Source organism: Carassius gibelio, chromosome A17 (genome assembly GCF_023724105.1).
Source record: "Carassius gibelio isolate Cgi1373 ecotype wild population from Czech Republic chromosome A17, carGib1.2-hapl.c, whole genome shotgun sequence".
Classification (NCBI taxonomy): Eukaryota; Metazoa; Chordata; class Actinopteri; order Cypriniformes; family Cyprinidae; genus Carassius; species Carassius gibelio.
Genome location: NC_068387.1, coordinates 17,253,246 through 17,325,334, shown reverse-complemented (window position 1 = coordinate 17,325,334; position 72,089 = coordinate 17,253,246). Strand labels below are relative to the sequence as shown.

Sequence of the window (72,089 nt, the reverse complement as noted above, 5' to 3'; positions counted from 1 at the left end):
CAGATTATCTGTCTCATATTCTACTGTCAGGACATGATGACAGGTTTAACAAATATGTAAAAAAATATATTTTTTAATTTATTTATTTATTTTTAAATTTATGAAAACAAATTGTGATTTTTATGATAGACCTATAACTTGTATAGGCTATACATTTTCCCTAAAGCATAAAAGCACAAATAGTCTTTACGTGGCTTTGTTCTGGTTTTGCGGTTGGTCACGAATTTCCGCAAATTCAATAACATTTAGGCATGGTTTCTTTTCCTAAATCTTTGCAGGCTAAACCTCTAATTTCAGAGGTTTCTTTTATTATCTTCCACTTATAATCAATGTTTTCGCATCTCATACTGTGGTAAACATGCGAAGGGAAATTAAGAATTCGTTCCATTTATTAATGTGTTCCCGTATTTCAGTTAAATCATGGCTTATTTAGGGAACAACATTAATGAAACATGGACAACTGCCACAAATTAATAAGTCATAGTCACAAATTAACAAGTTGTAGGAATGAATAGCCTATCTGTTCTTTGTCCCGCAGCCCTGCAAAGTGCATGACATGAAACAATTATCTGATGAAATGACTTATCTACGACATTTCTATTGCCTTCCATGTTGAAGAACTTGTGTTGTTTCTATTTAATTTTTTTTTTTAATGAGTTTAAATCACATTAAAATCTTAATTTGTACATTGTGAATGAATGATGCATTTATATACCGTCGCTCACAGCCGCTCGCACATGTAGAGTGCACATGAGACGCACGCAACCCAACATTAAATCGGTTAACCGACCATCGCCAGCTTTAATCGACTGCATCATAATCGACAATTAATCGATCATAGATTAATCGTTGACATCCCTAATTTAAACATTTAAAAACCCATACTGCTGTCTTGTGTTTCCAAATTAAGTAATGTTTTGATGCCAGTAGATGAGTTATTATAAAGCTACTTTGATCAATCCATTGTATAGTTTTGAATGGTGTGCCCTCACCTTGAAGTTGGGTGAGAAATATCGGTTAGCTTTGTCCTTATTGGCCTTATCCAAGTCATTCTTCGTTAAGGTCAGAATCAAGTAGTCTTTATCTCCATCCGCTACTCCTGCTCGCTCTCCTCCCCTTTCTGCACCCTTTTCTCTTTCAAATCCTCCCGCTGCAATCCCTCGCTCCTTCTCTCTCTCCCTCTCGGCCGGAGAGCTCTGGCTCTGAGAGGAGAGGCTGTCCACGTCATTGACCACCGACCCATTCTCCACTTTCTCCCCAGCTTCCTCGGGACCCGGGATGAAGAATGTGTTTATCCAGAAATGGAACATTTTATCCTGCGAACACACATGAGCACACAGAAAACGGTTTACATTTGGGCATTGGATGGCCAGAAATAGCAAGTGTTTACAAACACAAATACACATTCCAACAACAGCACTTATAAACACGTTTATATAGAGCAGAAACACAAACACACACAGGACAGACGCGCTCTGTTGGAAGAAAGAAAAAACTAAAATGAGGAAGCAACATTTAGAGCACGTGCAAAAGGATGAAGTAGCTGCTTAACCAAAGACATAAAACAATAGGAAAACCACAAACCGCCAAAAGGCAACATCTCCCTGCAGACTTGGACACGGGGTCAAGATCCTGTGATACGGTGTACCAACAACAATGTGGTATTCAGAGAAAGGGTTATAGGTCAAAGTATACACAAGAACTTACCTTCTTCATCATCTTGCTCTGTTTGTGGAAGAATTCCACTTTGATGTCGCCACAAACTGGAAGAGGCTGAGGGAACTCAAAGATCATGTGCTTCTCTTCCCTCCGTGTGTGGGCTGGGTTTGACGTGTGGATCTTTACCTTCAACTGATACACGACGAACTGAGGATCTGTTAGACAGAACAGAGAGATGGGGAGAGTGAGAAAGAGACGGAGACATTTAGGAAGAGGAAATGGTGGGAATAAATTTAAAATGAGAACGAGAAAATCAAAAGCTATGCAAAAGAACTGTATTCAGCAAAGAGGAAATAAAGAAAGGTGTTAATTATCATGAAGCCCACACTGAGTGAAATAACTCCACCGCCAGATCTGACATCGTCAGTCAAGCCAATGTCAGTGATTAGAAACGGGGCTGATGCAAAGGGAGATAAGGATGTCTGTACTGAAATTTTTAAAATGTGACGATACCAGCATTTTCCACTAGCATTTTGAGCGGATTCTTAAACACCTCTGGATTGGCCACTGTTTGAAAATGTGTTTGAAAGCCACTTAACAGGACTCAAAATGCTAGCGGGAAATGCTGTTTTGGTCACATTTTTAAAATGTAATTCCTGACTGGTAGGGTTGAGTATCATTTGAATTTAGTTGATTCCAGTTCTTATCAATTCCTAATTTTGAATCCAGTGAGATAAAAAAAAAAAAAAAAAATGTAAACACTTAGATGCCAAATATTCTGTCTTTTTACAAAGTATTTTGTTGCAGCTGAGTAATATCAGCAAAACTCAGCAGCCTACACAGAAAAGAAACATTTACCCATATGGTTTTAACAAAAAGACCATAGCAAAAACAAGACTAACGTAAATATAAAAAATTTAATTGTGAAAGACAAGTAAACAGTCAGTAATAAAATGGGAACAAACAAATCATTAAGCAGTATCATGAGTAAAATAAATACTGTTACACATGTGTTTACTTTCTCGTCTGTTTATGTTCACTTAAGACAAAAAACAGCTGTGTTTACAAGGATATAGATGGAATATTGTATTTATCGCTTGCAATAATTAAAAGATTTTGTAGATTATGGATGCCACAATTACATAATCGTTCAAAAAGAAGCAATTAATCATTCAAAGTCCACTTATGTTACTCTGCAAGCTTAAGATTTGTTTTTCTTTCTACATGTTATCTTTAAGGGTTTTTCCCATTAGTTTTAGTATAACATTATAATACCATTCATATTTTCACAAATCCGATGTATAGTTGACATTTGAGGCTTAATACTATAGAAAAGCACTAAAAGTTTTTCAGTTAGAGTGTTTTCAGATACAGCGTGCAGTTGCATAAAACAATCGTATAAAGATCATTTATTGCAAAATGTGATCATCATAATTAATAATCGCAAGTACAATTTTAAAGTAATAATCGACTATTATGATTTTTGTCAATCGTGCAGCCCTAGTGGGATTTATGCTGCATGCACATGCTGAATTAAAGTGACAGCTAATTGTTTGCGGTAAAAAATCAACATGGATTAACTAGAAAATAATAGTAATTACACGATAAATGCTATAATTATATATACACACAATATAATGCTATATTTAATGTCTACCGTTTCATTCAACACATTGCTTTGTAAAACCAAAGAAAAGTGCACTTTTTCACACCTGAGGCACCGTAGGGTGAGTAAAAGTCTAACTTTCATTTCTGGGTGAACTAACCCTTTAATGCAGAGCAAATTTATTCAGAGAGACATTTAGAATTCTATCTTTATTTTTATTTTAAACTGAGCATCTCTATGGATTTTAGAGCAGATAAAATATTTAGGACTTCTTTCTACCTGTTTCTGGGCTCCTGCCTGAAAGAGACTAGAGCAATAAACGCTGTAAGCAGTACTGTACTGAATGCAGTACAGGGCAGGGCCTGTCTGACATTTGAAGATATTTCCCTTAAGAGTAGTAGTAAAGTAATGCCATTTTACCCCAGTGCCAGTTGCCTTTCTTGAAGCCCTGGGGATTCACCTCACTCCTGTTTTTTACAGTACTGTCCCCTTAGAGAGAGAGAAGGAAGTTAAACACCATCACCATCAGCCTGGCCAAGAGCTCGGCTGCACCACACTGGCCCTGGCATGAAAGCCATCTCACACACACACACACACACACACGATCTGGAACTCCAGAGTCTACCTCTGAATCATGGGAGTTCTAAGACTGACTCTGCACTTTTTGTTCCAATTTTGATACATTGAAGAGCTTCCCAAAAATGAGTGTGATGTAGGGTGCAATTTGGGTTGGCGTTCAGCCTGGCTGTGGCATACAGTTCCACAAACATAAACAAAATATGGAATAGTACCCCATGTATGAATGGGGGAATGAGAGAACAGAGGGCGCAATCTGTGATGTCATTATACGAGAGACTGTGTTGTGGGCTGCAGAAGCTACTATGTCAGAACAGAGTTCTCAAGGGAAATTTTTTAAAGAAAAGAAACCAGTAACAGAGGAAGACAGTGTACCCATGAGTGTTAGTGTTGGGGACATAGCCAAAAGATGTGGTACAGGGTTAAAATGGCAAACAGAATGGCAGCTCCTTTGTGAGTGTGACCACAGCCCCACATGACAACACAACCAGGTCAGTTTTATCAAATAACACACTTTCAAAACATCTCAGACTTTTCAATGTATAACATATATACAAATATGCTTTTAAAACCACTTTAATATCCCAAAAAGCGGAATTGTGACATATTACATATTTAAGACAAGGTTAAAGGAGAGTAAGACTTACTGCAGTTGCCCCCACTGAACATTGGCAGAGTCTGGAAAACCATTTTATGGAAGAGGAGAGCAACTGGTTTATAGTCCAGCTTGTTCTTCAGCAGGTAGTTGTAGTAATACACATACCTGCGCTGACTGGGAATGGTGACCCCCTGAAAAAGAAAAATGGCTAAGTAATTTACAGGGAAAACTGCTTGTGTTCCGTTAAAACTTGTGAATGTAAAATAGCTGTAATACCTCTTCTTCAGTACAACAGCAGTTTCATATCATAAGTAGAACGCAGGACCAAACGGTCGTACCTTTTTATCCCTGGTCCTGACTTCCCCATAAAAGTCCAGTGCTTCTTGTGCATCTGAGAACTTCTTACGATGCAACAGGTACGCGCATATCATGACCCCCGTGCGACCTTTGCCTGCCTTGCAGTGGATGGCCGCCACATGGCTCTCATCTTCAGACAGCCACTGGTCGAGATCCTCGCAGAAGGGCTTTATTAATTCCAACTGTGGGGGGTTATGGTCCTCGAAGGGATATTGAGCCACTAAAGACGAAAAGATTTAAGATTCAGTACTCAGCGGATTTTAGAATCACCTTTATAGTCCTTCAGAATAGGACAGAGAACACAATGCCCGAGAATACACTGGTATTGATATCATGAAATATTGATAACATGGTAAATAATCTGACTGACACTCAATTATTTTGAGTGCTTCTTGTAGCACGCTCCACACATACTTTGAGGGCCATCCAAAAAAAAAAGAAAGAAAAAAAAAAAAAAAAAGTAAAAATTACATACCATTAATAATACCATTATTGTGACTTCTTTTGGCCATAACAATCACGAAATGAAAATCTGATATTGTGACAGCCCTGGTCACTAACTAAAATAGACATAAAAACAGTTGCTTTTTTTGCTTTTAATAAACAGCAGAAAAGCTTCTACAATTAATTTTTTTTTTTTAAGCAAAAATATTTCTCTTACAGTTTCAGGTTGCTTTGGTGTTGCTTCCTTGCATGTGATTAGTACAAAACTCATTACTAGAAGCTAAATCTGCACAACAACTTCACATCAATAATCATCAATAACAAACCATCTCACCAAGCAACTCAAGGAGACACTCAAATATCAGTTAAATATGATCAGTTATATATAATGTGCGATATTAACTGCGGACAGAGCAAATGTTAAAAAGTGCAACCCCTCTTCTATTTCTAAAATCCTGTGTTTTATCAAACACGAGGCAATTTTTGGTCTATTCTGACCACCCAAAATCTGTAGACTGGCTAAGACTTTCCGTAACTTTCCAACTCCTCCAGACTGCAAATCTGGGCAAAAGTTGTGGTGTATTCCAGCCTTAAAAATCAAACTGAATCACTTAAAGTATGCTGAAAGTAGAGTTTGTCTTTCATTCAGGTGTAATTAAAGAGACACTGTGGTAAAGTACTTGCAATCACCACTTTTCAAACAAAAGACAAAAACCCCAAAAGCTCCAGTTTGAAAATTTAAATGTAATATTGGAAAATGAAAGTAGAAGTACTCACCCCTACAGTTGAATTTGGATGCATCGTAGTGTCGTTCAGCACATCTGGAAGGAAAAGCACAACTCTGAGCACCCAATATTCTTACAATAATCACTAATATTATGAACCAAAAATAACCAAACACTTACAGATTATAAATTTTATAATGATGTTTGTGCTTCGAATCAAGGAATCTGGAAAGAAAACAACACCATGTGAGAAAACCTGAAATGACAGTATTTTCTTTTGGAGACTTGTTGACAATGTTTAACTTAAAAAAACACCTTAACGTCAAATACACAGTGGGATGAACTAAAAAAAAAAAAAAAACAAGCTAGAGATTTTGCGTTTTTTTTTCCAACTGGACTCACCGGACCACATCATCTATATTGTTTCTGTAAACTCCCTCCAACCGTTCTGCAGGGAATCCCATGGCAATGATATTTGGGTAGATGTCTAGTATACTTGTTAAGGAAAATGAGGTGACTATAAAACACTTGACAAGATTTAAGCTAAGATTATACTCACAAGTGACAAAAACAAAAACAAGATGAACATCAAAAAGACGGCAAGACATTTATGCAACAACATAAACATGGAACGATATTGGATGTTTGGACAAAGATTCCTCGGAAAGCTGTAAAAAAATAAATAAATTAAAATTAAAATTAAAAAAGAAAGAAAGAAAAAGGGAAAAAATGCTTTAATAATGCAGTCAGCCTGTAGTTCAGATGGCTTGCAGCTTACCCAAGACTTCAAAATCAACAAACAGAAAACAAAGGCAAAACTTGTGACACAGATGCTCAGCTGTCTGTAAAGTGTAAATGTCACACTCTCACCCATCTTCATTATGCATTGACCTTTAAGCAAAGCGTCAGACCGTAGGCACAGGAGTGTCTGCACTTTCTACCTACGCAAACCAGGTCAAACAGCTTCACAACTCTCATCTATACCAACCAGGTCAAAGGTCACCAAGCAGCTAGAGCACTCAAATGCAGCTCGCATGGAATCATGCAGCTTTTTGACATGGAAAGACAATGCAGTCTTTCACAGAGCCTCGTTTCTCACTTCCCTTGCTCGCTGTGGCATCTGCAGGCATTTCTACTGTAGGCTCTCGCACCCATGAAGTGTGCAGACTCCGGGGGATGTTCACACCTCGACCACAACATGAAGGAGAAAGAGGGAGAGAAGCAGGGCTTGCGTCTCGGTTCTGTTCGTTTCCCGTCATGACACTGTCAGAATAGAAAGCCAGGAGCTTTTTAATTGGATGAGTCATGCTTATTTTTAGCCCAATTCCTTTAAAACAGTTAGCGACTCATGCATCATAACTAAGAAATCTTAAGCATTAAAATAGCTGGTGTTCAAAACCAATATACCCTGGACAAACCATATTGGACTAAGAAAAAGCAGAAGGTGGGTGGATTTGCATAGTATTGTACATGGAAAGGAAAAAGTCATGTATTTAAGGTTAGCACACCTCAAAAAAAGATAGATGATGAACAAAGCGTTTACAAGGATTCTCAAAGCACAGTTGGACAATTTAAGCCCCTCCGACAACAAAATCAATAATCAAACTTCTTGGAAACAACCTGATAGTATAATCGGTAACTGCAATTCTGCAAGACAACTGTAAATGGTATTGCGTATCCCTACACCATCACAGTAACAACCACCACAACATCGCATGTGTTTTGGCGATGCCATTCATTGTCTTGTGTACATTTTATGCAAGTAAAGATGAAACCTCTACGTGGATAAAATATACAATCAATCAAGACATGCTCTTCATGTGTAAGTAACGTACCACAGACAGCAGAACAAGGTCTCTGCATTGCATCCCTCTCCTTCATCACCTGCTAAGCAGTATCTCAATATCAGGCAAGCAATGTACACACACAGTCACACTGTCAGAGCCAGCGGTTTTAACATGTAAACCATTTCCACCCAGAAAGCTAAAACACCCTCCACCCTTCCGAACAAAGCATCATGAAAGCATACTGAACTGACACTTAAACCACACAGACTAAAAATAAATCTCAGAAATCAAGCAAAAGCAAAAGCAAGTAAATCGTTCAATGTTATAGAGCAACAGAGAACATGATCATTTAAAAAAATATCTATGATGAAGAGACCGAGGCATTCAAAATCTGCAGCTCTGACAGCTTGGGTGACATTTGACCATTCCCAGCATGCTCAGTATGCCAGTGGTGTAGCTTTGCAAAACCAGAGGTGAGATGTAATGCAGCGAGGGGAAAAGGCAATGGTGGACAGGACAACCATGGCCACCACAGTGTTTAACAATGACCAGCTGGAGTTGTCGATTATTTCGAAAACCCCCAGAAGTTAGGATTTAACAAACCTCACATACGAATCTGATAGATTACTCTTATACTTAACCTATTGATAGCCTGCATGCACTGTAAGTCGCTTTGGATAAAAGCGTCTGCTAAATGCATTCATTTAATTTTTTTATTTTTAATTTAACCTCTTATCCCATTTAAAAATGCTTGTCTAAGACAACAGCGGGCCATTTACTGTCAAACACCTGACCTGCCACACTTCCTCAAATCTACGAGGCTTAGCAGCGGTAAAGTCAAACAGCTTGCTGTTGCAAAAAGTGCACGAGAACAATCACATCTGCTTCATTCTCTAAATCGTGAGTTAATAAGACCTCGCACCTTGCCTACATTCCCTTGCACAAACCGTGTTTGCACACAAGGGCCAAATTGTTCAAACAAAAGGCCATCTGATATTGGCCAAAAGAAAATGAGGAAGAGCAAATGAAGACCTAACATAATTCCTTCAATAGTCATGATGAGTTCACAATCAAAAGGGAAACTCCACCAAACTTCTGTTTTTCTGTTAACAATAAAATTTTGTTTTATGGATTAACAACACATCATCAACCACGCCAAGCTGATTAATCAGCGGACATATGGACATTTCAAGAGTCAGTTCAGATTATTCAGATCCTAATTCAACTGACAGCTTTGTCAACCGATATTAAATCATTTCTGTTTTCAAAGTTTTAATAATTTTGTGTAAAACTAGTTCATATGCATCTCATTGATATATATATATCAGCCACTAAGCAATATGCTTTCAAGAGTTTTTCAATGGTCAATATCGGTCACCCACTATTACAGATAGAGTAAACAAAATGATTATCTTTCGGACATCAAAATCCTTACAATTTTCCCAGAGCATATGGACTTGATGACAAAGCAGGACACATGCTGACCTGGAGACATGACTGAGTAATTACCTTTTAGATAGGCTAAAGATGTTCAATATTTTCTTGTAAAGTGGACCGAGTTGGACATTCTCAAGTCACAGGGCATCCCGGCCTACTCGACTTCTCTACACAAGTGTGTTTAGAAATCAACTGATTCAATGATTTCTAAGAATAGCAAGGTTTGAACACACTCCATATTGCATTATCCATTAAGTCCACAGAAAAGACCTCTCATGTCTTTACATGATCAATAGTACTGCCATTAGCTGGTAGAAGAAATCACGGATCTGTCAATACACACTGATTTGTTCAATCTCGTCAGTAAACTGTTGTGATTGTTGTGCTAAGCACCTATAGAAGCTGTCAAACAGCAAAACACACAGATGTTCAACCAAATGACAGGGGATCGCATAGTGTAGCCTGGAAAGAGGGTGTCTGCCATTACAGCCATGTAGTTGTCAAACCATCCGATATCTGCATCCTACAACAGAGGTTCGAAAATAGATATTTCGTTATTAAGACAGTAAGAGCGTCATGACTAAGCATTTTAAAAAGGGTTTGCCTAACATATACAAAGACATTAAAAGGAGGAAACCATGTAGCATGATATGACAAGATGTGACACCATATATAACGAAGCATAGAAAATTAAACAAAAAAAAAATTAAAGTAGCTCAGACAGTAAATAGGAGTAAGGATACATGTTAAGTCCAAATCGAAACCATCTTCTTGGTAGCGCCTCTTATTCCGACTGACTATTTCTTTAATTTTGGCAGCCATTGCCATGACAGCAGATCAAAACACTTCAGTTTTATTCCGGTTTATTCTTAGAAAGGGGGTCAACGTTATGTTTGCTCGGATTGGCTCCGTGCCTCTCTCACCCTTGAGAGATAGTGTGTGTGTGTGTGTGTGTGTGTGGCCCGGTGGGTTTCGCGCAGCGGGCCGGATTACAGCTTTTCGCAGACGGGCCTCTATCCGATCCGGCGCAGCAGGCCCGACTCTATCGGTCCCGATCGCTCAGTTCTCCGAGCTGGTGAAAAGGTCCTCCGATCCCGCGGCCCGGTCAAACCGGAATACATCCGATACAGTAACAACAATACTAAGGCAGAAGTCTGTGTGTCCGGCGCGCACGCCGTGATCAAGTCCAGAGAGAGGAGCGAATCCTCTCCATCTCCACGCGAGGAAGAAAACACACAGGCGAGCCTTTCCCGACTAGCATCGCCCGCTAGCCACCACTGCTAAACCGCCCCCCCCTCAAAACCCTCCTAACGAATGATCATCGTCGTCTCTGGATGGCCAAGTTGGTTCCGTGAAAAATGACAACTGACAGTCTCCACCTGAGTTGTGTGTTAGATATGTGACGATAGCCGTTGGAGAAGCGTGAAGATATGCGGTTTATCGGCGGGACTCATCTCTCCTCAGTGCGTTCCGCTCTCAAACTGCCATCATGGCTTCCCACGGAGGAAAAAAGAACGTAAATCCGGCACGTTTACCCAGAGAGAAAAAAACATATCTTTCCGCCACGAGCGGAAATAGTGCGCGGACGCACGCTCGAAATATGCCATACGAACAGTTGCTTTTAAAAATACCAGCTGAAGAAAAATTAAACATCTAAAACACGTTGTGTAAAAGTGAAATGCGGTAAGTTCCAAAGCGCAATGGTGATAAAGCGACATTAAAGTAGAAGGGCGGAAAGATATGAATGTGAGGATGTACGTGGTGCTTCTCCCTGTCAGAGCAGTCACGTGCGTGCACGGTGTCGGTACATTGTTTCGTTACGTGCAGAGCGCTGGTCTCACCCCCACATACAGCCAATAGAATGCGTAACCTATATTTTCGTAGATGATTTTACAGCGGAGTCTGTGGGCCTCGAGTGTCCCTGATGGTGCACCGGGGGTCCACGGAGAAGATATATGAAACATAATTGTCTTGCATTCTAATTGCATTTATAACTATTAATTCATTTCCAACTTTAAAACTAATGCAGTGGTTCTCGACCGTTTTGTCTCCTTTGTGGTCAACAGGGCACCTTTTTATTGAGGATAAGAATAAATCATAATAATATTAATAATAATATTAATAATAATAATAAAACTTTTACTCATAATCTCTATCATATTTTAGAGCTGTGTGGAGAACATTTATATTCTTTATAAAATGACCATGTCGTTTTAAGATTTTATTTACACGTCTTTCTGGGTCTAGACATCACACTTGGAAAATTAATTAGTTAATAAAAATAGAAATGATTGATCTTGAGGTCTCTTGGAAGTTTGCTTGGATGAAAACCACTGAAGTAATGATCTGTTAAGCAATCACATTGATACTTGATTATTGTTAAAATTGTTCAGCAAATAGTTATGTAAATGTTTATAAGTTATTATGAATTTTTTTAATATTGGGGGCCTCTGGGTTGACTGAGTCTGCAATGCATGATGTCCCTGTATCTATAAGATTTTTTTAGTGTGTTAGAGTTAAGCCTGCTTACAACAAAAAACTACCACATTAAACATCTTCAGCAGCATTCTGAGAAATACGAGCACATAGGGTCAGGTCATTTAAGAGCTGGTTAAAGCATTGACACTGTAATAACTGACATTGCGCCACCTGCTGTAGGCTACACTACACTACAATATTACTTGATATTTCATTATTATCAGCACTTATTCACTCATTCTCCTTTCACATGTTTTCTAAAAAAAAGCCAACCAAAATATGAGCACCTTGAAGAATTAAGGGAATTAAAAAAGTAATTCGACATGTAAAATTAAATTAATCAGGGTTTTGGCCACATGTGTTAGTATTGAGATTATGTATAGTGCAAACTAAATTCAGTTTTAGCACATGTTTACAGTAACTGGATTATAATTAAAAGGAAATATATATATATATATATATATATATATATATATATATATATATATATATATATATATATATATATATATATATATAATATTTTTTGTTTAAATAAAACTGAAATAAAATAAGACATAAATATAAATATTAAAAAAATATAAATACAAAAAAAAAGTTATCATGGCATGAAACACTTGGTAGTAAAATTACTAACTGGAAATAAATAAAAACTTATAAATTAAACCTAAAAAGTATTTTTTTTTAAATCTATTTAAAAATAGTAATAAATATTATATATATATATATATATATATATATATATATATATATATATATATATATATACATATATATATACATATATATATATATATATATATATATATATATATATATATATATAATAAAAGTATATATATAACACTAAAATAACACTGATATAAAAATGTGTCTGTTTCAACATGAAATAAGTGATATACAAGTTCATGGGGTCTTTAAACCCATTCAGCACTCAGTAAGAACCTAAAAAACCTTTTTTAACCCAGAGTTTAACAACCTTGTTCCTAAAACACTTCTTGCAGTCTCCCTAATCAAACACACCCAAATCAACTTGTTAGTGCTCCAAAATTTTAAATGAGTAAGGGAGACATCCAAAAGTGTTATGGGGGATGGGGGTACTAGATTTAGGGAAATTAGTGAGTGTGTCCTGTCCTTAAAACAAAGTAGGTCTCCGTGCCTCTAACGGCTTATTTTCTAGATGCTTTTTCCCTGGGAAAATCCATGCCAGGCATCCTGTGCATACTCACTGTAACCTTTTCAGAATTGCACAGCACTACAGCAGTTAGCAGATTTAAACAGGGTTACCTAGAACATATTGAATCTAATGCTCTCATCCGCACTAAGTCTAATTGGGAATCTCCTAAATCCATTTGGGAATGCCTAGGGGGTAGCGGAGCACACTCACAACCCTGCTCACTAAATCCATCCGTCTGTCATCTTAGGATTTATTCACCCATAACAGATTTTGAGACTATATGTTCTAGGGCGCATTATTCCTGCATTCAGCCCATGACCTCATATAAAGCAATTATGAACTGCTTTTTTTTAATCACTCAGGAATGAAAATTTCTGCAAAACAGTTTGTTTATGTACTGTAACTGTCATCTGAAGTTACATTTCAATGCTCAACGCTAAGGATTTTTTCTACACATTCGGGCCAGTGGTTAAATTTTTTACTAGCCCTGCCAATATTTTCAATAGCCCTGCCACAAAAAATGAATAAAATGTAAATAAAATTGCTGTTATCATTGTTTTTTTGTTTTTTTTTACCCGTGTTTTTTTTTCTAATTAATAAGCTTATCTGACACCAAAAATTTAATACCAGTTAAATTTTACAATTCTCTATTCACTTTTCGATACCACAGCAAAACTACTAGCCTAACAAATCTAAAGTTCTATTATAAACAATATCAAAGCTAAATATGTAGAGCAAAAATACAAATGAAATGATGCTTTAGGAGAAACAGCAGACGGCCTTAATGAGACACACAGATTCAATCTCTGACAGCAGGTGGCGCTTATGGAACAGCAGCAATACAGAGTTTCCTTGGTTACCGCGAGATACATTCATATTAACTCCCAATTCAATATTTATGATTTTCTTTCAATAATAAGTGAATAATGAACAGTCAGCTTGCTCTACCTGCGACAGTATTTTCTCCTCTTTGCTTTCGTCTTCAGCGCCTCTGACCTGTTAACAGCCGTTTACACACTTCCTAATGTTTCCACACAAATTACATTTTGGAAAATTATTGCAGTGCAGTTTGTGTGCAAGCCCGTAATAAGGGGGGGGGGGGGGAGGATGTCGACTGGTGCATCTGTATTCCACTGTATATATTAAATATAGATTAATCATTGTTAAAACTACAAAGTAACTCGCCTAGACGGATATTTTGACATGCTTGTATGTATTGGTCCGTTCAAGCGCAAGCATGAACTGTGTACATGCGAGTACTAAATGTAGTCTTTTTGCTTTTCACGCAGTCCTTGTTGTCGAGCCCTGTGTTTGCATAATTTTTCCCATGGTGCTATGTGGGTTCTGTACACTGGTGACCAAAAGATGGCAGTAAAGAGTCAATATTTATGTGGATGTGCACAGCATTACACATTTACTCCATCCATCTGTTAAATGTAACTTTTGTCCTTGTTTCAAAGAACAGAAAGCAAACTGTGCGTACTGTCACGCACTGTGAACATCTAAAATCAGCCACATGGTCACAATTATGTCATCACATTGAAAAGCTTTAATTAAAAGAGACATGATATACAGAATAGCCAAATAACATAATATTGTATACACTGTTTAATCTTTAATGAGACAGTGTTATTCATTATTCTCTTTGAATGAATAAAATAAATATATTAATGATAATATATTTTCCTATTATAATTTCTGGAATATGATCCCCAGATAGCAGCCCCTTTCCTGGGGGGTTACATTTTTTTTTTTTTTTTGTAAACAAAATTATTTTGGTTGGAGGGTGAAATCTGACTGTATTTGTGGCTGTATGAACACCTTTTTGATATATATGTCAACTTAAAGTTTGGGGTCAGTAAGATTTTTAAAAATAAATTAATATATTCAGCAAGATACATTAATCAAAACTGACAAAAAAAGAAGTTTAAATTGTTACAGAAAATGTCCATAAGCATTGCCATCAGAGGAATAAATTACATTTAAAAATATATTAAAACAGTTAATTTGAATTGTAACAATATTTTACAATATAACCATTTCATCTGTATTTTTTCTTTAAAATCGTAAAAATTGTATCCACTTGATTCATTTAGATTACAGTTGATATACTTTTTCTTTCTGTAAGTTTACAAGACATGTTTTTTAAATACAATTTAAGAAATAGATCTCATAATATCTTTGGGATTGACAATCTGTTAATCAAGGCACATCAGTTTAAATTTCACAGTTGACAAACCATGGTCATATTTCCAGTTAAAAACCATTCTGTAGTAAAGTCTTGACCACCTTTGCTACCAGCTAGTTGTAAGGATGTGCCTTCATTTCTCAATGCCTTGATGTAGTTTAATGTACTGAGTCATTCTCAGTGTGGACAACATGCGCTGTGATCTGAGGTTTTCTGTTTGTTGGAACTTCCTGTATGTGTCATCACTCATCTTTCTGTAGAGAAATGTAATAATCTGTGAGGACCTTCCAGGCTTTAGGGGCCATGAAGCCATCTGGAGGGTTCTCTCCACTGCGGGCCAGTTTGCGCATCTTGGTCCCAGAGATGAACTCAAAATCAGCATGCCTGCATTGTTTGAAAACAAGAGATGTAAAAGCAGCCTACTTTTCATGGTTCACAATCACTAAGTTACCACATTCATATTCAGATAAGGTTTGCTTAAGTTCCTGGTTACTGGAAAAAGACATTTACATACATCACCGCTATTGAAATTCTCCTAGATCAGCATATTTTAAATAGTCTAAGAGATACACATTAATCTGTTCATGTTCATTTCATACCAAATGCTGGAAATGCTCTGTCTTTCCTTTTAAGTCTTTATTATTATTATTATTAATTTTGCACAATGAATTGAAATGAATTGAATTGTCAGTATATTAAATCACATTCATTTATTTTAACGTGTTTGATTTATTTTGTATCTTCTTTCCTCCAAAATATTTCTGTACAATTAGTGATAACATTTTTATATGCATGTAAATGTGGTCAGTTTGTGGCATAAACCATTGCTAAAGCCACTTACAGGAATAGTTCACCCCAAAATGTAAATTTTCTGAACATTTACACCTCAGGTCATCCAAGATCTTAACGAGTTTGTTTCTCCATCAAAACAGATTTGGAGAAATTTAGCATTACCTCACTTGCTCACCCAAAGCTGTGTATTTATAATAAATAAAACCATCATGAGTTGTGTGGATTGCTTGAGGATTATTGTAATATTTTTATCAGCTGTTTGGACTCTTATTCTGTAGAGATTCTCACACTGCAGAACATCCATAGGTGAGCAAGTGATGTAATGCAATTTTTTCTAAATCTGTTATGTGAACTTTCATTCAATTTTCAGCTCATTTTCATTTTTTGAGTAAACTATTCGTTCATTGGATACCAATAACAGAGAGTTATTAGCATTATGCTTTAAAATATTTTTTAATACTGTTATAATTCAGTTTTACCTGTCTTTGTCATAGAAGTCCATAGCTTTCTTGGTCTTATTGTATGCAGCCACTCTGAAGGGGATAATCTCCACAGAGGTGAGTCCAGGGGCCATGGACAGAACTTTACCTCCATGAGATGGCTCATACAGGTCCTGTCCTGTCACTGGGTGGGGCATCCCAGCAGGATCACGACCCACAATGTAAAAATTAGATCCTGATATCATCCTTGCACGGCAGTGCCACTGGACCTGACAGACGCATGGAAAAGGTTAGCTGTTTGTAAGGGTGGCACTTAATATGTTATGGGTAAAATGACAGGAGTTCATAGGAATTTTGATGGCATCCGAAATCACATACTTCCCAACAACACTGGGGTACATTCATTAACACATTCATACTATATAGAAAATAAAAATGTTAATGGTCGCAAAGTAATAACTTATATAAATACCTAATATTCCTTTATTTACACTACCATTTAAAAGTTTGGGGGTTGCTAAGATCCTTAAAACAAGAAAACATTTATTTGATCAAAAATGCAGTAAAAACTATAATATTGTCATATAATTAGAATTTAAATGAACTGTTTTTCTATTTAAATATATATTAAAATGTAATGTATTCCTGTGATGGCTTTAGTCCAGGCTTTGTGTCACATGATCCTTCAGAAATCATTCTAATATGTTGATTTGTTGCTCAAGAACAGCATTCATGTGAAATAAAAATATTTTGTTTATAATAACATTAAATTCGGGTGCCTTTAGTGTCACTTTTGATCAATTTAATGCATCCTTGCTCAATAAAAGTAATAATTTCTTAAAAGTGATCCCAAAACTTTGAACAGTAAACTAAACTATAAAGTGCTTAAAAATGATTGCCATTTGGTATTTCATTTTCCTATGTGTGTGTGAAAGACAACCATCTTCATACCTCTGTAGGCCCAGCATACATCATAGGGGAGGGAAAGATGGCCACAATGGTGGATTGTGGGTCTAGGATGCCATCCTCCAGCACGGCTGCATGTTGTTTCATCCTCCAATCTAGAGGCACGTCATCATCTTTGGTCCAGCCACCCAAAGGATGCAAAAGTAGCACTGGCCTTCGATACCCGCGTTCCTCCAATCGTCGACGCGTGTCAGTCATAAGCAGGGCATGGCCATTGTGCACCGGGTTCCTGAGCTGAAAAGCAAACACTGCATCTGGGGAAAATGATGCAATCGTCAATTCCAGTGCTTTAATTAGTTGTTGCATAACCATGGTGAAATCCAGAATATGATACTTTTTTCAAGAGGGTGCAAAGGACCTACAACGCCAGAAATCCAAGACACTCATGTGGGGTATCAGATTATCAACTTTGATTTCTTATTGGACTTTTTTAAATTAACACCAGCCAATGGAAAGGAAGGGACGTGGTGTCCCATACTTGGAATTTAACAATTAACCCACAGTGAGTAGTGAACAAACACGTACACATTGAACACACATCTGGAGCAGTGGGCAGCCACTGCACCACAAATGTGGTAAACATGTGACTTATTTTAGCCACACCATATCTAATAGTCTTTTTGCTCCAATCCACATGCTTTGTCAAGCCAAAAAAAGTGTCAGTAGTGTTTTTCTATATGGGTTTAAAAACCCAATTTTACTATTTTTACATTTTTAACATTGTGCCATACATGAGTGGTTTAGATTCCATGCTTCATATACAAGCCAACAGCCCTGATACAATATCTTGCTGCCATATTTGGCCGCTTAGAACCTGTTTGGCTGCATTGCTTTAAAACAACAGATCCTAGATATATAATGACAGTGATTTTCATTGGAGATGCATGGGTATTGCAAAACTTAATTAAGTTAAAGTGTCTCCAGAAGAAAACTCTTTATACGTAGTTACTTGTTAACTTTAACCCGTTTGCTTTTACCTGCTTTCATCTCTTTAAATTTCTGCTTCAGCTCCCGTGGAGTGAGACGGTACTGATCCAGCCCATCGTTCCATCTGATTCTCTCCAATACCTCTAGTTCACCTCCTACCAGCCAATCACCGCTTTCCAAAACCATCTGTTTATAGGTGAGCAGTTAAAGTATGTATTTAGTGTGCATTTTTAAGTTAAAACAATCAACCATTGCAACAACTGTATTAAACACAAACACACACACACACACACACACACACACACACACATATTACGAATTTCAGTTAGAAATCCTTTTTTTTTTTATTATTATTAATATTATTTAAAAGACAATTTTCTGCTGTTTCTGAGCCTCTTTTCTGGTACTATTCATTTAACTGTATTAAGTGGAGACTTTCCCTCAATACTTTGGTGGTTTGTTATACATTCATTCTCAAAGTGTTTGCCAAATTCCTACCTTTATATAAGGGTGTTTGGGGCAGGTTGTCCCCCATTGACGAGCACATCGCTCTTCTTTTCGATGCTCAAAGAACTCTGGGTTGCGTAAGATGGCGACACGTTTTCCCTGGTACTCCAGAGCCACAGCCATGCTGCCCTGTAGATGTTCTTTAACCTCCGTTGCAACAGGAAGTACAATGGGTACTGAGAGATTGATGGTACCACCTGTATTTAGGAATAGGTAAATTAATCTGCATAGAAATAATTTTAACGAGATGACTGAAATTACAGAAATTATTTATTTATAATTATATATATATATATATATATATATATATATATATATATATATATATATATATATATAAATACACTGTAAAAAACTGTGAAAATGCTACAGTACAAACCTGTTTACTGGTTAATGGTAATTTCCTGTAAACTTTACAGGGGAAAACCGTAAACTTTCGTTCCCAGAATTCTCTGCGTTGCATTTCAAATTTTGTTTGAATTTGATGTTTTTTCTTTGAAATAACTATGTTTCTTCTTAATTTTTTCTCATCTGTTATGTTTATTAGGTTTGTATGTTACATAAAATGTTGTTAAATTAATGTTTATTGCATATTTCAGTTTAATGAGTCTCACCATGATGGTGTTTAGTGCTTGTGTGAACGACACCGTGCACCTTCTATGAATCTTATTATTTAAAAGCTGCTTGTGATGGGGTTTGTTTCACCACGTAACTCTCTCATCACCACCTGCTTTTGGTGGTTACCAGTGTAATACAAAGGTACAGATAACAGATTTCAGTGCTTCAATAAGTTCCTGTATTAATATTATATCAGTTAAATTATGGTATTAAATTGTAAATATAAAGAAAAACCGATAAACCTACAACAGTGTAACTGTATTTTTTACAGTATAAAACTGTTAAACCAAAAACGGTTTTAACGTATTTTTTACGGTATAATTCTGGCAACCACAGCTGCCGGTTTTTTACCGTATATTTTACGGAATATTTTTTACAGTGAATATAATATATAAAAAAAAAAAAAAATTAAACCAAATGCAGCATGAGAATTTCACAGGAAGCCAGATCATTGCATCATTCTGTGTCCTGAAAGCAGCTTCAGCTCTGGCAACTGCTATTTTATGCATGAAACATCTTCTAAATAACAGTGCAAACCTTAGATCAGCCTTCTGTTGCTGGTATCAGTACCATTCCCAGCATGAAGACAATTAACCTAACTAAGTCTGATTGCTGTGTGTACTGCAGAATAAAAATGAGATGATGGAGGGAGGTGTTTAGTACTGTAATAAAAGACTGGCATGGCTAAAACGTTTCACCTCTTGTTGTAAATGTGTGTGCTTGTATGTTACCATCCAGTAGGCTGTTGAAGTGAATGACTTGTAGGTATTCTCTCTCCCTCATGAAGCCCTTCAGAGGACTAGCCCATCCTTCAGCCAACACCTGCACCCACTGTAAGTCCAACTGCACATACAGATACAGAGAGCTGTGTTTAAAAACAGAACATTTAGCTAATATTGTATTCTTCTAAAAGTCTGTTCGGATTCATTGCCTGTTGGATGGAATAATAGGTGTGAGTAACTCTAAGGAACAGCATTCAAATCGTTATTGTTGTGGTTTCTGGAATAAATTAGCATTTTAAATTAGGGAAGATGAAGCAGTTGTGTGTCTTCTTGCCAACAGATCACTCATATTTATGAACATGATTGATCCCCGGCCTTGAGGACGAATGTTTCTGTTTACCTTGGTGATGCTGATAGAGGGCAGGGGGCTGGCGTCTGTCTGTGCCAGCTTGAGGTTGTTTTCAGGCACAAAGAGTTCATGAATCTCCTCTACAGCTCCACTGGGAACGATGCTCTAAGATAGAAAAATATCAAAGGGTTAAATTAATATACTGTTTTTTCTATCTAATGGCATGTGCAAAAAAAATGACTTTCGTTGCTGTAATTGCAATCTTGTCAAGTTTGAGTTTAATGGAAAGGTGAAGATTTTTTGCATGGACTTAAATTTTTTAGGTATCAACACGTCTTCCAAAGAGTTGGACTATAACTCATGAGTTATACACTATTTTATGGTGCACAACTCTTGTGTAAATTATAAACTTATTGTATGGAAAAGATCTATGTTAAGATTCTTCATTGACAGTAGTGTTCAAAAGTGTGGAGTCGGTATGATCTTGAAATGTTTTTAAAATAACTTTTTAAGAAAAAAAATACAGTAAATGGTTGTTTTCATTTATTTGTATTGCCATATATTTTAAAATGTAAGTAATTCCTGTGAAGGCGAAGCTAAATTTTCAGCGGCCATTTTCCTGTCTTCAGTGTCACATGATCTTTCAGAAATTATTCTAATATGCTAATTATTAACGTGTTTTTTTTTTATAATTTTTGCTAAATATTTTTTTCATTGACGTATGTCTGTCAATTTATTATGTGTGTCACTTTTGCAGCTTAAGAAATATTTGCTGAATACAAGTATTAGCCTAATTTCTTCAACAGAAAAACATTCTGATGCCAAACTTTTGAACGGTACTGTATTTATATGTTCCACAGAAGAAAATGACCACACATTCGTTTAGAACGACATGAGGGTAAGCAAGTAATGACAGGATTTTATTTTTGGGAGAACTATCCCTTTAAGGAAGAAAGGATTTATTTTTTCCACGAGTGCACTGGAGTAAAATATCCTGCCCTAATGGTGTTCCCTCCAGACAGATATGTTGACAGAGGCTTGGTTATAATGGTTTCAACTATGGACTTCTGACCATGAGGTACTCCAAAGATAAAGGTACAAGCACCAATCGGGAAATGGCAGATGAAATGTATTCTTAAGCCTGTGTTCAGCTCCTGACTAACCTGTTCCTTCAAAAGGTCTACCAACTGCTGAATGCATTCGTTCACTGTGAGCTTTCCGGTCTTCAGAATCAGCTCAGGAGCCTCTGGACACTCATACTCAGAATCTATACCAGTGAAGCCTGAGTAGGAAATGAAGGAAGGCAAGGTTTGTGAAAATGTGTTTTGTAGATTGTTTTACTTACTTTGTGGTACTGCACAGTTATAAAGGTTCTATGTTTTTTTATATTACTTTTAATCTCTCCTGATCTTGCTTTTTTGTAGAGTCCTTTAACATCTCTGCTCTCGCACACCTCCAGAGGAGCGTCCACAAACACCTCAAAAAACGGCAAACCTGCTTTCTCATGGATCGCCCGGGCCTCTGCACGGTCCTGCAAGATGTTGAGCATTATGTATTTTTAGAGAACATTTTTATTAGAATGGTTAATGAAAATTAAAACACAGTGTTTGTTTCTCCATGTGTTTACATATTCCTTAGTCTGCTTTGGTTATTTTATAAATCACTTGGAACATCAGAATCTGCTAAAAAACTATTTATTCTGCAGTGGGTTTAAAATCTCTCAAAACATACTGATAATGTTGTGAGCTTAGTCTTGTGATTTGGATTTGATTCTTTGATTCAAATATTGATAAAACAATGCCAGTCATTGGTTTGTTTGCTTACTTTGGTAAATGGTGAGATGAAGCTTGTAATGCAAACAAGCCCAGCATCTGCAAACAGTTTGGCCACTTCAGCAACACGGCGAATATTCTCCTCTCGATCCAAAGAAGTAAAGCCCAGGTTCTTATTCAGGCCGTGACGGATGTTATCACCATCCAAAGAGTAGCAGGGAATGGAGTGAGAGACCAGATACTCCTCTAAAGCAAATCCCACCGTTGTCTTACCAGCCCCGGACAGACCTGTGTACACACACAAATGAATTTCTTACACTTGGATATACTCTGATTTGGATTTGTTAAACTTACACTACAGTTTAAAATTTAGGATTGTGATTCATGATCATGACAGTTTGTGCAAGTTATCAGAAACAAGGAACATGTTTCTTGTTCATGTTCATTAAATGAAACTTGAGCCACACAACGGGGGTAGTGAAAAATCTGTATCGAAAAACCCAGTGTGGTGAAACTTTATAGTCAATGCCTGGGGTTTTAAATTCAGACTAACTTGCTTTGGTTTGTGAAATGATTTCCCGAGACCTGCCTTGCCTGCCCAGTGGGCACCTTGATGTCAATTTGACGTCAAATATTAGACAAGATTTGATCAAGATGCTGCAAAACATAATTTCAAAGTCAGATTATACATCAAGTCCTTCCAGTGGTTAATTGGTGAAAATATTAGGTTCATCCCATACTGAAATTGATTATGTAAGTATATGGGCCAACATGTTTGACATTGAGTTGACATCAAATCAACATCGTGTTATAGGCGTTCAGTTGATGTCATATTGACATCACATTGACATCAGCCCAGCGGGCAATTGATATCAAATAGACATCAAATTGACATCAAACATAGTCATCAAATAATTTTTTTTTTTCTTCAAAATGCATCCATTCGGCATGTCATATGTTGTTTGATTTTTGCATGACTTGTAACTTCTGGGACTTCTGTGGTTAAAAACATATAAACAACAACAACAAAAAACTATTTATAAAATGTAGGCATAAATTACTGACAATGAAAGAGGTGAATATATTATATTTTACCAAAAATATACTGATTTGCTTAATTACAAATAAAAAAAAATTATGCAGCATTTTTGCTGTAACCACACATTAAGTAAGTGTTGGTGCAGTGGATAAGACACATGCCTTTGGTGTGAGAGACCCGGGTTCGAATCCACTGTGAGACACCAATGTGTCCCTGAGCAAGACACTTAACCCCTAGATGCTCCAGAGGCGTGTGACCTCTGACATATATATAGCAATTGTAAGTCGCTTTGGATAAAAGTGTCAGCTAAATGAAATTGTAATACCAAGTGTATACGGTATTACAACTACATGTTCATTTAAAAAAATTTACAAAATTCTGATATAAACCAGTGGATTTAATAAAACACGTCTTGCATTTAATACTGTTTTGTCATTATTCTTGTGGTCTAGAATAGGACATCAATGTGTTAAAAATGTTTTTAAAAAATGCAAATCAAATTAATGTCAAAAATTGACGGCAATTTAATGTCAAGTTTTGACATCGATTTGATTTGCATTTTTGACCAGTTCTTTGATGACTATGTTTGACGTCAATTTGATGTCTATTTGACATCAATTGCCCACTGGGTGACATCTCGTGTCATTGCTGTTTTTAAACAGATGCATTTTTTGGATTTCTTTATTCAGACTTGTTGGATATGGTTTATGTGTTTATTTTTACAGTTGTTTGGGTGTGGGTGTGCCCATGCATTACCTGTGAGCCAGACTGTGCATCCTCTGAAACCTCCTCTGGTTCCCACGACCTGCCCTCTCTTGCTGCGGCTGACATGATGGGCCTGGTAAACCACATTAGTAGACTTCTGCAGATTCTACAAACACACATGCATACATACCAACGTTTAGTATAGTACTAGAATTTTGGACATATAAGCACAGGAATAAACAATGAGCTTTGATACTCCATTTACATTTTCCATTGAAGTTATATTTATGCATTTGGTATACACCTTTTACATTTTGATATCAAGGAAGTTTGTGTGAGTGTGTGTGTGTTTGTGAGAGAAGTTCCATTAATACTGTACATCTTTAATGAATAAATGTTGTTTACAATTTATGCAAAAGTTGCATTTATCCAGATTATTAATACCTTTTTTTTTTTTTTTTACAGTGTTTTAGATGCTGTTCAGTTCTAGTATTTAATAACAACTGCTTCCAGGTTGAAGTATTCGTGAGAATCTGTTTCCTTGATTCTTTTTTCTTTAAGATGAAACGATCACAATTTTACAGAGGATTTCTATTTCATATAAATATTATTCTTTTCTATTCATCAAACAATCTAGAAAAAAATTAGCATGGTTTCAAAAATATTCAATATCAAGCAACTTTTTTAAGCAAACGCTATCTGAATTCATCTCCCATCACAAGAATAAATTATTTTAAAATATATATTAAATAAAATATATTAAATATATTAAATATATATTTTTTTATGTTAATTGAAATATATTAAATTGGAAGGTTACTATTTTAAACTGTTATGATATTTCACCAAAGTGTTTTTGTAATCAAATAAATGCAGCATTGGCAAACATTTCTTCAAATGTTTCAAAAACATCTTACCAACCCAAATTTTTTTAATGGTATTTGTGTGGGGGGAAGAAATCAAAGCAATGGACACAATTTTTCTATATGTCTTAAGAATTCCCAAAGATGAAACATATAAACCAAATCATATGCAAATTACTTTACTTATCTTTTCCTGGTTTGGAAACTCTGCAGTATGCTGTTAAGAATTAACTATCACGCTATATGAAATATACAAAGGATTTTTGGTATGAAGCAATAAATAGTTAATCAATGTGTGTTATAGCTATTTGTTTCAGATTGGGGGATCATTAATGCAATGTGGTCAATGTACAAATGTTGTAGCTGTAATAATGTTGCTAATTCACATCTTTCTTGCTCTCACACGCACACTCATATTGCCTCAGCCTCAGTTCCATGCAGAGCTCCTCGCTAAGAACCAAGTGGAAAAATACTGGGATTGTGTGAGATGAGCTGCAGGAAAACCACTGCTTTATAAACAGACTATTATATTAATCAACCAGGAATGCATCAACTTTGTACAGCACACACACCCTCACACAGGGTTATATATGAAATTATTGCTGACTGTTATGCGTCAGATAAAAAAAAAAGGATAAATCATGCATTTACAACTCAGTCAATGACATGAATTAGCTACACACTCACACACAGCATATTCTTCATACCCAGTCTCAAAATTACTTGTGAAGTGTTTGAAATACAAATAGATGAATGTATTACTGACTTCCAGTGAATCCTATTTAAGAGCACCTCTCTTACATACATGCTTTTCCCCTTTTATTTTCTCTGTTAAACCAGATATGCAGTGCCACTATAGCCTTTTATGAATGAAAACTGTAGATGTCAAAGATAACAGCTTGAATATATGAATAACTGGCATTAAATCAACTAAATAAACTCTGACCTCTAATAGACTCTGAATCCTTGTATGACTGTTGCAGGTGTCATATTTCAGTGTTTTCTAAGACAACAGATCTATGTAGAAAAATCTTGTAATGTCTTTGTTTAAAGATTTTTTTTTCCATAACCAAAATTTATTTTTTTATACATAACCAAAAGGAATGTGGAGGGGCTTCTTTTTCCTTTTTGAGCAATATGCGCAGGCGGCAAGGAAGTCGACCGGAAGTTGAAGTCGGCCGTGTGCCGCCATCTTGTAGCAGAACTTCACTTGCGTTAGCATCCCATTGACTCCCATTCATTTTTGCGTCACTTTGATAGCGAATAACTTTACATCTGAGGCGTTTAAAGACTCCATTTGTCCATTATTTCCTTCTGTGTTACATTATGGCCCTGTAGAAATAGTTTTTGTAAAAATAGGCTAACGATTGCGTCATAACCACTCTGCATTACCGTACAGACAGGAGGGGAAGCTCGCAGGCAATTAACTTAATATGGCGTACTGGCGTTACATTTTAAAATACTATACAAAATAATTAATCAGAATACTTACTCCTGCTCACTCACGCAAAAGAACTCCCCGCTCAAGCTCGCCGTCTCTGCAAGATTAACAATGGCAGTTTGCACGCACAGCTACTAGAACATTTACATCTTTCAGACAGGTTGCTGACGTCGTCAAGCTTCGTTTGAGTCTGCGCGTCAGAAACAGAAGTGCTAAAAATAGCTAAAAATGGGCTTCACTTGTCTCAATTGAGTTCCAATGGGGTCGCTATGTCCATTTCTTTTACTGTCTATGAATATGTGACAGATAATGCAGCCATTTTGGAAAGCCTTATTCCTGCTGTTTTTATCACTGGAATCATAGTAGCCTACTTCAGGGTAGTGTTATTAATTTAGTTAACATTTTTTAAGTGATTTCTAATTATATTGTAATTATATTGTATTTTAAAAATCTATTGAAAATGCATTGAAAAAAATCTATATTATCAATATCAATATTTATCTCTGAGGAGGAATTTTTACATAAACCTTAATATAAATGTTTATAAACTTTACATTAACTTTATAAAACCTCTTGCAATGCAGAGGATGCACAGAATCTGATGCATTTAGATGCATTCACACTGACTGTTTAATACAGGACATGAATGCAGTTAACCTGGAGTTACAAATGCATAAATAATGTTTTGATGTTTTAAAAACAAAAAAACAAAAATTATATTTAAAATGATTGTGGAGGAAAGGGGGAAAATATACTGTAAATATAAACATAACATCGCCAGTGAGTGGCGGCAAATCACTGCATGAGTGAGTCATTGAGTCATTCATTCAATCGATTCATTCAAATAGCTTATTGATTCAGTAACGAAACATGTTGTGTGTTGTTCAGATGTAAAACAGTTCTGCTGTGGCTTTGTTTGAAACTATTTTCATTGTCGAAATAGAGCAAAAACAAGAACTTATCTATAAAATGTAAGCCAATTAATATTAACTTCTTGCTTATTGAACTTTTATAAAATCAAATCACATTTAAGATCGTACTGATATTTGGAGAAAAAAAAACTGCAGGCTACTCTTTGTGTGATATTAACTATATCAGCTGATATAAATATAAAAGACATATAAAAGTCCCCATTTGGGGGTAATTCTTAATGTATTTAAACAGACTAAATCACACAGTGAAAGCGTAAACTCTAAATGTGGTTACGTGGTAGTCTGAGTACACACACACACACACACACACACACAAGCAGTGTGTGTAAATATACACATCACATCTATCTCAAAACTTTCTCAAACTTTTTTGTAGCCTACATTTTGTAGCCTACTATTCCAGTATCATATTTTAGTGATGTAGCAGTTCAATAAAAAGTAAACAATCAAACCACACTGGCCTACATTTAGACAAGAATAACTATAATGAAAGCACATTTAACTAAACATTTTAAATTGGCAAAGATCATACATGATGTAACATGTTACAATGTGAAGTTTTTAATGGTAGGCTATAAATGTATAGCTCAATGTACTAATTTCAGTACTTTATACAGAAATGTCAAACCATTATTTTGTTGCGTATTACATTTGTCAGTTTTCTTTAATGGTTCTTTGTATTCCATTATAATTAAAACAGTTATAAAGGAATGTAAAGAACAATTAATGAAAATGTTTAAATTATTTACATTTATTTACAAGGCATAGTTTAATGGCAGGTTTCCTTTGTGACAACTGCAAGGACAACGTGTAGCCTATTGAGTGAACAATAATGTCAATAAAGTTCAACATAGTAGAACTGTAATAGTCTAAACGTGTGAAAACGAGTCACATTTCTGTTTAGTATTCATGATAATTTTATTAATTATCATTTTTATTTAGTTCTCTTTTTTTCAGTTTTATAAACTCAAATTTGATGATGTTTTTTAAAGCCAGTATGTCTACAGTAATTTGACTTACAGCCGAGCTCTTGCCCAATATCTCCCCAAATGATCGCAGGCAGTTATATAACACAACAACAAAAAAAGTTAGCTGACATGTCGAAGAAACCTCATACATCCCCTGCAAAACACATCAAATGAGAAAAATCTCAATAAAATAAAAAAAAGAGAAAGAAAATATAGCCCTGACCAAAAAAATAAAAATAGTAATCGACTTGAGAAGTTTTTTTATGGGCTTTCTGTCTAATCTCACCGGTCTCGGTGTTGCGTTTCCAGGCATCTCTCTCCAATAGTGAAGTGCGCTCGGGATTGGACCTTCGCTGGGAGGCGGGGCAGACTGAACTCGCAGGTGAACTTCTTGAAGGTAGTTTGTGGAGACGCGGAGAGAGAAGTGTTTTTAAGAGTGTAGCAAAACACCTCGCAGCCCTGCCCTTGTCCAGCCTCCCGGCTCCCGCAATCTGCATGCCATACGGTTGAATGGAGAGCAGAACCGGTGTGAGACTGCACTGAGGAGGAGGAGGGGCCATGCGCTACCGGAGAGAAAGCAGGCGGGGAGTAGGATGTAAAGAGAAAGATAACCCCTTGTTCTGCAATCATGTGTAAAATTAAAATGACTTTTTGGTCAAAATACAAATAATTCAACAACTTTTCATAGAGTCGACTTTTTAAGAGACTTCCTGTCTATAATTTTCTATTTGCTGTCGTCAAAGAGCCTACCTAAAAGACCTAAAAAAAACTTTTTCTAATAAAATAATATAAAATAATTTCAAGGTTCCCACACCTATTGTCCAATGAGTTTCCTTGACATTTCAAGCCCTTCCTAAAAAAATAAAAATAAAATAATAATAATAATAATAATATATATATATATACCTTACAGTAATTACATTCACAGAATAATTCTACAATAGTCTAGATATTTCAGAGCATAACTACAAAAAAGGCATATTCACTACAATTTATTTTAACCTTCATTCATTTTGTAAGAACAAAATTTCAATGAAATTCAATCTGCTGAATTTGAAATGTTCACACACACACGTTTGTTTTTGTGAAAAGTGGGGACATCAAATAGGCATAATGGTTTTTATAATGTAGAAACTGTATATTCTATCGCCCTTCACCAACCCTACACCTACCCCTAACCCTCACAGGAAACTTTGTGCATTTTTACTTTCTCAAAAAAACCTAATTCTGTATGATTTATAAGCGTTTTGAAAAATGGGGATATGGGTTATGTCCTCATAAGTCACCCTCTCCTTGTAATACCTTTGTCATACCCATGTCATTATACAAAGTTGTGTCCTGATATGTCACAAAAACATGCCCCCACACACAAACACACACACCTGACTAAAACATTAACAGAAATACTGCATAAGCAAGCAACTAGAGGCTTCAGGACCGTCAACCAAAACTAGCAATTTACCATTCAGTCATGTAAACAAAGTACAGTCGATGGTTCATCGCTTAGAAATACAGCATGTGTGAGATGTCAAAATGTTTTTTTTTTTTTGGATTGGATGGTTGGTCAGAGCAGCTGATTTGTCAGCTTTGGAATTTGAGGTCTCTTACAGGTCCATAACACTAGAAAGTAACACTGTGGGATCATATTTGGATATATATATAATTAATATATAACAATATTTTCTTTCATTTAATGTTCTATCAACAGTAAAATGTTGTATAACCTATTTAAAAGACATTTTGTTTCCTTTTTGCTAGTTGTTGCTTCTATGAAAATGTCAGTCAACTGGCCTTTGTGATGTGTTGTACATTTATGTTCATTAATTGTTAATTTTACACACAGTCTCTTGGTCACAACCCTCGAGCAGAGCCCCGTAGCGTTTCTTCACATCCTCGTACATTGGGACAGGGTCGGTGAGTCCAGGCAAGGTCAAAGATTTCTCATTGAGTCGCACACCCATTCTAATCCCCTCCGGGCATTTATACAGCACTACCAGCAGGTTCGCAGCGTATGGCACAATGTTCCCACTTCTTAATATTCTCTTCTTCTGGGTTGCAAAGTTAGTTGAGCTGAGAGGGATATCATCCTTGAACAGATCCAGCAAGGAAAGGAGGGGTAACAGGGTCTCAGCATGGCCCACCTGCACTGTCACAGCCTCCGACAGAGCACCATCTGAACTGAGAGAGAGAGAGAGAGAGAGAGAGAGAGAGAGAGAAGATAAACAATAATACAGAATGAAACAGAGAAAACTGCTGTATTAGATTAAAAAATTGGTATTTATCATTATTGTTGGGGATAATTAGAATGTAATTGTATTCAATACAATTCAGCAAAAATCACTCTATAAAAATAAGAAAATAATCAGAATAAAATCAATTCACATTTAATAGTATTAGTACATGCACATTACAAAAAAAATTGTGTTTTGTTTTTATAAACTGTGAATGTTCAAAAATGTACTGTAAATATTTTTTACATTTTAAACAATTGTGGCATAACACTTCTTCTACAGAAGCTCAAACAGTAGAGCATGTCGTGTGCACTGCCAGTGCAAGTCATAGGTTCAATTCTCAGTGAACTGAACATGCATGAAATAATTTTAAAATGTTTTCAATGCAGTGCAAGTTTCTTTCGATAAAAGTGTCTGTAACATGCATAAATGTAAATACAAATACCCTCTGAGGGGGGTTGAGAAACTTATTTCAGGTCTGTACAGCTGCCTTTAACTGTGTATACAATTTTAACTGTGTCAAATTGACCACAAACACAATAATTATAATATTACTTTTGTATGCATATTTCAAAATGTGTGTCGACACTTCAGAGGAATTATCATGACCCTAAATGAGAAAAAAAGTAACAAAACACATAAGTGTCTGTCTAGGTACTTATACGTCACTCTAGGTTTCTCCCTCCCTAATGTGATCTTTGAAAGAAAAAATTTGAAAAATATATACAGCACATACACATCAGGCTACACATCAATGTCCTTAAACTGAGACCAATGAAACAAACACAGAGGGAATTGTGAACAGGGAGTTCACCACTAATCTTGAATATATTGCAAAGGAGTACCAGCAATAAACACTTCCTGTTGTGCAGTCATTCATAAAACACACTGACCATAAATGAGCCTGAGCAGCATTTTCTGAATGTGTAGGTCAAAGTTATTACCTCATAAACATTTAAAAGCTGATGAATCCTGAATAAACACAAACGTACACTGCAAATAGGTCAACCAGTTAGGCGACACAAGCAGAGGGAGGGTGTTTTGTTAATGGTGATGTCAGCACAAAGTAGTATTATGAAGAGTTTTAGCAAACACTATTTAAATATACACTAGACCGACGTGTTTGACTGTTGTGCTTGTGTCTTGCAGCTCGCGCATGACATGGCATTTTACAGACATGATGCTAAAGTAAAAGTAGTTGAACATTTAGTGAATTCCAAAAACACACCCTAACCATAATGTACTTTGAGACTTCTTAGTGTTTAAAATTCATTTTTAATGTTGTCCAACAAAATATAACATATGACTGTTTTACAGTTTTTCTTTGCAGATAAAACATCTGCAAACAGATTTCTTCAATACACAGCTGTAGGGTGATACTTAGAGACGTCTAGGCTGAAAGATTGCTTGGTTGTCATGGATAGGATGTCTCAAATGGACTTGTTTGGTCAAAAATGTACAGTTGTAGAATATACTCACTTGGTCTTATATTGCAGTTACATTATTCTGATGTCAAGCAGCGAGTTTTTAAATAACTTGTACCCTGGACAAAGATGCTTAGGCTTTTATCACACAGCACATCTCTGAATATCATAGACAAGAATTTAGATGTGTCAGGGACGTTCACATCATATCAGCCTACACTATTTTAGTAACTAATGGAGTAAAATTTTTATTTCCTTCTTGTCTGATGCTATTAGCTACTTAAAGATCTATTTAGTTATGATGACCATCAAAAAGGGGGGAAAAGCCAGATAAACATCAAGAAAAAACCTGTTTGGTTGGATTTCTGGAAATAGCTAGAGATGGTTATATTATGGTTCCGTAAACACTGCATAAAACTTCTGTAAATATTTGTGTGTGTGTGTGTGTACAGAACATAATTCAAAAGTAAAAGCCGAACTGACAACCAAATTTAGCTGACGTGTGTATTTGGCCAACTGCATTTGAAACCTGTATGGCCATCTTTCCACCATCAAACATAAAAAGAGATGTTTAGCGCATTGTTCAAGCCGCTCTTTTCATATTTGGAAACCAATTAATGACTACAAGCTTTCAAGCTCAAAAAAGCAAGCTATAAGTATAAACAATTTGATAGTATGAATGAAATTTAGTGTCATACTTTCAGAATTATGGCAAAAGTATCTCAGCAAATAAAGTTACATGAAGTAAAAGGGTAAATGAATATTCTCAAATGAAGGAATGGCCAAATGTATACATGTAAATATAAGGACATATATACTTATTTGTGGATACACTCAAACTTCTAGTTTTATGACACACATCTTCCTCACACCCAAGTTTGCTTAACTTTTGGTATGGTATTCAAACATAGAAAAGGGTGTTTAACAGACCCAAGAGAATGATGAATAGGAGGATTACTGGTTATTACACAAGAGAAGTATATCACTCTAGTACCGGTTCAGATGCTGTGTATTCAGGGTAATGTGGCGTGTAATGGCTCTGTGTGTGAAGTGGGCAGTGGGTGTGAGGTCATATTTGTGGTATGACGCTAGTTAGGCTACATAAAACATTGTTTTTAGTTTTTTTTTTTTTTTTTTTTGACTGCGCTCAAATAGATATGTGTAATGACCAAGTATTTAAATATTGTCAAATGACCAAGACAGAACACAGTGCCTTCAAACACCTACAGGTACATATGACCTCTCACCGGTGTGCAACAATATTCAGACATTTTTATAGTAGAACTCTGAATTTCAAATCTCAATTGGTCTAGACTCAGTTTCTTCTAAAAACATACACTATTATTCAAAACTTAGGGGTTGGTAAGATTTTAAAAAGGTTTTTTATTTATTTATGTAGTTTCTTATCCTTACCAAGGCTGCATTAAAAATACAATAAAAACAGTAATAGTGTGAAATATTATTACAATTTAAACTAATATTTTTTTCCAGTGATGACAAAGCTGAATAATCAGCTGCCACTTCTCCAGTCATCAGTGTCAAATGATCCTCAGAAATCATTCTAAAATGCTGCTTTGGTGCTTAATAACATTTATTTTGTTTTTGTTTGCAACTGCGCTCAAATAGATATTTTACTGGTTGTCTTTCTGGCTCCATTCACACATAGTTTTCAGGATTGAAAATGATGTTTGCTATAAGGTTTAACATTCAGTAGCAGGAATGAATGAATTAAACAATGACAGACGGTGACAGAAAAGGAGGTTGACATGTAACATTATTAGTGACTGACAACAAAGAACAACCGAAACATGTGTCTCATGTTGGGGCTTCACTAAGCCCTTTTAAGAGGCCTTCCGTCTTCTTTAAAACCTCATATGGCAAGTTTTGGCTCCTCCCCGTCTTTAAGTCAGCATTATTCAGCATTTTCTTCAGTCTGCAGAGGTGCAGCGTTAGCGCCGGAAGCAGAGGACAAGGTGTGTGCATTTACTGATAGATTGTTACGATATCTGCATCTGTGCACTGCTTTGTCATAAATGGAGTTTACATGAGGTGATGCGGGAGCAATACAAGACAGCAATTTGAGTTGATAAAAAGAAAGATTTTAGATGTTATCTGAACAGCATTTGTGAATCTAAGCTGATTTTACAAAAGAACTGTGAAAAGCTGTGATAGCAAATCATGAAAATAATTTGATGTCACTTGAAATTAAATGAAGTGGTAAATTGATAGATTCATGTGCTCTTTGTATCAACTCAAATTGCTGTCTTGTATTGCTCCCGCATCACCTCATGTAAACTCCATTTATGACAAAGCAGTGCATAGATGCAGATATCGTAACAATCTATCAGTAAATGCACACACCTTGTCCTCTGCTTCCGGCGCTAACGCTGCACCTCTGCAGACTGAAGAAAATGCTGAATAATGCTGACTTAAAGACGGGGAGGAGCCAAAACATGAGACACATGTTTCGGTTGTTCTTTGTTGTCAGTCACTAATAATGTTACATGTCAACCTCCTTTTCTGTCACCGTCTGTTATTGTTTAATTCATTCATTCCTGCTACTGAATGTTAAACCTTATAGCAAACATCATTTTCAATCCTGAAAACTATGTGTGAATGGAGCCAGAAAGACAACCAGTAAAATATCTATTTGAGCGCAGTTGCAAACGCAAAAATGCAAACAAAAACAAAATAAATGTTATTAAGCACCAAAGCAGCATTTTAGAATGATTTCTGAGGATCATTTGACACTGATGACTGGAGAAGTGGCAGCTGAATATTCAGCTTTGTCATCACTGGAAAAAAATATTAGTTTAAATTGTAATAATATTTCACACTATTACTGTTTTTATTGTATTTTTAATGCAGCCTTGGTAAGGATAAGATACTACATAAATAAATCAAAAACCTTTTTAAAATCTTACCAACCCCTAAGTTTTGAATGATAGTGTATGTTTTTAGAAGAAACTGAGTCTAGACCAATTGAGATTTGAAATTCAGAGTTCTACTCTAATAATGTCTGAATATTGTTGCACACCGGTGAGAGGTCATATGTACCTGTAGGTGTTTGAAGGCACTGTGTTCTCTCTTGTAAGGTGACGGAGTATGCTGGTGACCAGAAAATGTACACATATCTATTTGACTATATATATATATATTTACAATGATTTCTGAAGACACATGTTACACTGAAGACTGAAGTAATGGCTGAAAATTCAGCTTTGCCACCACAGGAATATATTACATATTTAAATATGTTAAAATATAAAACATTAATAATAGATTCAAATTGTAATAATACTTAATAATTAAATACTTAATAATACTAAATGTAATATCACTGTTTTTACACTATTTTGCCAAATGCAGCCTTGGTGACCTTGATTGCATATAAGAAATAGAAGTTATTTTGTTTATATAGCTCATATAAATTGAATTTGTTTCTAAAATTCCCTTGAAAAGAGTTAAGAAAGAGTTTTGCAACCAACTCTTTCTCCCTTCAGCTCTTGTGAATTGGTTTCTAAAGGCTGGTTCACACGGCAGGATAATTAGGCCGATTTTAGCCCCGATTCACCCCTTCCGACAATCTTAGGATGCTCCGAATATCATAAATAATCTGATCAAATATTCCTGCCGTGTGTGGTGTGTTAAGACTGCTCTCCTCTGCTCGGAAGAACCTTCGGGACCGCTCTGATCTCAAATCAGGGATATCCAACATGTTGGATTAATTTGGCCCGATTTCTTCTCGTGTGTGGTGTCCCCCGAGGACAAACAATCACGCAGCCTGTGGACTGTGGCGTGTAGCCAATCAGAAAGCGAGGTGACGAGGCGGTGAGGAAGTACCAGGAAACAAAATCAAAACAGCTGGCGTATATAATATAACAAATATAACAAATACAAATAAAGTCGATGGGCATAACTACATCCACAACTGCAGTCCACCAGAGTACATGGAAACAAATATATGAACGTTTATTTCATTGGTAATTAATCTGTGTAGTACGTAACAACATTTCTATGAGTTAAAACAACAACTTCCATATCATGATGTAGCAAGTATAGTCCATGCTCGCATTGTCTCCACCTCGCCATCACCTTTTCTTGTTTCTCTTATTTATTTATTTTCCGTTAAAAACAAAGCACAAACTATGGCCACTCCATCCTCTTCGTCTGCCATGATTGTTTACTCTGAAGTCACGTTTGATCTCGAGGGATTTTGCGAGATTTCCCGTCTGACCTGGGAATGCTCGGGATTCAAATCGGTTCGTGTGTGATGTGTTGATATTGCCGTGTGGCTGCACACCACACACTGAACGACCAAAACTGTTAGACCCGTGATTTTTTTATTGCCGTGTGTGGGGTCTCTCAAGTTTGGAAAATCGGCCGACAATTTTAAAATCGTCCCGTGTGAACCAGGCCTTAGCTGAAAGACTAAACAGAGACACAGGGTGAAACGGACATTCCCACGACACCCTCACAGCTAAACTCCACTAGCTTTTTAAACTCCAGTGCTGTCTGTTGATCTTATTCAATTACTTCTCAGCCATAATAATTGATACTGCTGTGAAAGAAGGTATCACATTCTATTCTTTCTCAGAAAGGAGAGCTGGTCCCTGCCTCTTTCGTGGGACAATAAAATCCCTCAAGCCCATTGTGAAACAAGAATAAAGAGTATTAACTTAAGAAACAGAAGCACAATGGCAAGTAAATATAGATGGATTTTAGAATAAAATAGAAAATGTATTAGATTTTTCTTATATGCATTATATAAAAACAACAGAGATGTCACTGCTCTTACTTGATCTGATCTACAACTTGGTCAAGACGATGGAAAAGATCATGGAAGAGGATGCAGCTAGACTTGCTGTTGATATCATGCCCATAGGTTCGCTTCCAGTACTGTTTCAGGTCAGCAGCATACTCCATCACCTTAAAAAACAGAACACAGTACCTTCAAACATCTACAGGTACACATGACCTCTAACCGGTGTGCAACAATATATTTAGACATTATTAGAGTAGAATTCTGAATTTCAAATCTCAGTTGGTCTAAAAACTAAAAGGTTATTTTCAAAACATACACTACCATTCAAAATCTGTAAGATTTTAAAAAGGATAATTTATTAATTAATTTATTTATTTATTTATTTATGTAGTCTCTTATGCTTACCAAGGCTGCATTAAAAATTCAGTAAAAACAGTAATACTGTGAAATATTATAACAATTTAAAATAACCGTTTTATATTTTATTCCTGTGATGGCAAAACCGAATAATCAGCTGCCACTTCTCCAGTCATCAGTGTCAAATGATCCTCAGAAATCATTCTAAAATGCTGCTTTGGTGATCAATAAACATTTCTTATTATTATCAATGCTGAAAACTGCTGTGCTGCTTAATATTTTTGTGAAAACCGTGATGAATGAAAGTTCGGTACAGCATTAATAATATATATATATATATAACTTTTACATTTAGCAGACGCTTTATCTGAAGCGACATACAGTGCATTCAAGCTAGGCCTATACATTATTTACCAGTATATGTGTTCCCTGGGAATCAAACCCATGACCTTTTCCGCTGCTTACACAATGCACTACCCCTGAGCCACAGGAATAACATAATTTTTTAACTTTTTCATTTACACATTAGTTAACATGAAATAACAATCACTGCATTTATCACTACAGTCTAAAGCGAAAGTATATAAAAACATTGTGTACTGTTTTTATTCTTATAAATTAAATAACCATGTTTGTAAATGTCTCCTTATATCTTCTTATTAAGTTAAAACACATAATTAAAAAAATTTGTGCCTCTCCATTTTTTTTATGCTCCTTGGCAAAAAGGTAAGCATTAAGTACATATGTATACTATATGTAAGAATTGTTTTTGTTTCAGCAGAACTGCGCTGTTCCAGTACCTGTGCATCTGCCTCGTCAAACAACTGGCACCAGGGTGTGTTCAGATTATGGATAGCAAACTCATATGCACACAGAAAGAAAGCTGCTTCCACTGAATCTGTGAAGCAAAATAAATATTAAGACAATGTGTCATTTGCTAATGCATTAGACAGTAGACCAAATTACACAGTAAATTGTACATTTCTTCATGTAATGTTTTTTTTTGTTATGTCTTGATATTTGATAAAAATGTGTACTTTAAAAATGTGTACTTTCACTGCCATCTAATGGTCATACCAAAGACTGCAGAAATGATTTCCCTCTCTCACTATCTCTCACTCACTGTTTGTGCATTGATATACAACTGCTGACCGCAGCAGATCAAGAGAGCAGCCCTGACCTCTAAACTCTTTAAGTAAATCTTGCTTCATCGACTGTGGAATGGTTTTCTTGCTTTTGCGCTTCTCATTCCCCAATGTTCCCATCTTAATTCTGATCTTGAGAGTAAAAGAACTGCAAAATAGAAGTATTTTAACCTCATAAGGATACATATTTCAACAGGTCAATCCGAAAATAAAAATAACTGAATGTGTGTGTGTCTACTGAAAAAGAAAACTTTGCATGCAGATTTTTTTCTGTGGCTATCTGACATATGGGACATATTAGTGCTTTGGTTGCAATGCGTATGTAAAATTTTGATCCTTGGAAGCCCAGCCCTGTCAACCACACTTACACTTATGCATTTGGCAGACGCTTTTATCAAGATTGACTTATAGTGCATTCAGGTTATACATTTTTTACCTAACATGTGTTCCCTGGGAATCGAACCCACAACCTTTTGCACTGCTAACACAATGCTCTACCACTGAGCCACTGAGGACTTGGAATTTCTTAATATTAACCTCAAGAATTTCTAATCCAACTTGCATGATGCTTTACATGCATCCTTACGTCACATAAATATTTGAAAAGGCAAACAATGGTAATGGCTAGAACAATTATTTTTCTGTCTTCAATTTCTCATCTAAAAAGGTTTCTTTTACATATTAGTCTCACATGCTACCAGGAAGGAAGTGTGTGTCATAATATGCTGATGTGCAAAGATTTGTGGTTGTGGTTGCAATAGTCTTTAGACTGATGGCTGAAGGTGTGGAATCCATGTCAGTTTTATTGGCCAAGGCCCACCCATGACGCCATTAGACCGACATGTCAAACAACCAATCACAGTTTGATTTGTTTCAGCATCACGCTTTGGGGCGTGTAAATGTCGTCACAATAACAGACGAGTGTGTAAAACTCTCGGACGTATTTTAAAGATTCTATGCCTGAACTTTAAATATTTGCCATACTTTTGAGAATCCAGCATTTAGTTGATCCTGACAAGTGTTCATCGTCACAGTTGTAAACTAGACATCTTTCTTTTTTCATAAGCGGGTTTGGTGCCACGTCATCTTTGTTTCCATGTGGAGCTTTAAAGAACACGACACACACATCTCCCAGAAATCCTGTATAATTAAACCAATCCAATGACAACTTCGAAACTCCTGAAGTGTTTCCACTGTTGTGTCCCATATGCATCAGAAATTCAACCAATAGTCTTTAGGCATGACGTTTGAGGCTGAGACTATAGATGCACGGGCATTACATTTAGAGGGAACTGAATTTGCAACATATTTTCTGAAATTGGCGGTAGTACAACAGCTCTTTCCATAAAACAAAACATATCAAATTAAAGCGGTCTGCAAAGTTAAGATGCTCAAAGTTCAATGCAAAGGGAGATATTTTATTGTAAAGAAATCGTTGTTTAAGGACTACAAAAAAAGGCTGGTAGGGACTAAAACAATCTTCTTCCTAGGTTTGTGACATCACTAACCCTGATGTTTACATAAACCCTGCCCCCAACATGCCACTACGAGTAATGGTAAGGGGGCGTGACAAACATACCATTAAACTCGTTTGAGATACATCAGGGCTGAACAGACCAATCAGCATATGACATCAAAACACAGCGAAATCGTTTTAAAAGCCTAAAGAGTCGTCTGCTCTCCAATCACTCTTGCGGTGCTCTGATGTCATACGCCGATAGGTCTGCACAGCACCGATGCATCTCGAACAAGCCTATTATCAAACTGCACAGCAACATTTTCGACACTGCTTTATTTTAGCATTTGTGACTGTGTAAAAAGGTCATGATCATATTACTGTAAGTCATCACTGACCAACGGTGATGCTGGCGTAAGGGAGCTTCAGTCTGTCAGCCATTTTCTCCATTACACTTTTCATCTCAGGGCCTTCTTTAAAACGTTTCACCTCCTCCAAGGCACTCTTGTTGTTCTCCACTTCTTTCACAAACCGTTCACACTGGTCAAAGTAACGCATTAAAGCGTCATTAACAGCAGGTTCCAACTCAACTAGAAAATGAAACAAATAAATGCATTTAAAAAAATAAAACATTATGTACATAATAAATATACACAGCACACATACATATATTATGTAATATTATGTAAACAAAAACTTTTATTTTGGATGTGATTAATCGCGATTAATCATTTGACAGCACTACCTTAACATAATTGACATTAAAACCCTGGCACTACAACTCTTAAAACCAGACTTTATGTTGCTTTCTATTCTTATTTTATCCGTTGGGGAAGTTAAATTCAACATAGATTTCTAATAAAAAAACGGGTTGATCAAAACACTAATCGATTAAAACAGATTTGTTTTTGTGGATGTGTTTTCTGTGTTGGTTTGTCTTTTAGCTAAAAGTTTCTTTGCTTGTGTGGGAATTGTAAGTGTATAATATGTGTGCTCATCAAGGATGAAGGTCCACATAAGCAGAATACTTAAGTTTTAAGATTCCCTAAAATCGATTTAATGTGTTTGTGCCTCCTTAGAGTGTATCCAATAAAATATGATTTGTGTAATTCAACAATAGGCAACCATATGACTTTAAAATGATGTGTAATGCATAAACATGTATCACATCATTGAATATGCATTCATGTAGAGCAAAGTGTAGGCAATAATACAATAATGATTTCTGTGAATACTGATATTGATTGTCAGAAGACACATTACGATACTGTGGTATCTTAGGAAAAATCTCGAGAAGTCTAAAGCAAAAGTCTCCATTTGCTCTTCACTGAATCCCCTGTCAGTGGAACACAACTGAATTTGTTATTTTTAAAAAATATATATGAGAATTGAAACAGGATAGATTAATAGAACTGAAAAGTGGAAGTCTCGATTTTCCCATCACTGAATCTCACAGTTGAGAAGAAACAATGAGCACTACTGCAAATTTTGTATGAAGAACCAAGATTATAGACTAGGGCTAAATTAAGAATATGTTCATGCTGGAAAACTATGATTTAACAGTATGGCATGCTGATGATTCAGTGAAGGGCTGGGTCCTCAAGCATTACCCTCTCTGCCGAGTCCTTCCATAAGTCCCTCTCTGAAAGCGATGGTGCTGTTCATACACCTGTGCTTGGAGCTGGTGATCAGTTTCACGCGTCCGTGACGCACATTGTCCTCTGTCAGCAAAGAAGGGAACCATTTGATGAGTCTCTGCGCCAGGTGCCTGTGATCCGCACGGCCCTTGTCCACCAGTCGCCCGTCCATTTCATCCGTGTACCACATCTTCCACTGAGACTTTATCTCTGACAAACCATTTAAGTTGCTGGTTGCATTACGCATGAGGAAATCATAAAATTCGCGCATCTTCTGAATGTTTTTAGTGCTCGGGTACCTCGTCCCGTGCCGGATTATAGCTGTCAAATGAATTTCGTTGCATTTCGAGGGAGGTAGTGTCACAAGGGAATAGTTTGTGGCTAAAAGATCGCCGATTAAGTACGTGTTGACCTCTTCGTAGCGACCTTTGGAGCCAAAATACTTGGCGATCGCTGGAATGCTATTTTTTGGGAATGAGTGGATGCTACAAGAAGACATAAACGCCCAGTAACTTATAATACAATGAAAAAGAACAAAGAATATGGTTGTTACCGCTTGTTTGGCCATGTTTGTGTTTTGGGGTCCGTTGCTCGGTCTCCTTTTGCGCAACTGAAAGGTTACTCATTTCAATCAGACTTTACCCGCAGCTGATGTTCGCGGATGTTTACACTGATGACCCCAGAGATGTTGGCCAAATAGTAGCTTTCCCTGGTATTCTGCTTTCTCTGCATTTTGTGCTGGTTGCGCTGGTCTTTACAAAGAGTAAAATAAATGAAACCAGCCAAATTACGAAAGAAATAGCATAACTGTGTTACTTCTAAGTCAATAGACATGTCATAGAAATTCATATATTCTATGCTTTGAATACTTTAGAAAACAAAAATCTTTAAGTGACGTGAAATCGGTACCAACCATTAAAAAAAAAGAAAAAAAGAAAACATGTTGAAATTTCATACATTATTTCACAATATTATTAACACTTAAATGTTTCTGCACTATAAATGAGTTGGTTTTGGTTGTAGTAGGACTAAATAAATATGTATGTTACTATATGATTGATTACTGTGTCATAAAAAAAACGATATCTATTATGTTTATTCAGTAAGAAAACACGTTTACCACACGCATTATATCCAACACTAGAAATACATATTGAATCCTTTTAAAACAGTTAATTTATTTAACCTCTTGACTTCATTTTATTAATGCTTTTGTTTTGTATTATTTATGTATTGTTACATACATCTATAAATGGTGCTTTGCGTGTAATGTCACCTCTTTGTACGTAATGTTGATATTCTCTGTACTAGTAATAATAATATATTATGAATGTGAGAAACTGCTATGTGCGATATGCTGATTGGTAATGTTATTGCGTCACTGCAGTTGCCGTTAGAAGTTTCGGTTCCCATAGAAACCTGATATTTACGCTTATAACCGCACATGCGCATTGGCTGGTCTAGCCTGAAAAACAAGCTTTTTTAAAACGCTATTTGAACATAAATAACAACATTTATGGTGCAGTTCATTTCAAATTTGGTTGCTGATTTGAAATATGTTATTTAATTGTGAGGTCAGCCAGCAGTTTTTGAGATTTCAGGATTCCCAATTCAGTTGGATAGGGCTTGTGGCTGCAATTATTTTAATAAAAATATTTTTTTACAAGCACAGATGTCATTCTGAAATAACAAACATATACATCCTAAATATACTTTATATCAGTTACATAGTTATAGAAAAAAATATTATAGCCATATAAAATGTGTCACCTAATTCGGTCAAGTAGCCCACTTTCACTGATTGAATTCCTTTAAATTAATTATTTTCATTAAACCAACCCCATATTTTCAATAGGCTGTATTTAATGTTGACACACATATGTCCAGATTAATCCAGTGCTCCATTCTGGTTGGACCTCGAAGAAGGGGCGGGGCGATGAGTACTACGTCACGGGCAGTGGGACAAGACGCCCCCCCCCACCCCCTTCTCCTTCTTCTTCTCGCAGGTCCGACCGCTTTAAATCCTCCCACTGACGCGCACGTTTCCATTATACGCGACTAAAACACCAACCCATCGCACAGTTACACTGTTCTGATGGGGATTTATCACGCGACAGAAGGATTGTAACGTTAGGAGAGGCGTGTTATTTTGGCCTGGATCGGGATCGGATAGCCTCTCCTCAGGATCGGACAAGCTACAAGTCTTTGGAAAAAAATAACAACACGGTGAGTTCGACTCAACGAAGCTGTTGATCTTTACTCTCAGGCCTCTCTAGGAACACGTTTCTTGTATTTTAACGTCTATTCGTCCTCTATATCTCTCTTATAACCGCCCACTGTGGACTAACGTTAGGGGAATTTATTTTCCACTAGGATCGACTGATCATTTGCTGTGTAATCTCTCTTTAATCGCTTGCCTAATCATCTGTCCAGCTCTAAATGATCGTTTCTAAAGTTAAAGAGTTGCTATAACATGACACACCGAGAGGGAATGGTAACGTTAGCTTTTGCCTCGTATTAATGGAAAGCGCGTGATCTCGATGGCCGTAATAAAGTGTAAGCAGTTCTCGCGCCAGACGCGTCAGTTGGACGAGAACCGTAACAATTTATGTCAATCAAAGTGCTTAGTGACAGCCGGTGTCCTGACATTTTATCCTACCCGTCAGATATGATGAGCCTAGTGCGAAAAAGTGGATGATTTCAATTTGTAAGAGGCTGAGTGGCCCACATGTTGCTTTATGGGGTTGTTGTTTACGCAGTCCGATTTAACATGTCCTGTTTAAAATCGTTGCCAAATATGCCACCGAACGATAAAGGGATCGTTCACCCTAAATGTTAAATTGCTTGTAGTCTTCTGCGCAAAATTAAAAAAAAAAAATCGTTGTAGTTATCGTTTTAAAGACGTTTTATACTAAACACTAACAATTTTCATGTCATATTGTGAAGTGTAACGTATGCAATAAAACAATAAATAATGACAGATTTTGCCGATGACGCGATCGAGTGGCTGTTGCCATGGTTACCCCCTAAAGCAAATTAGGTTTTGTTGCGTGCGTTCACCTGTAGCGCACTCGGACTATGTTTTCACATTTTTATGTTCACCAAAAGGTTGTTGGATACTTTATACTTAAAAACAACATTTTATTTGTAAAATAAAAATATTTAAAATATTTTTCATGAAAGGGGACATACACACAGTTTTGGCCAATCTCATGTTACTCTTGAGTACCTATATAGTAGTATTGCCTCCTTCAAATCTTCAAAGAGTCTTTAGATTGATCAGATTTATAAAAGAAAGATACACCTTAAAGGCTAATTTATACTTCTGCGTCAAAACTTCGTTGTAAGTTGTGTGTAGTACGTGCAGGCTGTGGCGTAGCCAGACGTGAACCTCTCCAAGATGTCACAGCACCGAACTGCAAGTGCTGGGATTGGTCTGCTGGTACCCCTCCCTCTGTACGTATCTGAGTTTTGTGTGTGTTTTGCACTTTAATATATTTTATTGTTATAAGATAAAACAAGAAAAATAAATAGTGTCTTACCATTTATTAAAAAAATTAGTGTTACATCACTTTGTTTTCCGGGACAAACAGTTCTGTCATGGTACAAGTCCATTTGGAGATAGAAAGAATGCCATCTTCTGCTTTACCATTGTCATCTATTTTTTTTGTAGTGTTCAAAAGAACAGTATCAAAGAAATGATCTGTTCTTTGATATTTATTTGCTGCCGTCACGGCTGATGGATACTGTAGACTAATGGTTTGCATGTGTACTGCACGTCGATGTCTGACGCAGAAGTATAAATTAGCCTTATTCTCTCTGAAAACAGCCGAGCTCCAGGATGCATGCCATGGGAGTAGCTAAAGAGTCGCGAGCACTTATGCTGCATTCACACCATGTTGTAAGTAGTGTGATTTTGAGATATCATACAATGTGCAAATCCAGCATTGATCTGGGCCTTGTTTATAAAACATTTGTCACCAAAACGACTGGAACAAACACTTGCGAAACTCTGTTGCTGCCCTGGAAAAACAAACGGCATCCACTGTTCACGTAATGCTGGGTTCTTTGGGAAGCTGAACAAGGTAATCTTTCCCTCACATGCCAAAACGCACTTCTTTGAAGGCGTTCTTTCTGTCCTGTGCAGCGCTGTCGACAACTTCCATAACCCAAATGAAACCTGTTGATGCGCTGCTCTTGCACTCGCTCTGGTTGCTGTGTGTGTGCGCTCTTCCGGGAGAAGTGCCCATACAAGGAATTCCACCCTTAATGATGTCATGAAGGGCCATGCTCGAAAATAACTTTCAGAGACTTATACAAACCCAGATGTAGTGTATTTGTACTACGTCCTGTAGCTCAATTGGTAGAGCATTGCGCTATCAAGGGCAAGGTTGGGGCTTCGATTGCCCAGGAACACATGATAGGTAAAAGTTGATAGCCTGAATGCACTGTAAATCGCTTTCGATAAAAGCGTCTGGTAAATGCATAAATTTAAATTTAATTTAAGGCAAGCATGAAGCATCAGAACGCATTAAATAGCACTAGACACCCCCAGCCCTGTAACATAGATTGTTTCAAACCAAACATTGTTCCAGTGTTGTTCCAAATCTGTATTACTTTCTATCATCCTGTTTTCTTGTGGGAATAAAAAAAAGCAGATTTTAGAAAAACATTCATTCTTTTCCATACTTTTCCATGAATTGAAAATGAATATTTACTGAGTCTGTTATTCTGACTAACTTCTCCTTTTGTGTTCTAAAAAAAATAAAGTCATATGCGTTTTTAACAACAAAAGAGTGAGCAGAAGACCAAGTACTCATTTTGAGGCAAACTATTCCTTTAAACTCCAGGTCTGTTGAAATGGTGGCAGACAAAATATTATTTGTCCCCGACTTCAGTGAATTATTTGCACTCTGAATCCAGATACAGTTGAGTAAGGCCTATCTCACATGACCCTCTCTAGATATTCCTCTCAGATTGATTAACATTTGTCAACTTCAGCTGTAAAACTACTGCTGTGTCTTCACAGTTGAGACTTAATCACTGCCAGCAGTGAGGACTTTGACCTTGTGCTCTCTGTTTTACATGAAGAATATCTGGAAGAGAATATTGAATTGTCAAAAGGCTGTAAAACCACATGGTTTTGATAAGAGAGTTAAAACAGTTGGTCTTAAGCCACATAGACAGTTGCTTGATCTTTTTGATGGAATGGAGAGAAGAAAATCTGGAGTCAGATGTTTTCTGTGTTGTTGTGATAGCCACAATTTTGTAGTTCGAATTCTTACAGTGCTCTGTCTAAAAAAGGACAAAAGTGCCTAAACTGCTTTTTTCTCTCTCTCAGGAATGATATGAAACTGGGCCACATAATGGAAGCCATATAGTGTGAAAAAATGTGTTTCTAATTACCGGGAAGGAGAGCAGAAAAGAGGGAGATAACAAAATGCTCACATTGGTGTGTTTCACATATAGGCTTATTTTAAGAAAGATAAATATCTGATTTCTCTAGTGAGGTGTATTATTCTACATATCTATGTAATCCTAAGCATTCAGGTGTTTTTTTTTTTTTTAAGTCAGATGTGATTAATAATCAAATGCTTAATATCCATGATTTATGTGGTTTTGCAATGAATGTATGAGGATGTGGAGTCATTGTAACATGTCTTTTCAGTTTCTTTCTTTCCTTCTCTGTCTTTAGTGGTTTCTCTTTTTTTCTATCTCTGTTTTTCTTTTTTTACTCAGACACACATGCTCTTGTCCCTGTTTTTTTCCTATCATACAATTTGTCCTACTTAAAGTGAAATGTTATATACAGTCTAATTATAGGAAGAGGTCTGTATTTTTACCATCAATATCCCAGTGAGGTTAATAACAATGTTCACAAGCAGGGCCTTAAATTCATGGGACCCACTACATAGACACTATATCATAGAAGACATTATTAGGTCCCCTCTGTTGTCACAGGCTACAAGTTAAAAGTGTATGTTTCTGGGGAATGTTTCTTTACTTTTCTAGTCATCTGTTTGTTTCACTTTTTCCATCTGTTTTAGTCTCTTCTAAAGCAGTGCAAACAAACAGCGACTGTACCTTGCATTTGCATTTGTAGGAATGTTAGTAAAGCATCTATTAGTGCATTTAGATGGCAGGTGGTGTTTTGATGTGGTTTTAAGCGCAAAACTCTAGAGTATTCCAGCAGTGTTTTCAACCAGTTAATGCACTGATTACACACTTCACTTCATCACATGCATGAAAATACACGATTACTGTACTCCGTGCATATTAAGGAGGTTTAATATCAGAATTTAATCTTATTAACAATACATGCAGACTAAAGTACTTGCACAGGGTGAGTATAATGAGGTAATAACAACTATTAAGCATGCTTTGGGAGACCTGATCAGCCCTCAAAGATCTTTTAATATCTGCCCTTTACGGAATAAATCACCAGAATGCATTCACTATCCTTCTGTTTATGGCACAGAAGCAGTATTAATTTTGGCCATGCATTTTACGTGATGGATAGAGGTAGTGTATGGGGATATACAGTATAGAATACCGTTACGTTTATGGAGAGTCCCTGTTACCTACACATGAGTTCAGCGAGTTTATCCTCCTGGTCAATAGTTCACATTCACCGTGGCGCTGCAGTCTTCATCTTTCTTCTTCGGTTGTTTTCCTAGTTCGTGATTGGTCAACTTCAGATAAATCAACAAATTGGTTCGTTCAACCGCACGAATTCAAACCGATAGCTCACGAACTTTTTAGACATGTTTCAAAATGATCGGGAGGTCGGGAAGTGCTCGTAAGCCACTCTGCTCGGCTCGTAATTCATCGCAAATGATACGAGCCGCGACCATACGAGAATACGTGATTTCCACACGATTGAAAAAAAATCATATGCGAACTCGTACGACAGCAAAAATTGCACCATGTACGCCCGCCTTTAGGCTACTCAGTCAGGCGCTCGCTCACTCAGTACGCGCTGAAGGCTCATTGCAAAATGGCCAATGCGTTTAACAGACCAGAAATAGAAGATCCTCCAATAACCAACAGGTCTGGTGTTTGGGTGCACTTTACCAATCGATCGGGGCATCCAAACAAGCATGGAAATCAAAATGGACTAGTACTGTACTTTGTCGGAATTTCCTGAGCAGTACGATACAATTAACAGGCCTGCACGTTATTAGATAGAAGAACTGTTATAAATAGAACGTATGCACGGGCAGTTTTGAAAACTCCACCTAATTTGCTCTTGGCATAGTGCAGCACAAATCGCATTGTATCTGAAGGGCAACGCTGAGCCCAGGGTCCAGCGCCGCGCATACCGCGTCCTGTGTGAAAAACCCTTTAGCCATATGCAACGAGCCTTCAGCGCGTACTGAGTGAGCGAGCACCTATAGTGGAAAACGCAGGTTTTAAGAACATGCTTAATGTAATTGAGCCCCGTTACAATATTCCTTCACGAGAACATTTCAGCCAGACGGTAATTCCTGCTTTTTTTCCAAAAAACATAAGCCCTATAGAGAACCAATTGAGTAAAAACAGACTCAATATAAAGAGTTATAGAGTTCCATATAAAAAGTTACATCTTTTTATTTGTTCATAACTACTACCACTACTCGAACCGAACCGTGAATTTTGTGAACCGTTACACCCCTAGTAGTTACAAAATTTATTTTGGTAGCTATTTTATATGTAGTTTTCAAATTAAAATACTCATTAATTCTTCTCTCTTTAGACCAAATAAATTAAGCTTATGAGGAATTTGAATCAAGGACTGAATTTGGAAAATCTTGAATAAATTATGCCAATTTTCATTTTTGGGTGAACTATATATATATATGAGAGAGAGAGAGAGAGAGAGAGAAGCATAATTAGATACATAAGAAGCATAATTAGACAAATACAATAGAGATAAAAATTAAACTAATTTTTCAGATACTGTAGGTTTTACACATGTATACATTTATTTAACATCTTTTGTTGGTTAACATTAATGACAGACAGGTATTTAATTTGGAATGCTGTCTTTTTAAGATGGAACTCATGCATGAAATACTGAAACACGTTCAGTTTTCACCCACCTGTTCACCTTCAGTTAATCCATAGCTGTATTTACGTGAGATACTCTACACCAGGGGTACTCAAATATAAATTTGAAAGGTCCACTTACCAATTTTCCATTCAGTCTGAGGTCCACAAAAGTGACCGTCAAATTCCAAATACAGAACTCCAACAACAAAAAAGGCATTCCCCAAAACTTTTGAACTATTCACAAAAAAATGACATGGTAGAACTTTTAATGTGAAAGGTGACACCTTCTTTGTGCCACCAGTTGCTTAAACTTGGGCATAAAAGGTGTTAGGGCCAGGCGGAGGCACTGATGTAAGTGTTCATTGGTGAGTGTGCTGCGGTAAGCATTTTTCACCATGTTCATGGTTGAAAAGGCAGATTCACAGCAGTATGTTGAGGGAAACATTGTGAGAATCTGAAGGGCCATCTTCTGCAGCTGAGGAACACCTGCTGCGGTAACCATCTTCGTCCAGAAAGTGACAGGGTCACAGTGAGATTCCTGCAGTGCTATGTTTTCTTGGAGCTCAATTAGCTCTGTTTGGAGAGAAGCAGCATTGGCCCATGGGAAGACTTTTGTGACTTCAGTTGAGAATTCTGCAACATTTTTGACAAGAAATGGATTTTCAATGCACAGCAAGACGTGTTTTGCCAGAGGGAAATCTTCAAAGCGAGTTTGGAAATTTTTAATCAGCTTTTCCAGGAATTCAGCATATTTGTGATGGTGATGTTTTCCTGCAGTCTGATCCAAAAGTCTTGGAAAGTGAAGCAGGTCCTGCTGTAAGTCACATTTGAAGACCTCCAGCTTCCTCTGGAAAGCACGGACAGCTGACATGAGGTCACACACTGTGGTGTTTTTGCCCTGGAGCTTTATATTAAGGTCATTGAGATGGGAAGTAATGTCAGTTAGAAAAGCAACAACTTCCATGTCTTCTTCATTCTTCATGAAATCCACAAACGGTTTGGCTTTTGCACTCTTCTGATTCAATAGAAATGTCTCCAGCTCTTTCCGCAGTGCCCAAAATCGCTCCAGTACCTTGCCTTTACTAAGCCACCGGACATTGTTGTGAAGGAGCAAATCATCAAATGTTGCATTCACCTCTATTAAAAATGAGCGCAACAAACGATGTTGAAGAGCAGAGGATGCTCTTAGATAGTTGACAAGTTTCATAACAGTTGTCATTACTTCTGAATACTTTTCTCCAAGGCTGGCACACAAAACCATCTGGTGAATTATGCAGTGGTATGCCATGAGGTCAGGGTGGTGAGCTCTCAAGCGTGACACCAATCCCCTCTCTCTCCCAATCATACATGGTGCACCATCAGTAGCAATGGAAACAACATGCTTCAGGTCTATCTCTCTATCTCTAAGCATCTGTGTCACTGCTTCATAAATGTCATCCCCCCTTGTGTGTCCTTGGAGGTTTTTGAGACCCAAAACATCTTCATGAAATTCTCCCTTTTCTTCATCAAAAAATCTGACAAAGACCATGAGTTGTGCATTGTCTGTGTTGTCTGTGGATTCATCCACAGCCAATGAAATGAATTTGGCTTTTTTAATAGCAAAGCGAAGTTGTTCAAGCAAATCATCAGCAAGTATTTCAGTTCGTCTTGCAGCAGTGGAATCAGAACAGGGTATTTGGCTTATTTTCTGGATTATTTCATCCTTTTGAGTGCCTTCAAACAGAGCAGTCACCACTTCACTCATACACTCCTTGACTATTTCAGCATCAGAGAAGGATTTCTTGTGTTTTCCCAGGACCCATGCTACTCTTAGTGAGGCTTCCGTTGCCCGCTCCTGTTGTGTGGCTGATCTAACTAATACACTGCTTGTAGCTTCATAGGATGATTTCAGCTGGTTTATTTTTATGGTCCTTACCTCTGTGTTCTGAGGGTAATTTTGTTCAAAATGTGCATGCTTGGTGTCATAATGGCGTTTTACGTTACCGCTTTTGATGATTGCTACCGTCTCGGTGCAGATTAAACACATTGGCTTTCTGCTTCCCGCGGGGAGCACGAATGCATATTTTTCTGTCCACTCACTCTTAAACTCGCGGTTTTCAAAATCCACTTTTCTTTTCTTATCAACGGCCAACTTTGAGCACGCCATTTTCACTTTCAGTTAGCAAAAAAAAAAAAAAAAGGGTCAGTTATCGATATTTGCACTGCTCGCAAATGGTGAGAATGCCTGCCCGCCTGGCCCAGATGATGTGATCGGGAGATACATCTGGCTGCCTTGAGTGAGCGAACGAGTGACGTAGTGACGACGTTGCTATAGCGACGCTGTTACAGCTACTGTGATTGGACAAAGATGAAGCAGCCAAACCGAGTAGACGCCTCAAAGATAAATAGCGCGGAATCACAATTGCTCACCCCTTTGAAAATTATGGATTATGATTAAATTAGTATGTTGTGTTTGGCATCGGTCCAGATTTAACTGCGCCTGGGTCCGGATGCGGACCGGAGTCCGCCTATTGAGTACCCCGGCTCTACACGATAAACATTTGGACTGCTGTGTGTGTATTTGGGCGCTGAGAACTGATCGTGATTCCGATCTTCTATCAGCATGATTCCGCCTATCCCGCCTTAACTAACTTTAAGTTAATCGACAACAAATTTTGACTCCCATGAAAATGGGACATCTGGTCACCTTATCCATACCCCTTTTCGGTGCTGAGGCCATTGTCTCAGATCACTAGTTCGCGTTTTATTAATCTATCCATCCACTACGGTTGCTATACTGACTAGATGTGCAAATGGCTCTTATCTGATCACAATCCAATGACAGGGACGCACATTTTGAAGGACTATAGCCTATAGGATGCAATTTGAATGTCCGGTAGTCCTCAAATAACATTATAGTCCAGTTTCGTCTAGTTAATGAAAATGCAGCATAAATTTCATCATAATTTCGTCATCAGATATTATTCTTAGCTCGTCAACGTCTCGTCTCGAATTTTTTTTCGTGAACGAATATTTTTCGTCATTGTCTTCATTAACGAAATTAACATTGCACAGAGGACTGTGTGTTATTGTAATTTGAATTATAAAGAATGCATCATGAGATGTTTCACTCTATACACACTAATGGCAGCTTGGTATCGATGTGCCAGTATTTATGGATGTGTCTGTTTTTGTTCAGTATGCTATAGTCAATGCAAGGTAAATAGTGTAAGCCAAAGCAAAGGCTTACAATAAACTGTCCAGGGTTTACACTACATCACCTTTACTTGTTGTTTGTTTATACAAATGAATTGTGTGCTATTGCAAGCTTGATTAAAAGAAACCACATGTAGGAGGAAAAGTTGAATAGAAAAAGAGAATAAGGAAGAAGAGACGAATGGAAATGTGTAGAAAGAATTTAAATTCAACGGAGTCCTTTGCGGTTGAGTTATTAAATTCTGGATGTGTGAGCTGCAGGGAGGAGTTGTGATTTCTGGGAAAATTTCTTAGTTATGTAGAGGTCAGATGGTTCCTGCTTAGGGGATGGTTAGGGAGAGCATGCATACTAATAAGGTTAATTAATAAAAACATTTAATGTGCAAACAGGAAGAGGTGAGGTTATGGGAGTTTGTACTTAGTTGCAGGTGTTTAGAGGAGCTGGGTTGAAAGACGACCTTGCCAAGGTCACTGAAAGAGGAGTACGTGTTTTGCATAACAGTTCAGTTGTATTTAATTTCAAGGTGTGAGAAAATAAAGTACTGTATTTTGGTGATTAGAGAATCAGACAATACATTTAATTTTCCACATACATGGGGCGTGTGTGGGAACTACAAGACTTAAGCAACAATGGACAGCTTTCAGAAACGTTTTTCTTTAAAGGGGTCATATGATGCTTTTTTAAAGATCATTATTTTGTGTATTTGGTGTAACAGAATATATTGACATGCTTTAATGTTTAAAAAACACATGATTTTTATTATTATTATAGTTCCTCTTTCACCTGCCTCTCTCAAACACATAGTTTTCTACAAAGTCCCTCCTTCTAACAAGCGCAGTCTGCTGTGATTGGCCAACTTACCCAGTGCATTTTGATTGGCTGCAAGCTGGAAATGTAATGCCCCTTTCCATAATTGCGAGCTTCATCTTTCAAAATAAATGTGAAGACAGTTACTAATGTCCTTTGTTTTACCATCAGTTCAAGCCTGAACGGAGAACATAGTTGCGTGACAGACACAGTGATGAAGGTCATACGTGTTTGCAGTAAACAATACATGGACGGTTAAAACAGCTGACTCCACTGTGTGACCATGTTTCTATCTCTCATGCACACACGTGCGCGATGCACAAAACTCAGCATTTGAACAATCAATAGCAAATACTTAAACTATTAACAAAACATACTTACAGTAGCTGATTCAGAAACGCCAGATTGTCGTAGCAAAGTCAGAATTACATCTGCTCCTACATTTATGTCGTCCATAAAATGCGTCGCTGTTCTGTTGTAAGTAATCTTAAAGATTCCTAAATACATCTACTTTCTGAAGGCCAAATGAGTGATTTTGATTTCGCCTCGATACAAACAGCATCTATCTGACATGGCTGCCTCAACATTAACTGCGGTTACTGAAACCACGCTGCCTTTCTTTGCGTGAACATTTGGGCGGCATTACGCATATATTTCCAAATAGCGCATGTTTGAATGAGTCTTAACTTTGTAAAGAATATCTCTTTGGATTTGAGACTTTAGTCTTTGAAACTTTACAGATCTTCTTCATGCACCAATAGATTGCGACACTCCAAAGAGAATGGAAAAATTGAAATCTCATCATATGACCCCTTTAAGGAGATAGCAAAAGTTATGTATGTCTGAATAGTCCACCAGAATTGTTATGTCAGGAGTAATTCAGTCTTAAATGGATCGTTCGAGAGGTTAAAGGGATAGTTCACCCAAAAACGAAAATTTGATGTTTATCTTCTTACTCCCAGGGCATCCAAGATGTAGGTGACTTTTATATAGCATATGTGGTGGATTCAGGTTCACAGGGCTATGTAAAGGTACACATCTGTGAGGAGGATGTGGACTGTAGATGTAGGGCAGAATAGCAAGGAGAGCACCAAAACAGTGTTGACGTCTTAAGTCTTGGAGGCGCTGATAAATTAACCTGTGCTGTAACTTTTTCTGAAGTCTTTAATTTCCTCATGCAGGGCTGGTAGAGCAGAAATGATTTATTTCATCTCTGAATCACAGAGAGAGACACTGAAAACGTCACCTAATGGAAAAATCCACACACAAACTTGCAGAGCACGGTTGGAGATTCTAGTATATGGCTTGCTTTCCTCCTCTAAAGAAACATTTGCTTTCCCACGACCTGCTTTGTCACAACCTCTCTCTTACAAAACAAAATGGACATAAAAGGACCTAATATTGCTTATGTCATCTGTACAATTCAACGTTTTAAATGTCATCATTCAGATTTTAGTTTTTAGATAAGTAAAATAAGTAAAAACTGATTTTGTATGATTTCTTGAGGTAAATTTGGTTGTAACTCCATGTCTATTTCTGAAATTTTATGAAATGGTGGTGTGAATATATCTAACCTTACGCAACTACATTTACATTTATTCATTGAGCAGACACTTTTATTCAAAACGACTTGAAGAATACAAGCGATTCATAAAGATTCATCATAAAGAGGCAATTGAACACATGAAGTGCTCTAATACAAGATTTCAGACATTTTTCAGATTAGTACAAGCTAGACAGGAATAGATTAACAAAAGAGAAAGCAAAGCAGATCTTGTAGGTCCCAGGCTTCTGGAGGAGATGCAGACTCATAAAGCAGGATTTATACTTTCACCTGGCTCTGGTACGCAAGCCTCTGCTGACTGCGCACCTTCCCAAATGGATGAGGCTTTTCTATTTTTTGAAACGACAGGGGGCGACAAGGAGTAATTGTCCTCTAAAACCATCGGGGATAACCGTTAAGAAAAAGACATTTGCTGGTACAAGTTTTGTGATGAATGAGTTGATGAATTAATAATTTCTTTAAACAATCACAAACTTAAAACAATCTTAAACTATTGGCTTTATTTTGCCTCAAACACAAGACAACTTTAAGCAAATAGTGTATAATTAGTATCTAAAGACCCTTTCACACTGCGATTCCAGCAAATACATGGGTAAAGTGTTCCGGAAATTTTTTAAAGTGAACCCGGCAATATTGCAGTGTGAGAGGGGCTTAAATGAATTCTAATTCTATTTTTATACAATAAAAATAAAACATACTTCAAATAAAAAGCCTTGGACAAACTATGCAAAAAAACAAAAACAAAAAAAAACTATGCATTGTTTTACATCAAAAAGCAACCTGATGAAGTTTGACCTTCACATTAAACTGCTTCTGTTTCACACAAATGCCAGCACAGATGTGAATGTTCGGCTAGAATGGACCAGAACTGCACGAAAAGTAAAAAAAAAATTGTGTGCACCACTCAGAGCGAACTTCCGGCAACACTGCGATGACGTCATATCTTCTGTGTTTTGCTGATGCATTCTGAATCATTTGTGGAGGTTTGATTGTGCATGATGGAAGTCCAGCCAGAAGAGCTTTGCAGTAGTCCAGCCTAGAAATGACAAGGGCCTGGACTAGGGGTGTTCGACTTGGCAGTCACAAAAGTACATTATTTGCATGTGCTTTAAAGCCTTGCCAGGTTAAACATTTCATTTGCGGTGGTAGGGTTGCACGATTAATCGTATCTTAATCCAATAACGATATCCACCTTTCTCAATTAATTAAAAAATAATCTTCACGGTATTGGCTGGCTCGTTATTTATTCTGAAACCGAGCGGCAACCTCCCGCTCTCTCTCGTGAGGCCAATAAGGAAGTGACTAAAACTGCAATTCATCGGCTGGCCGCTTGAGGCTGGCTGCAAAAGGGAGTCAGTCCCATAGACTCCCCATGTTAAAATGCCCAACTTTACAGCAGAAAAAAACATGTTTACAGCCTGGTTCAAAAAATGATTTTGGTCTATATTGCTAATTTTGCCCTTCATGACAACTGTGAGGGGGGTGAATTTTTTTAAAACTCATCCGTTTAAATTATATTAAGACTTAAAGTTCTGCATAATTAAGGGCGTGGCCACTGGAGTGACAGGTGGATTGCTGCTGCTGACAATGCCGCCGCACTAGGTGGGCGTGGCTTCAGCAATCAGCCTTTTTGCCCATTTTCGATTATCCGGGAGAGTCGCGCGGTGACGCGCTGCCAAGATGGCGACGGCCCGCTCTACACACTGTAGGCTTCAAAACCGCTAATGAGGAGTCTATGGGTGACGTCACGGACACTACGTCCATATTTTTTTACAGTCTATGTCTGAAACGTGTTTTTAATTGGCCATTTATGTTCTCACTAGTGTTCATGCTTGTTGTTGCCAGATGTGAAGAGCTTTAAGCCCCAAAACAGAGCTTTTGTCCTTCGAAGGATACACTTTCTGCCCGGTGTTTTATTTAATTTGTGCAATCTGGCAACCCTGTGTGCGTTCACTGATGGCGAAACAAGCACTGATGATGATATGAAAACATGCATGTTTAGCGATCTCTCCACAACGATATTCTGCTTACCGTATTTTTCGGACTATAAGTCGCACCTGAGTATAAGTCGCATCAGTCCAAAAATACGTCATGATGAGGAAAAAACATATATAAGTCGCACTGCACTATAAGTCGCATTTATTTAGAACCAAGAGAAAACATTACTGTTTACAGCGGCGAGAGGGCGGCTGTAGATGGTAATGTTTTATATTGGTTCATTTCTCTTGGTTCATTTCTTTCGGTTCATGTCAAATTAATTTAAAGTCAGTAAGTCGCACATGAAACTATGAAAAATAGTGTGACTTATAGTCCGGAAAATACGGTACATGAAAGTGTCATATAGACAATGTGTGTTTTTTCACAAGCCATTTGTACTGTTTGTGTCACCAAATGTGCCATGATCAAACTTTCACTGAGTTTCAATAATGAATCTATTGTGTTTGAGGAATAAATGTGCTTTTCCTACCTGTGACAATACAATGGGGAGAAATTTACATAAATTGGAATTTTTGGAATTTATATTAAGAGTTTCTAAAGTTTTTACCAGTTTTCATGTTGAAAATGGCATGGCAATGTTAGTTTTCAGTGTGTATCTTTCAGCATATTTACTGTGCGATCTGAAATTGTCACTTAGAAAATGTAATGTGAATACAGATGAGAAAACACTAACCAAAACCATGAGTTTTGTATTATCATAATTGTATGCTGTGTATGCTGGTTAAAGGACACCTGAAAAAAAAAAAAAAAAAACATGCTAAAACCAGGCAAGGCTGGTTGTCTGATTTTGGTTGGTCATCCAGCCTGGTCTTTGCTGGTCAGAAGGCTGGTTTTGAACACTTCCTTAGCTGGTCAGGCTAGGAGACGGGCTGGAACAACCAGCTTAACCAAGCTGGCAGTCCAGTTTAAACCAGCTAAATTTAGGCTGGTTTTAGCAGTTTTTTTCACAGCAGAATAGAATAATTGTTATTAATAATCGTGAATACATTTTTTATCAAAATAATCGTGATAATCAGTTTAACCATTATCGTGCAGCCCTATGCAGTGGTGCTCTGACATGCGCCTTTTCTGAGCACATACACCTGAAGTTATACTTTGTGGTATATTTTGTGGTAAAAACACACAAGGTTTATATATATAAACACAGCTGGTTATGTCTAAAGGGAAAGTAAACAGTTGAGAGAAAAACGGATGCGTGCCTGTATATTAGATGCAGGCTTTGTGGTCAGCAGTTTTTTTAAGCCCAAGATCCCTGACCTTGGCCTTTATCAAAGACAAGATCTACCTATTGAAAAATCGATAGGAAAAGACATCCCAGAATGTACTTCCAATTTAAGGCCTTTATATAGTATTATAAGTGGTGATGCATTGATCATAGCTGATTCAGAATCATATTTTAGTTTTTTGTTTTAAATTAGAAAATTGGTTGATTCTGATACTGGTTGCTGATTTTTTTTTTAAGCAAATGTATTTATTGTTAGGTTTATGGTCTAGTTCAAAGTGTATAATTTAAGTCAATAATAACTCAGACTTTATAACTTGCCCATAAACTGTTAGGTTAGTTGGATCTAGGGCTGTCACTTTTAGTTCGAAAATCGAATGCACAATCGATCGGACCAACCCAAAAAGTTTGGAAAATGAAAATAGGGAATCGATTTTAACCAAATATGTACACTATTCATTTTAAAATAATTAAACAATTAAAAAATATAGATGTAACAAAACTCACAAACAAGCAGAAAAAGAAAATAAAGAATTCTGAAAGTGCAGTATGCGTTGCGAAAGCTAGACAGAAAATACTGATTGATTTCAGTATTTGATTTCAATGATTTCAATGTTAAGTCAATGTAAAGACGCATTTACGTGCGTCTGGAGGTCTCGCGGCGTGGTAGACACGAATTTGCCTCATTCGCGCATCTAGTTAAAGGAGATTATGAGTTATGAAAAAAAACATTGCAAGCTGACAGCAACCGGCTTTTGTGGTGGAAAATTGGCAGTAACCCCCACCTTGCGCAGCTTTACCTGAATGTCCCTGAGACATCAGTGCGGTCCGAGCACGTTTTCTTTTTGAACAGTTGTTTGAAATGGATTGAATCATTATTTAAATTTTTTTGAATTGACTAAATAATAAATGCAGTCGGGTTGAAGCCTGCATTGATGTTTTTCTTTTGTTATGGCAGCCGTCCCCTCTGCATATATATTTTTTCGAGAATGTTGCACTCCTGTTGCTGTTTGTTATTCTGCATGAAACTTCATGCCAATAAATAAGAAATTTTGGTGACTTGTGCGTTTCCAGTGCTCTCTTTACGTTCGTCCGTTATTTGACGTTGAAAAAGGAAACGTCTTTTTTTTTTTTAGACATGGAAAATTGATTTTACAGTCGATTCAATGAACACTTATGTCTTAAAAATCGAAAAAGATTTTTTCACAAAAGTGACAGCCCAAGTTGTATCTATCTCATGCCTTTAACACTGTGAATCATCAGATCCTCCTGTCCACCCTCTCTTCACTGGGCATCACAGGGATTCTACTTCACTGTGATGCCCAGTGAAGAAAGAGTGGACAGGAGGATCTGATGATTCACAGTGTTAAAGGCAGGAGATAGATCCAACTAACCTAACATTTTATGGGCAAGTTATAAAGTCTGAGTTATTATTGACACTTTGAACTAAACCATAAACCTAACAGTATAGATGCCACAAATGTGTAACTATATACTGCAATTCTATAATTCTAAAATGACAATTATTTAGAATGGTATGATGCCAGTTGGCTTTTACTGTGTGAATGGCAGCTGCATGATGCATTTATCTGCCTGTAAAATGTAATATTAACCAGAATGTCCAGTTGTAAGCAATTCCTACTAAATCTGAATAAAGGCAAATAAGTTATTTATTCCTGCAATGACTAACTAGTAAAGACATCAATGTGTTCTGTTTGGCCAATCAATGGTCTTAATGTAATATTGGTTATATCTAGTCTTAGTAGTTGGAAAGGTTTCTTTTGTGGTAGCAGGTGTGTTTTTCATTAATTTCAAGTGTGTCATCTGTTAAACAAAAGTTTAACCAATGAAAAACATGACTGTTTCCACCATTCCATTGGTTGGACTGTCTACTAAAGAAAGGACAATATTATTGACATGGACTTTAATGGCTAGATGACTCTTCTATTCACATCACTAGCTCATAGTGATCTCGTTTTCTTTTGCTTGCATGCACATTTGTCACATTTGTTATGTCACCGGACATAACATGGTGTAGTTGGTGCTAGCAAATTTTAAAAATGCTTTACAAACAAACAAAAAAAACATCTGCAGACATGGCCCTGTTTAGGGATCTGTGCCTTGGTGCATACGACATCTGACTGCTAGGTAGGGATTGTGTTTTTCAGCAATACAGTGCACCCTTAATTTACAGAGAAAAGAAGGTCATGGCAAAATCTGTTATTTGTGATTTGTTCTTTTTTCTACTTTGCACTTTTTGTTAGAAAATCTTTATTTAACATTTATTCAGGTGTTAGGTAAGGTATCTAATATTTTGATACTTAATTGCCATGATCTAAATATTCTTAAATTAAAAGTTTGTTGTGATTTGAAAGTGTGTTTGCATTATTATGCTATTATATATTCAGTGGCATAAAATGGTCTAAAAATGACAATAATATTGTTTATTACAATTATTTCTGGGGTAATATATCACACAAGAAAAAGTAGTTATCGTGACTGGCCTATTCCCATAAATGTTGCAGTTGAAAAACAGTGTAAAGATTTTAAGAAGGTTGATGTTTTTTCATGTTTTTCTTGGTCCTGCTCTATTATGTTAATTATATTATTATACACTACCAGTCACTTTTACAGAAGACACTTTAACAGTCTGTCACAAGCAATTCCAGTAGCATTTTTCATCATTGAATTTTTTTAATTATCCTTTGACTATGTTGTGGCTCTCCATCTAGAGGCAAATTCTTTTTTTTTTTTTTTTGGCCCGATGCCACACGTACTTGCCGACCCCTGGTGAAGGCTGTTGAGAACTGAAAGCCTTGTGTTTGTAAAGGGATATTTTTTTATTTAAGTTTTTATTTAATATTGTGTTGCTGTGTTCATCAGTCAAGCAGGTTTTTTATTGTACTGTCAGCTGTGTATGCTGAAGTTTGTGTTTATCCATGTGGGTATTCTCGAACAACAGCTGCTTGTTGTTGTTTTTTTTGTTGTTGTTTTTTTAAATGCTGTCACTTTTTCATTCATGGCTGTTTTGGATGTCACCCTTTGAAGAAGAAAGTCTGTGTGTTCGGTTTGTGTACCGAGTATCAGCAGCAGTGTTAAATGAGGCTTTATAGAAAATCTTACTGAGCAGGTTTATTGAGTGGGTCACGGCGAGATTTGGTTATTCATGTCAGTTTGTTCATTGTTTATTTGAGGTTTTTTAATCCAGTGTGCTTCATTCATTTACACATTAATGTAGACAGCTTACTGGAAAAACTGGAACAAACTGTAATGATGCACACATAGTTAAAATCTGAACACTGTTAATGATTAATCGTAATAAATGGAAATGCATTGTTTTAGGACTATTAAAACGAAAATGTCAAGTAGAGAAGCATTAAAGATTAATGTTGGCTAATAAATGTAACTTTTACACTTTTAAAATGCAAAACGATAAACGAAAAAAACACAATGATATGTAAAATGATAACTTCTAGCAACAAAAAGAACAACATGAGCTGATGAATGTGACAGATCCTCCTACAATCCAAAAATAAAATTGGTTTAGTGACGTCAAAGGGTTTAAGGCCTGACCAAAAAAAAAAAGTAGAATAACACAATTGTGGAAAACTAAACTACTTCTTGCCCACAGGTCATTTCTCTAAGAGCAACACAGATCTGCTAAAAGGATGAAAGCTAATGGTTGGCTGTTTATCTGACATATATGGCCTGTGGTTATTTGCCATCATTTCCAAGTTGCTTGTTATTGATTCTTAGTGCTGCCTGGTTATGCTGCCTGGTTATGCTGTGTGTGTGTGTGTGTGTCTATGTGACTGTGAGTGATCCCCCCCCCCCCTTCTAATCTGATCTAATAACCAAAGGTCTTCAACATAGTGTTGAGTCAGAGACTTTTAATCTCTCTGCTCTTTGTATTCTGCTGAATGCTTAATTACACACACAAACAGTACATGTTTCAGCTTGGCAGGTAGAAGTCGTAATCTGCATTTCAGAGCACTCAGGGTGTGTGTGTGTGTGTGTGTGTGTGTGTGTGTGTGTGGTAGTTATTATGTAACAAGTAATGTATGTGACCCTGGACCACAAAACCAGTCTTAAATCGCTGGGATATATTTTTAGCAATAGCTAAGTGACGCACTGTTTTCAACATTGATGTAAAAAAGAAATAATGGTAATACTTAAATTCTCATTCTTAACTAGTTGCTTATTAACATCCATATTACTAGCATATTGGGTGTTTGTTAGTACATATAAAACACATTTTAATGCCTTATTATGGATGTATAGCATTTTTTAGATCCCTTAATCCTAAACATATACTTCACTAACTATTAATAAGCAGCAAATTCCGAATTTACTGAGGGAAAAGTTCTACTTAATAGTCGTTAATAGTGAGAATTGGACCTTAAAATAAAGAGTGACCAAAATATTTAATGAGCACCAAATTACATAATTCTGAAATATCATGTAACACTAAAGACTGGTGTATTCAGTACATTTTAAATTTAAATGAAAACATTTTTTTTTTTTTAAATTTTTATACACCATTACAGTTTTTACTGTATCAGGTAAATGCAGCCTTGGGGAAAATAAGTGATTTCTTTAAAAATATTTAATAATCTTGCAGACCCCTAAGTTTTCAACAATGTATGTTGATATTTTAATTATGTAAGAGAAGCAGATTGCATCATTTTCTTTCCATTTCATTTGAAATTAAATGAATGTTAATACATTAAGTCATAATCACACTGACTTTCAGTAGTGCTGACCTTAGGAGAAGCAAATGTGCTCTTTTTCTACTGAAGAACTGCTGTTGATCAAGATGGTGATTCAGATTCGGGTGTTTCAGTGTGGGGTTTTTATTTATTGTTTGTCTCATACTGCTGAACTACAGTTGCTATGGTTGGTAAATACACTAACAAACCATGAACATTACCCATATATATATATATATATATATATATATATATATTCCTCTAACACACACACAAACTGCTGTGTCCACAGTGACTGTCGTTGGACCACACTATCAAACAGGATGTACGCTTGTGACACGCACACGTCTCTGTAACTGTCAGAAAAAAATGTGTTGTTTTCTAGGACTGCTAGGGCAATTAATAACTCACTTTTTCTGTATATAATATCAAATCACTATCTGTTAGCTAACTTGTATGTGCTTTTCTTTCTTCAGGGCTGTACATTGGTGCACACACTGGATTCAGCATCCTTGAGACTACAAAAATTGTCCTATTTTGTCATTACTAAATTTGAACAACATTGGAGGAGGAGGAGGGGGTGAAAAATTGGACCTCCCAGCTACTCTCATCCAATGTCCCAGAGACAGTATGACTGCTGTCCAGGCACTCAACTGCTGAGTGGAAACCTCTGAAAAGGCCATCCTACTTTCTCTTGCCCAGACATGAAGGAGGTGAGGCTGTGGACAGCGAGTGATGTCTCTGATTGGCTGACTGATGAAGGCATGCAGGAGTACATGGATGCATTGAGGAATGTGGACGGCCCAGCCCTCTTGAGACTCTCTGAGGAAGACTTTAAGGCCTCGCCTTTGTCCCTGGTCACGGGGGACAGTGGTCGACAACTTTTGGAGCGTATAGAGACTTTGCGCTTCACCAGCCAAATGAAGGCGCATAAGAACAACAACCATGAAAACAGTAACCAAGCCAATGGTCACAGTGGCATCACCCTTAGTGTTAGCAACGGCAAGATCCTCAACGGCAGTCCAAAGAATGGCTTGCACTCGAAGGTGGTTCGCATCTTGATTCCGTCGCTGCCTGAGCAGGAGCGCACGCCGTATCCCACTGAGTGGTTCAAAACAGGTGTGGCCTTCCTTTACGCTCTGTTCTGCTTCCTCACGACAACAGTCGTGATCTCAGTGGTGCACGAACGTGTCCCACCCAAGGAAGAGTCTCCGCCCCTGCCAGATAAATTCTTTGATCTGTTCAATCGTGTGGAGTGGGCGTTTTCCATCTGTGAGATCAACGGCATGCTGCTCGTGGGACTGTGGTTTACACAGTGGCTTCTGCTTAAACACAGGTCGGTTCTTTAATCATTATTTTTAAGTGATTTTAATCTATGGACACTCCTAGTTTCTGTACATTAAAAAAGAAACTGCAATAATTGTAAATACTGATTAAAGAACTTAATTAATTAGCTTAAATGGCTTGGCATAACTATATTGTTTGGCTGTTTTCTGACCCTGATTTCTCTCCGTTTGCAGGTCCATAATCGGTCGCCGGTTCTTTTTTATTGTGGGGACTCTGTATTTGTACAGATGCGTGACCATGTACGTTACAACATTACCTGTGCCAGGCATGCACTTCAAGTGCTCCCCCAAGGTAACTGTGGAAGGACAACAACTATTGTAGCTCATCACTGAAACTAGACCTTTTATGCAGGTTAATTTTGACCTAGAGAAGGCATACTTTCTGAAGTGGATTGTGCTAAATACAGGTGCAAACAGGGTCAAGTGCTCAAACCACATGTAGATGAAAAAACGTGCTCTCGGCCATAATTTCAGTTCTCAATCATGCTTCTAAATATAAATATGCACATGCAACTGATGTTTTAGAGCTGCAGCAGAAATGATCTGTGACTAATGACCTATATTTCAGTCTGCTCTTCACACAAAGAATTTACAGACACCATGTGGTTACCTTGTGGTTTCTGAATTAATTGTATCAGAAAATCTGCATTAGACATATGAAATACAATAAAGGCAGAATATTTATTTTTGAGTATCTCACTCTTATGTGTATGTGCTGTTGTCATGTTGTTTGCACTTGTTTTAAATAAAATGCTCCACTGCTTTAGTTTATTTAGAAGGAAGGACTATCCTTTGAATCATTTTGTGAGAGAGTAATAAAGATAACATAATGAATTAATGAAATAATATTTTGTTTGTTTGTCTATCTATAAATGGTTCTGTGCTTGTATATACTTCTATTTGTGTGTGTGTGTTCCAGCTCTTCGGTGACTGGGAGGCACAGTCACGGCGGGTAATGAAAATGATGGCCGGTGGCGGCCTGTCAATCACCGGCTCTCACTCTTTGTGTGGAGATTACTTATACAGTGGACACACAGTGATGCTGACTCTAACATACCTCTTTATTAAAGAGTGTGAGTACACATACTCCTAAACAGTCATGTCAGAAGATACTTCAGAATGTGATTTTTAGCCTCTGAATGTTGTTTTGGTTTGTTGATAACTCCATCTAGTGGAAATGAAGGGCAATGACATATACACTAAAAATACATTATTAGAAAATACTCAGAAATACTTACATACAAGTTTGATAACACCATTAGTTTGGTAAATGCATCTACTTGCACCATGAAATTGTTATACCAATTTAGTTGTTTTGCTTTTGTCTTTTAATGGGTAACAGATTCTCCACGGAGGTTCTGGTGGTATCACTGGATCTGCTGGTGCCTGAGTGCGGTCGGCATCTTCTGCATCCTCTTGGCTCATGACCATTACACCATTGATGTGGTTTTGGCCTACTTCATGACCACACGCCTCTTCTGGTGGTACCATACAATGGCCAATCAGCAGGTACATTTTTGTTTGTACCTTGTACCTTTATTTATGTACTAAATTAAATAAATTATGAATTGACATAATTTTTCTTAGATATATTTAGAGTGATAATCATTATTTAGATGCATTTCTTATTTATGTTGCTTGCAACTTGAAAAGAAAATTCTATAGAACTACAATGAAACAGCCATTTATGGAATCATTAAATTCACATTATGTATGTGTGTGTGTGAATATGATGCATAAACTACACTGCACTTGCGCAAATATTTCTTCAAACAATTCAATTCAGTTTTTTAATGGCATGATTGTGCTTATACAAAATTGAAATATTTACAATACAATTATAAAACGTGTATTGATAAAGTATTATATGCCAGACAAGTGATAACTAGAAAAACAATAAATATACAATATAACAATCATTTAAATGTTAAAATAAGGTGATAACTCATGAATAAAAATAAGATTAAAAACATAAATTAGACATTTATCAAGAGATTATGAAGAAAAACATACGTTAATACACATACATAGATGAACTTTGATTATATTGATCAAGCCAGTAGTTGGTTTCTGAGGGTGTGCACCTAAAAAAATAGATTTTGTTACAGTTGATTGCTAACTCTTCACTTAGTAATATCTGCATTTGATATATTTCTGAAAAGCTGGAAAACTGTGGCATTACATATATTGTCTCCAAATTGGATCTCTTCTACTGTCCTATAGGCTCTAAAGGAAATTTCCACTGGCAACCTATTCTCTCGTGTGTGGTGGTTCAGCCCATTCCAGTACTTCGAGAGTAACGTCCGTGGCATTGTGCCTCGAAACTACCAGCTGCCGTTCTTGTTGCAAACAATGACGAGTGCCCGGGTTAAGTACAGTAAGCTGGACTCCCGTGAGTCATGACCCGTGACTCCTGATCGGCTGGAGCTCTGTGAGACTCTAAAAGAGAAACTGCTCTTCCCATCATCCCCTGCAAAATTGGTTGAGCACTGTGACGCATATACACTAATCATTTTGTAGTATCTGAAGCATTTCAATGTCCGTAGCAGGTATGTACTGTATATGCAGAGCAAAGCATCTAACAACTGGATTTGATTTGCTGCTCTTTATAAAGGTTAAAAATGCCCAGGCCTTTGTCTGATTGAGCACTAAGCCTTTTCGCTGTCTCCTCGAAGGACTTGGTCTGGCACAATAGGTCATGTATGGTTCATTTACCTGCCAAAACCATATTTAATAAACTGGAACCCTTATAGATACAGATTTTCTTTTTAAAAAGCATCGTTTTGTAATGATTTTGTTAATTCCGGAGTAAGAGTTTTTCTAAATATTTCACACGATTATTTTCCAACAAAGGTGTCATCCAAATAGAGTATCTTTTATAGATTTGTACCTTCCTGACAGCTGGAACCTCTACAGCTTCAGTGTTTTATAGTGCCTTTCTTCCATACACAAATATATATTTCATCATACAGTACGTACACATGTAATATACAGTACACACACATCAATACATCCACACTGTACATGCTTTAAACATTTACATAATGTGTTAACCCGCAATGTTGTCTATCTGATTGTCTAAATGTTTTGTTTAGCCTGTGATCTTTAACAGAGGCCGTATGTTTTAGTAGAAGCTTTGAATGTGGGAGCTCAGTTCTGCCTTTTACATTGCAGCAAACGTTCAAATCAAACCCGGAGCACACACACACTTCCTAGTGTTTTAAATTGGATAATTATGTTCAATTATTCTCAACTGGAGATTTACCTTTTCTTTTCAGTAGGGACTAGTTTTGTAGTTTTTTTGATCAGAATATAGTGTTATTTTGACAAAACAATACTCATATTTTTTGTAAAGACAAAAGGGCTGTTCATACAGGAAGTGTTTTTGCTTGCAAAAAAGATATATGTAGTGGAATAAGATGAAATGTTTAATAGGTTTTTGACATAAAAAGCAGTGATTGTGGTCAAAGATGTCTGTTAAGTGTGTTTACATAGCAAAACAACTAAAAGAAGGTGCAGAAGTATACCAGAGCACATCTTGTGTGAATGACCTCGGCATTTGTGTTGGCAACTAATTTAATGCACCAACGGTTTAAAAGTGAGTTTAGCTCAGTCTCTTACTGCAAAATTATTTTCCTAGAGAATAAAAGCTAGGCTTTGGACACCATCTTGATATTATGGAAAGTCAGCTTGTATTCTTTGACAGAAAAGATTTACTCATACAGACAGAATGTTGTTTACAATATCACACATGAAACTAATGATATAAGTGTGTATAGATCAGGTAATCTGTACATTAAAGAACATATGTTCTTGTTGTATAATGTACAACATTACATGTACATCTATTAAAGTAATGATCCCTATATGTGTAGATTTAAACTAAATATGTTAGGTAAAAGAAGGTATTTGAGAGCTTCTTCTTTAATGTGAAGTGTGTCTGCTCAAAATGTGCTTTCACTAGCCAAAGGGAATCATAAAGTCTTGCTAAATAGCCAGAAGTGTTGTGAATGTTCTGGAGCAAGAACCAAATAGAAACTGGTGGTATTTGTGACAGGTAGACTGAATTATGAGGGGAGACAGGCCTGTAAAACGACTGAACGAGTCTCTGAAGTGTGAATGTACAATCAGTGACTAAATCAGAAGCACTTTAAAACGATGCCCAGCCACACGCTTCTCTGACACGCTGCATTTCAGCGACCTGCACTCTAATAAACCTGCAGGGTAGAAACACTATTTTATTATTCCCCCAAGCTACAGCGTGATTGATGATAGTTTTACGATTTGTCTTTCATATGAAACTGAGAGTGGAATCAGACCTGTGAATGTGCAACACTATGTACCACTTAGTGTGGATATGAATGACTGCAATATGCCACAAGGGTTTCTTTTTTCTTCTTCTTCTTTTTTTATGGAAAAGTCATGAAAACCAGTTTTGGGTTATAAAAGGTTTTAAATTCTAAATAATAAATTGTTTGTTTATTTAATTGGGAAATCCAGATTGTTAAGCTGTTAATTTAGCTTTGTGTTACACTGCCAGCTGATTGACTTGATAAATGCACAGAGTGTTGGTTTATGATATGATGACTATAAATGTTGTTTTTTTGTTGTTTCGTTTCATTTTCATGTTTTAATCATAAATCCATCAGTCACATTACTTTGTTGTCTAATGTTAACCAGGTTATTTGTGCTAAACAATCTCTTAATATGAGACGAGGAGTGGGTAAGATATTGAATAAAAATGTTTAATATTCTATATTGTTGTCTAAATTCCCATTATTTTCCCTTTATACTTTTCTCCAAGAATCAATTAGATGATTGCTGTTCTTCATCAGCTTTTATTTCAAATGCTAGTGTTTTAAATGATACTGCCTGACAATAACCTTTTAGATCTAGATGGTTAGTCATAGCATTACTCATGCTGACAGTGTATTGAGCAGATGTTGACTATTCAACAATATCAAGTATTTGAAATATTCATAAAGTAAGCCGTAGTCAAACAAATTTTTTTATCATATTTGTTTACCAGATTTTCTAACAGCTTGTGCCAGCGCAAAACTATCATCAGTATTTACTTAAGACGTGCAATGAAAAGACACGGACAGTTATTTTTTGGCTGACATTATCATATATGCATTTTTCAGAGTTTCCCTTTCAGACACAGAATCGATGGGAGAGATTTAGATGAGTCATGCATGGTGATTTACTAAGGATTATGGTAGTCAGTTTATTGGTATTTGTGCCATTATTTTATGCCCAAAAGAAGCATGTCTTACCCCTTTTTGTGAATTCTATTCACCTGATTATGACTACATCTGTTTGTTTGCGACTCTGTTAATTTGCCCCAATTGGTGAATATGGCCCATATTATTCTTAGGTAAATTTGCCTTGTCCCAATTTTGGGGTTTGGAGCAATCTAGCCTTCAAATACAGTGGGGAAAATATTTATTTGATCCCCTGATGATTTTATAAGTTTGCCCACTTACAGAGAAATGAAGGGTCTGTAATTTTTATGGTAGGTTTATTATAAGAAAAGAGGCAAGACATTTTTTGTAGTTGGTCACCAGGTTTGCACACATCTTGCGAGGGATTTTTGTCATTTGACAACTAAGTTTCAGTTCCCTCCATGGATTTTCTTAAGGCCCCTATGACCTTAATGTGCTGCTTCTTGAGCCACTCCTTTGTTGCCTTAGCGGTATGTTTCGGGTCATTATCATGCTGGAACACCCATCCATGACCCATCTTCAGTGTTCTGGCTGAGGAAAGGAAGTTCTCGTCCAAGATTTTACAGTACATGGCCCCGACCATTGGCCCCTCAATGCGGTGAAATCATCCTGTACAGAAAAAGAAAAATAGCCCCAAAGCATAATGTTTCCACCTCTGCTTGATCGTAAGGATGGTGTTCTTGGGGTCATAGTCAGCATTTCTCTCCCTCCAGAGATGGCAAGTTGAGTTAATGCCAAAGAGCTCAATTTTGGTCTCATCTAACCACAGCACTTTTTCCCAAGCCTTCTCTGAATTATTTAGCTGTTCATTGTCAAACTTTAGATTTGCCTGTACAGTACATGTCCCTTCTTGAGCAGGTGGACCTTATGGATGCTGCAGGATTGCAGTCCATAGCGGCGTAGTGTGTTACCAATGTTTTGTTTGGTGACTGTGGTCCCAGCTTCCTTAAGATCATTCCTCCTCTTGTGTAGTTTGGGGCTGATCCCTCACCTTTCTCATGTTCATCCTTATCCATGAGGGAAGATCTTACACAGAGCTCCAAACCAAGGCCAATTGATGTTTTGTATTTCTTCCATTTCCGAATAATCGCACCAACAGTTGTCTCCTCCTCACCAAGCTTCTTGCTGATTGTATTGTAGTCCAAGCCTTGTGCAGATCTACAATCTTGTCTCTGACATCCTTTGACAGCTCTTTGGTCTTGCCCATGGTGGTGGAGAGGTTGGAATGGAAGATACAGACTGTGTGGACAAGTGTCTTGTACACATAATGAGCTGACATTAGGAGTAAAGTGGCAGGACTAATCTGTGTTCCACATGGGCCCATAACCAGTCTGTGGGAGCCAGAATTCTTGCTGGTTGGTAGGGGATCAAATACTTATTTCACTCACTGAAATGCAAATCAGTTTCTAACCTTTATATAAATGTGTTTTTTTCTGAATCTTTTGGTTGATATTCTGTCTCTATTCGTTAAAATAAACCTAGTATAAAAATTACAGACCCTTCCTTTCTTTGTAAGTGGATAAACTTACAAAATCAGCAGGGGATCAAATAAATATTTTTCACACTGTATGTCTGTAGACTAGAGGTTGTGGGGGTGTCCCATAATCCCATACAATTATGACATAAAAAGTTGAAACACACACACACAGATCAACTTTTTATGTCGTAATTATATCGTATAGTCGTGGCCTAATGGTTAGAGAGTCGGACTCCCAATCGAAGGGTTGCGAGTTTGAGTCTCGGGCCGGCAGGAATTGTAGGTGGGGGGGAGTGCATGTACAGTGCTCTCTCCACCTTCAATACCATGACTTAGGTGCCCTTGAGCAAGGCATTGAACCCCCAACTGCTCCCTGGGGCGCCGCAGCATAAATGGCTGCCCACTGCTTCGGGTGTGTGTTCATAGTGTGTGTGTGTTCACTGCTCTGTGTGTGTGTGTGCACTTCGGATGGGTTAAATGCAGAGCACAAATTCTGAGTATGGGTCACCATACTTTGCTGAATGTCACTTCACTTTAATATGGGATATGGGACACCCCCATAACCTGGCAAAAGTCAATTATGATAAAATTGACACTGTACAAGACCGGCAAAATTACATGTTTTTCCATGATGGCCATGAAGAAGGTGCATCTATCCAGTAACTGATCTGGAATCTGTGGGTGGCAAACACTATGACTTTCTGCATAAATATTTACTCATTTAGAACATTAACCAGACAGTGGAGCTGTCAGTGCCCCTGACTGTACAGCATTCCAAAGCCAACTAGACATACAAAGATACAGCACTGTTTTCTTTCTATGAGTTGTGTAGTCTTCTGTCACACTGCTTCTGTTTTAAGATTCAGTTTGATGTGATTTGAAAGTGAGAGCAGAAGTGCCCTTACATAGATAGTCATTAGATGTGTAAAGTCTTACATGCTCAATGATTTCAATAAAAACTTTAGGTCATTTCCTCTCAAGCATATCACTGGAAGTTAATAACCCATCAATGACCCATCAAGTGCATCTTTAACATCCAGTGGAGTTTTTCTACATCCCTGCTGGGCGAAACACTGAAGATGCACAAGAGTAGGCTATTAGATAAGTGCATGGCAGCATGGTTATAAATAATTAAAAGATTTAAAGATATAGTAAAAGGCCACACCTAATATGACATGACCAGCATCTCACAGCGAACGAAATCATTTTGATGTGTGATGAGCATTGTAATATTTATATATTATTTAGATATACAGCTATGCCTTTAAAAAATTATAATGATGGATGATGATCATTATGAGAGCATATTAATTTATTAAATGTAATAGTCAACATATACACAGATTTTATATTTTCGATTCTTTAAAGTAGCCACCTTTTGCTTTGATGACAGCTTGATCACTTCACAACTGTTAACCCCAAAATA

The 72,089-nt window shown here is 36.9% G+C and overlaps 4 protein-coding genes across 5 annotated transcripts in view; 1 reads left to right on the top strand and 3 right to left on the bottom strand.

Moving 5' to 3' along the window:
• Nucleotides 1–10,710, bottom strand: part of LOC127933323 (phosphatidylinositol 3,4,5-trisphosphate 3-phosphatase and dual-specificity protein phosphatase PTEN) — a 14,695-nt gene extending 3,985 nt beyond the window's left edge. Inside the window, exons 1-9 of one of the 2 annotated variants that reach the window (XM_052530233.1) lie at nucleotides 9,933–10,710; nucleotides 6,368–6,452; nucleotides 6,146–6,190; nucleotides 6,018–6,061; nucleotides 4,778–5,016; nucleotides 4,489–4,630; nucleotides 3,686–3,754; nucleotides 1,708–1,874; nucleotides 993–1,316 (exon numbers count right to left, since the gene is read on the bottom strand). In XM_052530233.1, coding sequence (XP_052386193.1) covers nucleotides 993–1,316; nucleotides 1,708–1,874; nucleotides 3,686–3,754; nucleotides 4,489–4,630; nucleotides 4,778–5,016; nucleotides 6,018–6,061; nucleotides 6,146–6,190; nucleotides 6,368–6,452; nucleotides 9,933–10,017 — 1,200 coding nt within the window. In that variant the 5' untranslated portion in view covers nucleotides 10,018–10,710. The remainder of the gene's footprint in view (nucleotides 1–992; nucleotides 1,317–1,707; nucleotides 1,875–3,685; nucleotides 3,755–4,488; nucleotides 4,631–4,777; nucleotides 5,017–6,017; nucleotides 6,062–6,145; nucleotides 6,191–6,367; nucleotides 6,453–9,932) is intronic. The other variant, XM_052530234.1, reaches the window with a different exon arrangement.
• A 3,660-nt stretch (nucleotides 10,711–14,370) lies between these two features.
• Nucleotides 14,371–28,877, bottom strand: LOC127933519 (bifunctional 3'-phosphoadenosine 5'-phosphosulfate synthase 2-like). The gene is made up of 12 exons (XM_052530558.1): nucleotides 28,360–28,877; nucleotides 23,921–24,035; nucleotides 22,178–22,413; nucleotides 21,746–21,884; nucleotides 21,517–21,635; nucleotides 20,405–20,518; nucleotides 20,014–20,125; nucleotides 18,656–18,861; nucleotides 18,208–18,343; nucleotides 17,216–17,484; nucleotides 16,304–16,533; nucleotides 14,371–15,416 (listed from the first exon to the last, which is right to left on the bottom strand). Exons 1-12 carry the CDS (start codon nucleotides 28,384–28,386, stop codon nucleotides 15,275–15,277), a joined length of 1,845 nt encoding a protein of 614 aa, XP_052386518.1. The 5' UTR covers nucleotides 28,387–28,877; the 3' UTR covers nucleotides 14,371–15,274.
• A 173-nt stretch (nucleotides 28,878–29,050) lies between these two features.
• Nucleotides 29,051–41,761, bottom strand: LOC127933520 (multiple inositol polyphosphate phosphatase 1). Its single transcript, XM_052530559.1, has 5 exons — nucleotides 41,062–41,761; nucleotides 39,850–40,041; nucleotides 37,651–37,748; nucleotides 36,527–36,657; nucleotides 29,051–30,251 (listed from the first exon to the last, which is right to left on the bottom strand). Exons 1-5 carry the CDS (start codon nucleotides 41,654–41,656, stop codon nucleotides 29,894–29,896), a joined length of 1,374 nt encoding a protein of 457 aa, XP_052386519.1. The 5' UTR covers nucleotides 41,657–41,761; the 3' UTR covers nucleotides 29,051–29,893.
• Nucleotides 41,762–43,069: 1,308 nt separating this feature from the next.
• Nucleotides 43,070–68,717, top strand: LOC127933305 (phosphatidylcholine:ceramide cholinephosphotransferase 1-like). The gene is made up of 6 exons (XM_052530189.1): nucleotides 43,070–43,314; nucleotides 63,092–63,951; nucleotides 64,136–64,253; nucleotides 64,881–65,034; nucleotides 65,304–65,470; nucleotides 66,185–68,717. The coding sequence occupies exons 2-6, from the start codon at nucleotides 63,320–63,322 to the stop codon at nucleotides 66,362–66,364; spliced, it is 1,251 nt and encodes a 416-aa protein (XP_052386149.1). The 5' UTR covers nucleotides 43,070–43,314; nucleotides 63,092–63,319; the 3' UTR covers nucleotides 66,365–68,717.
• The last annotated feature ends 3,372 nt before the right edge of the window (nucleotides 68,718–72,089 follow it).

Bases quoted from the DNA above. Each gene is read 5' to 3' on its own strand.
- LOC127933305 (XM_052530189.1), top strand. From the start codon at position 63,320: ATGAAGGAGGTGAGGCTGTGGACAGCGAGTGATGTCTCTGATTGGCTG. The intron at 63,952-64,135 runs GTCGGTTCTTTA...CTCCGTTTGCAG, and splicing joins TGGCTTCTGCTTAAACACAG to GTCCATAATCGGTCGCCGGT. The intron at 64,254-64,880 runs GTAACTGTGGAA...TGTGTGTTCCAG, and splicing joins ACTTCAAGTGCTCCCCCAAG to CTCTTCGGTGACTGGGAGGC.
- LOC127933519 (XM_052530558.1), bottom strand. From the start codon at position 28,386: ATGCCTGGAAACGCAACACCGAGACCG. The intron at 18,344-18,655 runs GTAGGAATTTGG...ACCTATAAACAG, and splicing joins CCAAACACCCTTATATAAAG to ATGGTTTTGGAAAGCGGTGA. The intron at 16,534-17,215 runs GTATGAAGATGG...TGCGTCTGTCAG, and splicing joins TGTATGCTGGGCCTACAGAG to GTCCAGTGGCACTGCCGTGC.
- LOC127933520 (XM_052530559.1), bottom strand. From the start codon at position 41,656: ATGGCCAAACAAGCGGTAACAACCATATTCTTTGTTCTTTTTCATTGT. The intron at 37,749-39,849 runs GTCAGTGATGAC...TTTGCTTCACAG, and splicing joins TTACGCCAGCATCACCGTTG to ATTCAGTGGAAGCAGCTTTC. The intron at 30,252-36,526 runs GTAAGAGCAGTG...TCTCTCTCTCAG, and splicing joins CAAGTTGTAGATCAGATCAA to TTCAGATGGTGCTCTGTCGG.